The 72,089-nt window shown below is 39.6% G+C and overlaps 1 protein-coding gene across 1 annotated transcript; it reads right to left on the bottom strand.

Annotated features, from left to right (window-relative positions):
- Positions 1 to 43,125: 43,125 nt before the first annotated feature.
- Positions 43,126 to 71,363, bottom strand: IL20RA (interleukin 20 receptor subunit alpha). Its single transcript, XM_060753439.2, has 7 exons — positions 71,109 to 71,363; positions 57,974 to 58,088; positions 57,632 to 57,804; positions 54,073 to 54,242; positions 51,868 to 52,039; positions 46,850 to 46,962; positions 43,126 to 45,912 (listed from the first exon to the last, which is right to left on the bottom strand). Exons 1-7 carry the CDS (start codon positions 71,182 to 71,184, stop codon positions 45,454 to 45,456), a joined length of 1,278 nt encoding a protein of 425 aa, XP_060609422.2. The 5' UTR covers positions 71,185 to 71,363; the 3' UTR covers positions 43,126 to 45,453.
- Positions 71,364 to 72,089: the final 726 nt, after the last annotated feature.

The following is a 72,089-nucleotide window of genomic DNA, read 5'->3' as shown; positions in this document are numbered from 1 at the left end:
TATCATTCTCCTATCCAAACATCTTATCAAGTCAGTGGATGCACACCTGTTTCATTTATTTTTGCCATGTTTGGAAATGCTATTACTTTATTGCAAATTATGCTATTACTTTATTGCAAATTATGCTATTACTTTATTGCAAAACTTGGGGAGGCTTTTGATCTCTAGCATTACTTAGAGTTCAGTTCCCATCATCCATATTAGACCTCTCTGGGACTGATCAGTGTGGACGTACTTGAATCAGGTCATTGGTCCAGTTAATGAAGCTTTGACTCATTATGCTCAAGCATCTTATTGATCACTCTAAATGTGGTTGCTTTTTTGTCTAAATATGTGGCGGAAATTTGGATAGTGTTTGTTGAGTGCATGCCTCCACCCCACATGACCTAGTATCTTATCTCAAGAAAGGGAATGCCATGTCTGCTTCATCATCAGAGAATATTTTCCGTTAAGAATTATAAACTTGGAAGGGGCCCTATGAAGCATCAAGTCCAAAGCCCTGATTAATACTGGATAACGAGATAAAGCTTTCCCTGCCAGGAGCTGTCCAACCTGCATTTGAAGACATCTAGAGAAGGACACCCACTACCTCCCTAGGAAATTGGTTCATTTGCCAAATTGCTCTTATTCTTATGTCTCAGAAATTCTATACATAACATCAGTTTGCCATTGGGGATTCTGGATAGGTAGGATTAGTTCCAAACTGGACAGGAAAACATGGCCCAAGAGAACCTGGGCAGTACCTTCTGCCAACTTCTTCATCTCTTCTTCCTAGGTAAGTCAATGGGCCATTGGAGAGGCTGAGGATTTATCAATAAAATGTTTTGTTTCACTTTTGTCTTCTTTAATTAGCTGCTGAATCTCTACAGTACGGGTGCATGTGGACAGCTGGGTGCATGTGGACAGCTATGGTACTCTAGATGTTTTTCGGATTGCAGTCCTCATAATTACAATGGGATACTGGCCACATGTCCTTAGTTACCTTAGTTGCACTCTACGTCAGGCTACCTTTGAAGACGGCCCGGAAACTTCTCTTGGTCCAACGTTCGGCAGTCAGACTGCTAACTGGAGCAAATTACCCTCCTGTTTAAGGAGCTCCATTGATTGCCATTAATCTTCTGGCCCCAATTCAAAGTGCAGGTTATCACCTATAAAGCCCTGAATGATTCGGGACCTGCTTACCTTTGTGACCACATCTCCCCCATAAACCTGCATGAGCTCTTTGATCCTCTGGGGAGGCCCTCCACTTTCATCACAAGTACAACAAGTATGAGGGAGAGGGCCTTCTCTGCTCTGATCCATCAGCTCTGGAACTCATTGCCTGGTGAGATTAGGCAAGCCCCTACCCTGGCAGATGTTAAGAAAGACCTAAAAACCTGACTCTTCCGATGTGCCTTTAGTGAGTGAATATATATTCCATTTTTAGTCTGTCCCACTACAGCTCCATCCTCATGATGCACTCCCCCCCGCCGCCCTTAATGGAGGTCTAACCCCACTGTTTGGCCCTTTTGACCCCCCCCCCCCCTTAGAAACCTATTCTCCCTCAGAAACATATTCTACTTATCTCATCCAGGGTTTTATCAATTTTATTCATTTTATTTCTAGTACATTTGGCCCACCCACTGTGTTCCATTTCTCTATCATGTCATTTTGAAACTGTTTATTTTATTTTGTTATTTTATGTATTTATTTTGATGGTATTATTGCTTCTTTGTATTTTATCGTGTTGTACTTGTATTTTATTTTGCTGTAATTTTGGGCTTGGCCTCATGTTAGCCACCCCGAGTTCCCTTTGGGGAGATGGTGGTGAGGTATAAATAAAGTATATTATTATTATTATTATTATTATTATTATTATTATTATTATTATCGGAGGCGTCTATGGACAACACCGGGTCTTTGGCTTAGAAATGGAGATGAGCACCATCCCGCAGAGTTGGATACAACTAGATTTAATGTCGAGGGGAAACCTTTATTTTAACTGTAGACCAAAAATGTGCAGAGGCTTAATTGCTTATTGTTGCTCTAGAAATTCAAACAGAGGCCTTTTTTAGTTCTATTATCCAAGATTCTTGAGACTTTGATGGGTAAAGTATGTGCTCTCGTACTGAGCTTCTACCTTCCCTCCTCTAATTTATTTTGCAATGAAACCAATTGGGCTTTTAAGTGTTAGTACTAGTAGTCATCATATTATGTGCTAGGATTTTTGTTGGGAAACCCATTTGAAAGAAAACGAATGAAAGGAGAACCATTATAAAGCAGCATGCCAATTATGTGACTTGTGAATCAAGGGGCGTGTTAAGAAAGCTCACATTTCTTGCCAGGTGCTGTTGGACTGATGAAATATTGGCTGGCATCCTGTACTGCTGTTATGGATTCATAATACAGAGTTACATACCCGTAACTGCTATGTATTCAATTATACTGTGTATTCATGATGGTAACATTCTTGCCTTCTAAATCTTACCTTAAATCCCAGGGAGCCTTTCCAAGAGTCCTGTTGGTGATTGCATGGTAGAACGATGGTATTTTGTTTCAGTCTCCCCACTAGTGAGTGAGGCTAAATAATTAGAAACCACTGCACTTCCTCATTCCACTGCAGACCCCTATATTCTGTGTTCCCTGCTGCCAGTAGGAGATACCTCCATCATTCAGTGTAGCTGCTGACTCTTAAGACAGGGCTGAGGTGGGAGGGAGGGTCAGAACAAGAAATAATACTTAGTAATGCATTTGTAACTAAGTCAGTCATGCAGGCTGTTAATCAGTCCTCCCACTCTTCCAAATTGAAGCAACACAAATTCTTGCCTTATTTCTACTGTATTTTTTAAGTGATTGACATTCTATTATTACATTATGATGATATAGGTCTGATTCACACTATTGTAATTCAGGAAGTCCTTGCAGATGATTGTCACAATGTATTCTGTTGCTGGAAGAGATCTGGATGTCTGTTTGCTCATTCACATCACCACATAAATGGCTGTGTTGGGGCAAAGCTGCACTGTTTAAAACAGTAGGTTTGAGTGGTAGTATTGAGAGATATAGTTATGGTGACATAGCTATATCTCTATAGGCATCTCTCCTGATGCTGCATCTCATCTGATAAATATAATATAATGCTAATCAGAAACTAATTATACAACATGACTAGGAAGGAGTGGGGGAATCAGCCCTGTTCTTCATCCTGGTCATGTGGGTGCCAAAATGGGGCACCCGCGACAGCTGGGGGCTTGTGTGGAAGGTGAGGTGACAGTCCATGGTCCCCCAGTATGATTTCTGCCTTGTTGGTAATATGGATAGCCACACAGGTATAATTCCTTCGACTCTTGCATAGAGCCTATTTAGAAGTAAATCTGGTCCATGAGGTCACGAAGAGTTGGAGACGACTGAACGAATGAACAACAACAACAACTCACCAAACTATATTTTAAAAGGTGAATGTGCTCCAAACACATCTAATGAGATAGTCCATAACAACTTATAATGTTCCGACAAAGGGATACTGAATAAGTGTATAGACTGTTAGTAGCAGTTATAAAGAAAGGAATTTAGAGGGACAAACATAGTAATCCCGGAACTGTATTTTAATCATGAGTCTGTATCTAACCGCAGCTTTGGTATGAGTCAAATGAAATATTTACATGCAGATCCCAAACAAACAGCTTTCATGTAGGTAGGGATTCTTCATAAGATCACAACACAAGACATAAAACACGACAAGGTCTCCCGAGTTGTTCCACCTGAAGAAGATTGCTTAAATCTTCTTCAGGTATTTTGCTTTTCTTTGCATTGCTGTTACTTCGGTGTTGTATGGAGTAGAGAAACTTCCCAAACACTAGATAGAGGAATGAAACAACATACATACAATAGATATACAAAAGTACCCTGAATTAACAAATGCTTAGTGAAACGTCAGATAACAAACACTAACCAACTTACATTTGGTAACACTGGCTCTGTTTTTGTGGTATTCTATTGTGAGCAGACGCCAACGTACCCTGATACCACTTAAGTAAAGTATACACATTACAGGAAGCAGGTGTAGTCTATTTTGTCGTTAAGCCCTTGGGGGAATCCCATTGGCCATCAATGTGGATGGCAACCCACCGCTGCTGCAGCCTTAGCAGAGTGTGAGTGGCTGTGTTCGGGGCCAACTTGGAACATTTCTGCTCTGGACTAGATGTCAATTTACTTGTTGAGAATTTTTGCATCATCACAAACAATACTTTTTCACATTGTTAATAGACTACATTTTTGAAAGGTGCATAAAAGTTTTTTGAGTGCCTCAGAATATTTCAAAGCAGCTTTGCCAGACCATATCTCAATCTTAGACATGCACAATTGTTCATAAAAGACTGTTCTTTGCCTGGGCACTGTCTATCTACATTTTAAAAAAGAGTTAGAAAAGGTAAAGCTAAAGCCCTAAACCTAAGAACTCATTTGCAAATCCCCACAATATAATTTCAAAGCCAGCAGCATATATAGAATGCATTCATTTTCCTAGATATGTGACCTTGCATTTGAGTGCATTAAAAGCCAATTACATGTAATTTTGTAACATTTGATAATCAAAGTCTCAGGCTTCAACTAGTGGATTCTTCTATTACTTTGAATTGTCCATGTAATTGATTATTCAAAATTGTTCAAAGCACCGGATGCAACTATGTGTTCCTATGGAGAGACTCTCTCTGCTATCAATTCCTCAGGTTGGGTGAAAGTGCCAGGACTAATTAATATAAGGCCATGAGAATGCATTCGGCTAATAGAGGTGACTTCCTTCAGGATGTTAGATGTGTCAACATTGATTTACTCATCCTGCATTGATTGGAAAAGGGAATTTATTTCATCTTTTTAACTTGCTCTAAAACTACAGGATATGCAAAAGGCAATTGGCAAGCAAGATGAAATATCAATCCCACTATACACAGCAAGCTCCATAAAGTCCTGATGGACTTCACTTTGCAAAAACTGCATCTATTTTTATGGGCCTGAAACACACCCAAGATCGTCCTTTTCTATTTATTACCTATATACACTCATTGCTTTGACAAGTTTCTTATTTGCATTATAATTCCCAAATCTTATAGGTGATGGATGATGTGTGTGCTCGCATGCAAGTCTTCAAGCCACTAGTTGGCTTATGATTCCCCCCTCCCAATTTCTTAGGTAAGAAATAATCATAAGTGGTTTTGCCAGTTCCCTCCTCTGAAATATAGCTTACAGTACCTGGTATTCACACAATTACTAACCAGGGATAACCTGAAATGTTTGTGTTTTTAGGTTGTATATATAATAAAGTCATTCCTCAAAGGAAGAGGAAATCCAATGGCTGTAGAAAGCCCAACTGGACAACTGCTTCCAGGTTCCAGGCTATGGGTGCAATGGTGCAGAGCCATAGTAGTTAAAATATATCAAACTGCATTAATTCTGCAGTGTGCAATTACAGTGCACCCTTAGTCTGATGGAGAAACAAAGAATCCTATGGCACCTTACAGAGTAATAACATTTGATTTGGCGTAAGGTTTTGTTGACTACAATCTACGTCATCATATACATTGAGTGTAGCCTCAACTGGTAGATACTTGGTATGCTCTATTTATTTATTTACAGTATTTATATTCCACCCTTCTCACCCCAAAGGGGACTCAGGGGGGATCACAGAACACATATACAAAGAGCATTCAACACCGATTATACAATGACAGGACAGACAGAAGCATATAGGCTTTCCCAACTTTGGCTTCTTGGAGGCTATGCTTGGTTCCGGCCATGGTGGGTGGTACTGTCGCTCCATCTTTCCTGTCGAAGAGCTTGTAAACTTCCTCCTTTTTATCGCTGGCATTTCCTAGGTGCCTTAATACCACACTGCTTTAACGCGGTACCTATTTATTTACTCACATCACTGTTTTTGATCTACTAGGTAGGCAATGAGTTGGTCTGAATGGTCAGGCATTTACCATGACCTGGGCTTTGAACTGTCAATGCTTTGGTTGCCAAGATTTTCTGCAGTTTGGGGGTTAACCTGCTGTGCTAAAGCCCAACTCTAGAGAGGACTATAGAAATCTGCACACATAATGTGTATATAATTCAAGATAGTGCGAACATTATAGTTGAAAATACCCTTCAGTTCTTTCTCTCAGTGAATTAGGAATATATAGGCCAAGTGGCTGTGTCTGCAAGCTCTCAAATGATCTTAGATATGCTTTGCTTTCAAAACAGAATTCATCCATCCATATTTTCTAGGATAACCCAACACGTAATCTTTCCTCATCACAGGAACTGAATTACCATAAACCATGGCATCTATTTTATGATCATTCTTCTCTTACCATCTATTCCCCTCGGTTCACATAGAACATCTTTACTTGTACGTAAGCTTTCTCTGCTGGGGTAATTATTTCATTTAAGCCTCCATCTCCCCCTTTCCTAGTTCTTACACTTCAGACGCTTTTCTTAGCATTCTTTCTTCTAACCTTAAGTTCTTAGATCTTATTATATATTTTCTTTGGTGTTAGCATATCTGTGTCATTCAGCCATTGTTAGATATATCAAAGACTCCAATATGGAAAGGTTAATAGGAAAACTATTCTCTTGGCTCAACACTTACCTTTTTGAGGGTCACATATAAGGGAATGAGAATTCAATAAGATACTTTAAAACAAGTTTATCTGTAGGTTGTCTAGTATAAAAGGCTGGTCTATATATTTAGCTTCCAAGAGGATAAAATACATAAGTGTATGTCTAAAAAAATTCAAAGCTAACTAACCTCCTTGACAAATAAGGATTTAGATATCTGGGAATAATCTAGATCCAGCTTAGACAAAAGCCTTTGCATTTCTTAATTATCTCCTCTGCTTAATGATTAATTCAAGCATTACTAATTTGTGGCTATTGATGACATCTTTTTTATTTTCATGAATCTATGTGTAAATATAGCTTTGCTGTTGGCTTCTTGCAGCTTTTTGCCCAAGAATGCTTTAGTCCTTGCTTATGGCAAAGACCCTTCACAAGATTTTTCATTTGAATGTTCATTACCTCTGAGGGAGGACTGATGAACAACAGCCTACTAAGTGACATAAGAAAACTCAGCACATTATATGGGATACAGAATTCATTAAAAGAGCTTCTGTTTTTTGACTGCGTTATGTTTCAGTTCTAACTTGTCACGGATAACAAAGCAGAGAAAACCTTGCATATAAGACCTTGAAGGGGCACAATCAATTTAGGTTGTGGAGCCCTTCCCTTGTTCTATGTTGTTTAGAAAATGATCTGCAACTGAGGGCCCTTCTAGACATGCAATAAAACCCGAGAGGAAGTGGGTTAAAAGTGGGGGTGGTTAAATGACATTTAGCCAAAGTGCGGCAGAAATTAGGAGGAATTGAGTTAAGGGCTGGAAAACACGTGTTTAAAAGGTGCCCTTTAAACCCAACTATTCCTGAGAAACACACCTTTCTATGCCTGTGTAGCCCAGCAGTCATGGAAGACATATGCTTTCCTTCCTTCCCCCCTCTGTGGACTCCTCCTAGAGCACATTTATTTCTGAAAAGCCTGAAACAGCTGATCAGCTGTCAGACAGAGACACAAGTGGCTCAGGATAGCACAAGTGGAAAGCCAATACAACTCTCTCAAATTCTGTCTTTTATATTTTGGAATGTTAAACAGAGCTTGAATTAACAATTGGGGGAAGACACAGATCCAACTGGAGTGTTTTTTTTAAAAAAATGCTCTGTTATGCGCTGGTCCTCATATGTGCATCTCTGGAGTGAAAACAATTTCCACCTGATGTTCCTGTCCACCCTTCATCTTAATCTGCTTCAAAAAACAGCTGTGAGAATGGTGGGCGAGTATGCAGTGGGACTGACAGGTCTGTGTTTGAACTCCCTTTGAGATCCTGAATTTTAAAAACCCACTTCTTTGTCCCGCATTTCGGCGCTGTCTGAAAGTGTCCTGAGTCAACATATTTAAATCAGAATTGGCATGGGAAGGTCACATTTGGTGCTCTGGACATCTTTTCTTTTGAAAAAAGAGATACAGATTCTCAATATGGCTCATTTTTCTCTGCTGCAGGAGAGAGATGGTCTAACCAGAGATGGGAATCATAAGGTGTGAACTGCAGTTCCAGTCAACCCTGCCTGGCAAAACCAATGGTAAGAAATGCTGGGAGGTGTAGTCCAAGAGCATTTGGAGGCCTACATGATTTCCACTCCTGGTCTAGACTTGATCTTACAGCCAAGGTTCCAAGACACAAGAACCACTTAGTTCTCAATGAAAGCTTCAATTAGTCATGTTTAGACTTTAAAATCTTAGGTCAAAATCCCAACTAAGACCTATTGATGAGTGCTGAGTTATCAAGTTACCAATCTCCCCGTTCAGAAAGAGTTTGTGTGAGAAATTGCAGCAGTAGGGCCGCCTGGAAATGGGTATATGCATTATTTCTGTACCAACAGCTCTTCCCTTCTCAATGACAGAGTTTCATATGCGGAAAGTTTAGAAGTATAAACTGACATTGACCATATGATGTATTATAAGCTACAAAACTGTAATATTAAGGGATACTGAAGAATCCTTAGCAAGTTCTTAGGTTTTCTTTTGTGCTATGAATATAGCCAAATATCCGACAGCTGGATACCAAAAAAATAAGGGCTACTAAAAGGACAAGCAAAATATATTCAAATATAATTGCTTCAGTCTGCATGAAGGCTGGGTTCATTGAAGAAACTTACATTTCATTATATTATTATTTTTCTAAATACGTAGCCTTTCTAAGCATTTATGGTAGTAGTGTATGGGCTTCTAAATAGTCTTGATTTACAAGAAGAAAAGAAGAAAAAGTACTGATTATTAATACGAAGCTTTAACATCCCCTATCAATATATTTATATTGAGCTCAGCTTCCAACAAATTTTGTAGTCTTTCTGATTTATAGCATGAAATGCCTGAAAACCAGCCGAAATCAAAGGGATTTTTTTTTGCTTCAATGCCATTTTGATACCATCTTTCTCCCAGCATTTATCCACAGAAAACACAGTATTTTGGGAAATATTATTACTTTAATATATGTAGGCATGCAGTAAAAGCAATTACCCTTTGTAAATTCTTACTTTCACAACAGCTGTGCTAGATTTTAAAAAATGCTATATTTAGGCTCTTCTTCCCCAGCAAGTTATTGAGGCCCCTGCCAGCAGCTTCTTTCTTTGCCCAAATCACACCATTTATTAGGGATACATAGACTCCCAATATGAAACTAAAAAAAGGCTGACTTGCTTGCTTCTAATAAAAGATCCCAAATTATGCACTTCAGAATCAAATGAAACCAAAAAGCAGCCACTTAGTATGGCAAAGCTGACAGACAAGTGGTGAAAGCAGGCCTATTTCTGTAGTTCTGTTGGAGCAGAGAAACATTTTATCATTATCATTTGTATTTTCCTTCTCTGAAAAGTGGGACATCCAAGTGATAGAGTCAGAGTTGGAAGAGATCTCAAGGGCCATTCAGTCCAAACCCTTACCATTCAGGAACACACAGACAAAGCATTCTGCACAGATGGCCATCCAGCCTCTGTTTAAATCACAGAGGAGACTCCACCACACTCTAAGGTCCCTTCCACACAGAATATCAAGGCAGAAAATCCCACAATATCTGCTTTGAACTGGTTTATCTGAGTCCACACTGCAATTTATTTCCAGTACAAAGCAGAACATGTGGGATTTTATTCTGCTGTGTGGAAGGGGCCTCAGATGTCATCTCTGAACCTTCTCTTCTCCAGGTTGAACATACCCAGCTCCTAAAGTGGACTTGCCTTCCAAAGCTTTGATCATTTTGGTCTCCCATCTCTGGAGATGTTCCATCTTGTCAATATCCTTGAATTGTGGTGCCCAGTATTCCAGGTGAGGTCTGACCAAAGCAGAATAGAGTGACACTATTACATCTCTTGATCTTGATACTGTACTCCTATTGATGCAAAAAAATCAACCTTTTTGGCTCAGAAGAATTGGTTGGATGGTGTAAGCAGATCCGTGGCATTTCTTTTAAACAGTCCCATCACCAGAATTGTTTTGGCAACAATTGAAAGACCCTAAGCCAATGTGACAAAACAAACCCCAGAGAATTTTTATTTATTTATTTAAAACATTTATATTCCACCCTTGACACCCCACAAGGGACTCAGGGTGGAGCACATGTATATGGCAAACTTTCAGTGCTGGGATATAAAACCATAAATATACACAAACATTAAAATGGACAGATAAGCCTCATGCTACGAAATGCATGATGTCATTCTTTATCTTTTTCACCTTCTTGCAATCATTAGATACAACAGTCTTTTCCTATCTGATGACTTCCATGCATGAGGGACTCTAACTCCCATAATTTCTGGGCACATTACTGAAGAGGTATGGATGTTGTAGTCCAACACATCTGTAGAGCATGAGGTTTGGGAAAGGTAAATTAGAACACTGAAATATCCATGTACATGAGCAATCTTTCCTCACCAAGCTAGGGCCACCAGTGTAGTTCATGAAACCAACATGTTTAAGATATTCCCAAAATATCTGGCAATATGCAAAAATTAAAATTTTATTTTTAAGAAAGAGTATTATAAATTGTGAGCATATGTGAACCATCTTTTATCAAATCATCACTTCTCAAAAATATTGTTGTAAAAATATTGTTTTTACAATTGGGACTGAACTTGAGAATGTTTCAATGCAAACTTATGACTAGGTTTACACCAGCACTGCCAAAAGTTGGTTTTCCTTTAACAATATGGCATCACTGTATGCAGTTTGGCACCTACACAGATTGGGAAGTTCCCTTTACCACATTAAAGTGCAACATCTAAGGCTGTGGTTTTGATTGATACTCCATAGCTACTTTGATGAATATAGACTATATAATGAATGGCTACCACTCTAAGGGGAAGACTACAGCTCCCATGGTACATTTGGCCTGACTCATTAGGCAATTGACTGATTAGGCAATTGAGGCCCCTTCCACACAGCTGTATAAAATCCCACATTAACTGCTTTGAACTGGGTTATATAGCAGTGTGGATGCAGATAACCCAGTTCAAAACAGATATTGTAGATTATCTGCCTTGATATTCCGGGTTATATGGCTGTATGGAAAGGCCCTGAGACTGCATGGACATATAATACAGATGGTGGGAAAAGATGGCACCCAAATATCTTGAATAAGATTGAAAGTTTGCAGATAGAGATTGACAATCTAACCAGATCACCCCAATTTTACTATCCTGGTGACCTGAATTCCTAAGGTCGCAAACAATGGCCATATTCCATAGCCAGCTCTAACATCAGTTATCCCCAACAGGATAGCTTAAGCTTTGGACAATGAGAAAATCTAATGCTGGAAATGCATTAACAGTTTCATGAGTAATATTTATATTTATTTAACCCTAAAGAGTGCTCACCAGTGCTTCCTCTTCATCCTGGAAATAAGTGACCAGTGGAGTGCCATAGCCTAGGATTCTATTCTAGGCCCAGAATTGTTCAACAGTGGAACTCTCTGCCCTGGAGTGTGGTGGGGGCTTCTTCTTTGGAGACTTTTAAGCAGAGGCTGGATGACCATTTGTCGGGGGTGCTTTGAATGCAATTTTCCTGCTTCTTGGAAAGGAGTTGGACTGGATGGACAACGAGGTCTCTTCCAACTCTATGATTCTATGATTTCTCTCAATTAACAGCTTTAAATATTCATTCCTTAGCAGTACAACATAACTTGCATAATCTCGATACATCTCTCACAGATGTTTCAACACATTATAATACAGAAGAGGAATTCTGCTTCTTTCCCTGATATTTCAGATATATTTCTAGTATAGTACACTCTAAGGACACACTCCCTTAATTCAATATAGCTGTAACCTTGTCCCAGATATTATTTTTACTTTAGTTGTACACACCATTTATCAGCATATCTGTGAATGAAAGTATCAAGAAATGAATATTACTGACTATATGTTCAAGGGTTTTCATCAACTCCCATGTTCAGTATCAAGGATGTTGAACACAACTTATATTGTTTCTAATTTTAAATAAGCATGAAAGAACACAGTTACAGCTTTTGACAAGCTCCCCCCCCCCCCCCCCCCAATATTCTTGCAGTCAAGTTTGCAAAACATGGGCTAAACAATGCTATTGTCTGGTGTAGATGTAACTACTTGATGGATTGAACCCAAGGAATACTCAGCAATGCTTTCTCTTTATCGTGGAAAGTGGGATGTCACAGAATTCTGTGAGGACCACCAAGATGGTCAAAGGTCTGGAAACCAAGCCTTCTGAGAAATGGTGTAGAGAGCTTAGAGCAAAACAGATGGGATAACCATTTTTAAAAAACTGAAAGGATATCATACAGAAGATGTGGTAAGCTTGTTTCCCTGCTGTCCTAGATACCAGAGCATGAATTAGTAGGTTCAAATTCAGGAAAAGAGATTCCATCTAAACATTCGGAAGAACTACATGACTAGAAGAGCTGTTTGGCAGTGAATAGACTGCCTTAGCGGACTGCTCTTCTTTGCAGAGGTTTAAAAAGAAGTTGGAGCTGCAGCAAAGCAACTGCCTTTTGGAAAATGATCCACAAAGAATGCAAAAAAAATCTTTAAAATAAAACTATTAATGAAACCAGAATATTATCTGTTAGGAATGTATGAAAAAGAGCAAATCCTAGATGCCCACAAGGAAAAACTGATTACCTTTTTTGTTACTGTGGCTAGAATAATATTTGCAAAATACTGGAAAGCAGAAGTTATCCCGACTAAAGATGAGTGGCTCTATAAGATACTTGAGATAAAAGATATGGATAAACTAACATTTTTGATTAAAAAAAACACCGGCAAAGCAATGTTACCAACAGATTGGTCCAGTTTTGAAGAGTACTTAAAGGAAGGGAATCACCTCAACTAGTCTTTATTTAAATGGACTTGGTTTTATAGAGGAAAAGACTAAACTTTAAGACCTTCGTAATTGTCTGCTTGGACATAGTGAAGAAAGCTAAATGAAAGGAAGAAGATTGGAAGTCAACAGTTATCTTACCCCCCCCCCTTTTTTTTCCCCTTTTCCACCCCATTTCTTTTCTTTTCTTTTCCATTCCATTACCTCCCCTTCTAACCCACATGGTTGCCCTTACTATTTGTTGTTATTTGTTGCTTTATATTTTTGTTTATGTATGTTGTAACTGTATAATAAAAATTATTCAAAAAAAGTTGGATTACTGTCTTTTTTTGAGTTCAATAGACCTTGCAGTCTTTTCTAGCTCTATGATTCTATGGTAAGGTTTAACCTGGTATTTCCTTATATGGGAAACTCTTTACTCTTTACTGGTTGTATTTTTTCAGTTGTGCAGAGTTTGCCTAAGTGACCTTCTCGTCCTCGTCCTCCTCCTCCTGGTTTATTTTTAGTCCATTGGTTAAATGTTTTTATATTTCTAAAGTAACAAACTGACTTTCCACTTGCAAAGGGTGTTGGTACTACTTACCCCCAAAGTTCTGAAAACTCTCAGAGGGAAAAGAAGTACAGGAAAAGCATCCCCTTCACACATGCATTGGTTTTTAAAATTCTGGTAATTTTCATCTGTAAACAGGAAAAGAAATCTTCAAAACAAAACTGGAACTATCTTCACGCTGGTGCTCTCCAGCCAGTCAGTTTTTCTGGGGATCATGGGGATTGTAGTCCAATCCATCTGAAAAAGTGCCAGGCTGTGAAAGGCTCTCTGATGAAGCCATACCTTAGAAAAGCAGGCAGAACAACTACAAACCACATTAATTGTGGCTTTCTGTTTTAAATGATAATTGCTTTAACACTGGGGAAATTGCTCTGAATTTTGTACTTCTTTAGTTGAAGACACACAATGGGCCCACAAAAGAAGACGGCAGTCGCATATACAGTACTGTGCTACTGAGATAAAAATAAGCAGACAGCCTACACTTAATTCAGTGCTACCCCTTAGAAACAAATATAATTAAAGCGACAAAATCCTCTAGAGATGAGCTTCTTGGGGAATTAAAAATAGCAAAACCATTATTCTTCTGTTAGGATGTTAAAAAGAAAAGGAAACTGAATACCAGCATATTGACATTTGTGGTCCGAACCCGCTGTTGGGCTTCGTTCCAAATCCCAAGCTGCAGCAGGGTGTTCAGTTCTTTGTGCAATTAATTACTCAGCCTCACAATATTACTTTTAATTCAGTAGGCATGGCATAATTGGCTCTTCTTTCCGTTTTTGAAATCAAATAACACCACTTAGTGTAAAAGCATGAATTGCATGACAAGGTCTCCCTAAAGATATTCAAACTGATACATCACAAGATAATAAATGCCAATTTAAATGTAGACTTGTAATTCTGGAAGGAAGAAGATTGCACACTGAAGAATCACAAATACCAATCTTCTTCTTTGAAGAAATTTATGAAAATACAACCATGTCAGAGTACAGCCGGCCCTTGATATTTGTTGACGTTTGGTTCCAGAACCCCCTGTGAATACCCAGATACAATTATATAGCAAAATGGCAACAATTATATAAAACAGCAAAATCATGGTTTGCTTTTTAAAAATATTTCAAGCTGGGGATAATTAAATTCGTGGATGTAGACTCCATGGATATGAAGGGCCAATTATATTCTAATTTGTACACATTTCTGTTATATATCTGAAGAAGTTCACACTTATGTCAAAGGAGGAGATACAGTGGCCCTTGATCTCGGCTGGGGTTTTGATCTAGGACATTCCATGGATATAAAAATCTGTGGTTGCCCAAGCTCCATTATATACAGCAGTGGCTTTTTTAAAAGGATATTTTCAATCTGTAAATAAATCTGAATCCGTAGATGCAGAATCTTTAAACACAGAAGGCTGAATGTACTACATACGACCCTCACCCCCAGTGTTTTCCCCGTACTCCATTTTTAAATTAACCTTGTGTTGTTTTAGTTCAGGCCTCCACATCTTGGGTGATTTTTGAATATTTTAAGGGTGGGAAGCCATCCTGTAGACTAGCACTGATGTCCTGTCATTATCAGAAGCTGCTGCATTTCCCACCCTTGGCTGATACTCGAGTCAATAAGTTTTCCCAGTATTTAGTGGTAAAATTAGGTGCCTCAGCTTATATTTGGGTTTGCTTATACTCGAGTATACACAGTAGGTACTGCCTTGGCAGGAAAAAAAAGGGCGCCCCATGTTTGCCTTATATCTGTATACTGTAATCTGCTCTGAGTCCCATCGGGGAGATAAAGCTGAATATAAATGAAGTGTATTATTATTATTATTATTATTAGTAGTAGTAGTAGTAGTAGTATTACTGTGATGTGTGATGAATCCTCAAAGTTTTTAAAATAGAGATATTTGAGAAAGTGATGTCTTCATGAGAGTCAGTATGGTGTCTTGGTTTGAGGGAGATCAGGACTGAGATTCCCATTCAGCCATGGAAATTCACTGGGAGTTCTTGGGAAATTCACTCTGTCTCAGCCTCAGAGGATAGGAGTGGCAAGTCTTCTCTGAAAAATTCTTACCAAGAAGACCCTATAATATTATTTTAGAGACTTTTTAAAAGTTTGAAATGACTCAGACACACATAGGATATGAGCTAGGGAAAATACATATTTTATTACAATATACATAATACCTGTTGTATTATGTATTGTAGCTAACAGCAATGTACAATAGATGTTTTGTTTATCTAATATTTATATAAATATAATCAGTCAGCCAACTGGTAAAGTGTGATAAAAATTTCTTTTATTATTCTAATGGAAAGACCCTAAGGATTTGTAATCCATTTAAAACAATTATCTTCTTCCTTATCCACTAGCTATTGATTTGTAACACTTTTCTCTCCACTCCAGTCCACCCTGCTTAGAATACATTAACAAGACAGATGCATTTAGAAAATGAAACCGGCTGGACTCTTGAAATTAGATATGTAAATCAAATTTTCAGATGAAGTCCAAGTAGACTGCCAGATGGACTAAATAGAAACTATGCAAGAGTTTGGAAGAAAATTGCACCAAGAGACTTTGTTTTTAAAATCCTAGTCAAATATGCAAAGCATTGAAAAAAAGAGAGAATGAAACTAAATTTGGAGGGGAGTGGGTCTGGTGGGTACACATTTAAATTTGTACACAACAATATTTTAATATCTAGGAAGAGTGGGGGGGGGAAGCATTTCTATTATTGACAAGAAACATTGTCTGAAAGGATTCACACAATGTTTCATTCCACTCTTATGTGTGCAAATGCATTTTGATGCTTATGGAACTAAACATTAGGAAGAGCCTCCTGGTTGCAGCAACTGCTCAACAGTGGAACACTCTGCCTTGGGGCGTGGTGGAGTCTTCTTCTCTGGAAGTTTTAAAGAAGTGGTTGGATGGTCATCTGTTGGGAGTGCTTTGATTGGTGTGGATTGGATGGCCCTTGTAGACTTTTCCAATGTTATGATTTTATGATAGGCAGCTTTATGAGTCCATCTGTTTTGATAACTCCCCCAGCCTTGACAGCTATAACTTTTAAAAATGTCTCACAGTGTTCTGGAGCATTCAACATCATATTCAACCAGAAGATTATGGGATATTTTGTAAGGTGATTTACCAACTGACCACCAATGTGAGTGGGTAATATAGTAGCAGAGAAGGTTTTTGACACAGCTAGAGCACAATCCCAGTTTTGGGTGATTGCCTCCACCCAATTCTGCCATATAGGACATGGCCTCCATTACTAATGAGAGATCACAACCTTCTACAAAAACTATGTGAGGGCCAGGGGCTAATTTTGCTCTGAATCCTGATCCAAGGTGTGTGCACACATTGGAGCAAACCCAAATACCTCAATTTCTTCTGTAGCTCTTCTCAAAATGGTGACAGCACTATAACAATATTTTAAACTTTTCAATTTGACATATTTTAGTTGTGTTTCTTTTAACTGTTGTGGGCCATTTTGAGTCCTAGACTGGGAAAAAGCAATGTATAAATTGTTGTTCTATCCCCTGCTGTTGTTGACAAGGACTACAGAAGGAAATAGAAGTTCTTGGGGATACTATGGGGTTCTGGGGCTCTTACATGACACAGTATTGTGTGTGTGTTTGTGTGTGTGTGTGTGTACAAACACACTCTCTCTATTGCTAGAGCAGGAGTGGATATGAATTCCTTATGGCCTCTTAAGTCCCCAACTAATAACTCTAACTAATAATATGGTTTTTCCATGTGACTGGGGAGAAAAATTGAGTTTGGGGCCTTTTGGAATTATTAGTGGGGGACTTAAGAGGACATAAGGGATTTATATCCACTCCTGCTCTAGGAAGGGTGTCTTGGGTAATTGAGAGAGTTGTAGCAGGGAACAGTAGAAGAAAACTACTGATTGTGTGCAGGGCGGTCTATAGACATTGTTTTGCAAAAGGTGCCCCTAACTAACCCACGTCAAGATGCATAGTCCTCAAACACAACCAAGTTATTTTGGTACATGAGATACAATATCTCAGAAGCATCCATCCCCATTCCCTGGAGTAAGAATAAATAAATAATAAATAAATAAATAAAGATCTGTTAGCCAATCATAACAGCAGTTTTTGCTGTGTATGGCAGAATCCTCACCCTGCCAAAAAGTAGGGCCAGTTCTGATTTTGTAAGCTTCCTTCCACAAACTAGTAAACTAGAAAGATAGCAAGGACTGTGGATATGTTTGGGATCATCTCAGGCTGTTCCTGTCCTTTTCCTTTGCCAAATGCCGTGTTAATCAAGGTCTTGCATCTGCTGAGGTTGTGAAGCTCCAAGACAGAGTATTCCAAGTTCTTACCATCAGAAAATTCTTCCTAATGTTTAGAGAAGGCAATGATGCTGGGGAAAATGGAAGGAAAGGGGAAGAGGGGCTGACCAAGGGCAAAATGGATGGATAGTATCCTTGAAGTGACTGGCTTGACTCTGAAGGAACTAGGGGTGGTGACAGCTGACAGGGAACTCTGGTGTGGGCTGGTCCATGAGGTCACGAACAGTTGGAAGCAACTGAACGAATAAACAACAACAACAAATGTTTAGGTGGAATATCTTTTTCTGTGGTTTGAATCCACTGCTCCAAGTACGAGTTCTGTTCCTCTGAGGGACTTCTTCTGTTTTAGCATATCAGTTCACAAATTCTTGTGGTTACAACAGTGTATTTTCAGCCAAAAGTGGAATGCAACAATGAGCAATAAGTTTGGAAGATATTGTACTACGGAGAACTTGATGAGCATTGTCAGCAAGTCATTTGCCCCCACATGCTGACAATACAGAAAATTATGGCTCCTTCATAAAAACTATGCCAAGAGATTTCTGTGGGAGGAAGATGTGCAACTACCAGCAACATTCTGAAACGTCTATCGATGGTCAGATGTTGCTCTTTTGTTTTTATTGCTTTTATTTTTGTTGTGTTCAATTGCTTTGTTTTGTTTTGCTTACTGGATTCAGTTGTTGTTAGTGTCTTCCTTCAAGTTGTTGCTGAGTGGAGGGCCAAAGTTTGCCCATGCCTTTTTTACACTTACACTATAATGCACTTTGGAGGTGGATTAAAATGAACCAGTTTTCCTGTGCAATGCCTATACCAACTCCCCAGGCCACAGTAGCCACTGATTGTGGATCTGAACAGAACCAAGGAATGTTTTTCTTCTAGCTAAGATGTGCTGATGTGCATATCCCTGTCCATTTGGGATCAGTGCTGGACCAAGGTAGGGCACAGGAAATGAGAACAAGGGAGCGGGAAATGAGAACCCCTATGGGAATTATATAGTTTCCCTCCCAAAGGAGTCATTATTTACCTTCTAGCCAGGTTCAATTTTGAAGCTGATTTGGGATTTCCAAATTACTTTGCTAGTATAGATGTACTGTCAATGGTAGGACTTGAAAGGGAGCATGTGAGAAGTGAGTTGTAGAAAACATTTGAACCAAAACATGATTTTAAAAAAATCTAATCTATATTATTTTTTAAAAATATAATGTGACCCTTTTGCAATGCAGTCACCACAGGTAGATTTTAATATATTTATTTCAGGAGCATATTTCATAGGATATTATATGGGGCTTGGGCATCTCCCTCCCAAAAGACAACATGACAAAAGAACAATGGCTATAAATAAATAAATCTGAAAAGAAGGCTGTGTCTAGTAAGTCCAGTGGTACAATTGAACTACTCTGGTTCTGGTTATTTTGATGAACACAACTTTGCAGTGTGGGGTCATAATATGGTCCATCTCCATAACAATTAAAACTTTAGCATAAATTCATATCTCAACAACATGCTTTCCTGGTGATTATAATTCTTAGTGCATTGCCTTACCATCTGCTTATCTACAGAAAGTGCAGTCTCATTGAACTTGATTGTCAGAACCACAAAATATACAAGAAATATGAGAATACCTGCAATCTTTTCTGCTTGGTTGGTGACAGGAATCCATTTATAAGAGGCTACTGAAACACTATATCAGTCTGAAATGACTTATTTGTGGCTCCCTTGTTTTATCTTTTATTTATTTTGCATACCACCAAAGAATACCAATGATAGAAAGCATGACAACTATAAGTACTGTGGAACAGAAGGTCACTGAACTAGGTAATAACAGGATCATAAACGATCTCTCTAGCAAACTGTATAGGGATACATCAATACTGACACTATAATGTAGCTTGAAAACAGGTTGGGAGGAATAGGTTTTAATGCATGGGTAATTAGATTGCTATGCCTGGAACTGGCTTGAGGTCAGGAAGATGGTTACATTGAACATGGAATGTGGACTCAAATCACTGTGCATGTTTTCTCGCAGAGATGTGCATCAGTGCACTGGAGGCATACAGGATTAAGAAAATGGAAAAGTGACAGCTAATCGTGGAGGCAATAATTACCCCTCCGAGGGGGTAAGTTACCACCCTGCTGCAGAGCCATGTCCTTGGGCATTTCCCAGCAGAGATGAGTATCTACAACACACACTGCATTTTGTGGAGCTGATTGCACCCTGGATCAGATACTGGGATCTGCTGCAGCACATTTTATGGCTAGACGTGGACTGTCCTAGTAAGTTGCCAGAACCAGTGATTATGCGACTGTCACAGGAAGGTGGATTAATGTAATAAGTCCTTTCCCTTGTCAAACTTTCCTGGTCAAACTTTCCTTGTAACTCTTTGAAGATTTTTTGGTTTCTTGGGATTGAAACATAATTTCCAATTTTTCATTTTGCAGGAACTTGGGGGTGTATCTTTGGAGTTTCCAGCAGCTGCTAAAAAGTCTTAGAAGGATATGCTGCAGCACATTTTATGGCTAGACATGGATTTTCTTGCAAAAAATTAAATGTGTTGTATTTTCTTTAGTGCGAGCTGCAGTGCACATTGGTGCCATGTGTTTTGTGGCTGCCACGGTTTCAAGTCTTTTAACCCAGCATTATAGTGTTAGTGTAGATGGAGCCTAAAACACAGATTATATTAGATGGATATCTGACTACAAGTGATAGTCAGTCATCTTCCCGTCAGTATATTAGGAGCATATCAAGGAAGATACACTGGCAGGCTTATGGCTCAGTAACACCCCTATGGAGAACCTCTTTCTGTGAACTATCATCTCTTCATGGAGAAAGATGGGATATAAATTAGTTAAATAAAAATAAAAATAAAGTATTGGAATGTTATTGGGATATTGATGTACCGATCTGGCAAACTACCATAAAAGCAGGACTGTCACATTTAGTGATAGTCTCTATCACACAACATCATGTTCTACCAGTTGCAGATCCACCACCACCCCACAATAGAGGTGTTTCCTGCTACTGACAGGCAAAATCCGTCAATAGCCCCTGATTGCTCCACAGTCCTAGTACTTACCCGTTTAATGGTTGGTGTAGAAGTGGCACTGGAGGTGGGAGTGGGCATTCTCTGTGTCTCCTCCTCTCCCAGTAAAAAAAGACAAAATATTTTTAAAATAAATTAAACTTCAAAGAAATAGCAAAGTTCATGAATAATAATAATAATAATAATAATAATGCAACTATGGAATTGTGCAAATTTCCTCCCAACAGGAAATCCAAATGAGAGCTCATGGAGTGGCGGAGCATTATAGTTGCAGATGTACTGAAGTCCAATAAGAAGGTTGACTGTCCTAGTAAGTTGCCAGAACCAGTGATTATGCGACTGTCACAGGAAGGTGGATTAATGTAATAAGTCCTTTCCCTTGTCAAACTTTCCTGGTCAAACTTTCCTTGTAACTCTTTGAACATTTTCTGGTTTCTTGGGATTGAAACATAATTTCCAATTTTTCATTTTGCAGGAACTTGGGGGTGTATCTTTGGAGTTTCCAGCAGCTGCTAAAAAGTCTTAGAAGGACTGCATGGACTGTACTTTTTCCTCCTCTGCTGTTGAGAGCTGAACTGGTTCCAACGGTTCTTTGTAATGATGATGGCTTGCAAGCCTCAAGGAAAAAAAAACTGGACAGTGAATGTGAACATATCACTAGCTTTTGGGTATAAACCATGAACAATAACTGTTGCTGAAAAAAATTATAAGGAATGGGAGCTTTGCAAGCAAATGATAAATGTATGACTTCATCTGCAATGCACAGCATCATCACTTTACATAAGAAGAAAGACAATGAATTCTGATGGCTAGCCTGAGACAGCTTGCTCCAGGGAAAAGTATTTTGATGAAACATTTCATTTATTTGCTTTAAAGCTAATCCCAAATTGTCAGATTGATGGAACTCAGATTTGTAAAGCAGTGAATCTTCTCACGAAACTATCCAATATGAGAGACTCTATCTCCATATGAATTCAGCACCATAAACAGATATTTTAAACTTTAAGATGCAGCTAAAAGGGTGCATCGCTATAGAATGAATGCAGTGATATGACGTTTACTAGTATGTCTCAATGCTACAGAATTCTGGGAGCTGTAGTTTTCCAGATCCCAGAATTTCATGGCATTGAGCCATGGCAGCTAAGTATTGGCAAACTGTATTAATTCTATAGTGTAGATGCACCCTAAGTTAAATCACTGGTCTGCTGATCCACCATTCACCTACTGCTCTCAATGGAAGTATTCTTAATTATTTTCAAGTGTTATTATCAGCCAAAAATAGCTTGTATAGTTAATGGGTGATGATTTATTAATGTAAATTAAAGAAATTCTTAATTATAATTGGAAAGAAATAATTCAATAACCTTAGTTTATCATAGGAAAATTGTCACTAAAATGCATATTTACAGACTGAATGCTCTTTTTTTGCTTTCTGTGATAAGAACATAAGAGGAAGCCTGCTGAATTAGATGAAAGACCTATCTAATCCAGCTTTCAATTCCCATAGATGCCTATGGGAAACTCACATTAGTACCTTCCCACGCACCCTGTGCTGTTATTCCTTTGATACAACTTACTAGAATTATGACTAATAGCCATCGGTAGTTCTGTGCATCATGAATTGATTAATTTCCTTTCAAAGCCATCCAAGTTGGCAGGCTAATTGTACATCTAATTGTAGTAAAATCCTCAATTTAATTTACTAGAATATGAAAGCATATATTCTATTCCAACCCAGATCTTCCATCATTCAACCTCATTGGATGACCTTGAGTTCTACCAACATGAGAAAAGGAAGAAGAACTTCTTCCACCATTTCCAGTATGTGCATAATATTGCATCTCTTATCATCTCATTTCCATTGAACTACCTATCACAATCCCAAGATTTTTATTCTGGTTAGTCACCACCAGTTCATATCTGATCCACATGAGTGTGAAATTATAAAAGCGTCTGTCATTTTTATTATTTCTAGACTACAGTTTTCAGAAATTCCCCAGACATCATGGCCATTAGCTACATGGGGGATTCTGAGAATAGTGTTGAAAAGTAAAATCAATTTCTCCCAAGATCTGAAAATTAGGACATTTTTGCCCCTAGGTGTATTACTTGTTTACACTGAATCATATTTGCCAGATTAATGCCCATCTCCATCCCCCAGATTCTTGGACAGTCTTCCTTGGAATACCAAAAAAGAAAAGGAGAAAGCTGCCAGTTTAAAAAATGTTGATATTTTTCAAGAGTCTTCTTTCAAGCAAAACCACTCTGGGCTACCAATCAGTCACTCAGGAGTGTTAGCATTTGTCCCAATTAAGTAGGCCAATTGAAATCAGTGAGGCAAGATAAACAATACATCACTTTGAGATAGTTTGGGCAGTCAGCACTGATGCTTACATTTCTGGTTGTAAATCAGTTTATTACACAACTCTGCTGTGATAGAAAAGCTATCTGAAGGTAATCTTCCAGATAAACCTGGGAATGAAATTTATGGTGCTGTGACAGTTTTCTTATTTAACCGGGATTAGCCATTGACATACTGTTGTGTGGTGCACACTGTAAGAAAGCATGTTCTTTGGATCTTTGGAGGTCTTGGAAATATAGGCAGTCCCTGAGTTACAAACATCCAAATTAAAAACAACTCATAGTTAAGAATGGAAGTGAGACAACAAGAAGTGAGAGGAAATCTTCTCCTTGGAAGGGCAATTCACTCCTGGAAGACTTATCTTAGGGAAAAAGTGAAGCTTTATTAGCAATCCTTGTTTCCACAACAAGCCAACATTTTCAAAACCCAATCATCACAGGAACAGAAAGTGCAGTGAAATCTTCTGAACAGGGCCTCAGACAGCAAAAGAAACACCACAGGGGTGTCAACCCTTCCCTATGCTATTCAAAGTATGTATGTATGTGTATGTGTGTACACACACACACACATACACACAGAATTGGAGTTACACAACAAATTCAACTTAAGAACAAACCTACAGAACATACTGTATTTGCTTGAGTCAAATGCACCATCGTATCTAACATTTTCAAAACCCTGAAACTTAAAAAAGGCATTTGCTAGCTAATGTAATGCGCAGCAGCAAAAGTTGCACTGTAATATGGCCATTACAGCTGCTGCCTGCTTCGAATTACTTCTTTAAAAACAAAAGTGTTTGAGTACCAAGGTTTCCAGCAATGTAAAAGACAACTTTGGGGTGCATCCATGCTTTGTAATGAATCCATAGTCTTTGTTCAATGCTATGGAGTCATGGGGGTTATGGTTTTGCAAGGTCTTGAGCTTCCTCTGCCAAAAAGTGCTGATACCTTATAACACTACAAATCTCAGGATTGCATAGCATTGAGCTATGATAATTAAATTACAGATGATATCCCTCAAATAGGAGCTCTAGGTGCTCCTGAAGCTGCTTCTCCTATTGCTTTGCTTTAGAACTAAGTTTACCATATTATGCTAATTTAATGTGCACCCCAATTTTGGCAAGCTGATTTAGCCAAAAACGGTGAGTGTCAGATTCAAGTAAATGCAGTATCTTGTTTGTACCTTGGGGACTGCCTGTAATTATCTCTTAAAGTAGATTTGTAGTACTGGGCTTGCAACAAAGTTGTTGCAGATTGATAGAAACACATGGATTCAGATTCTGAGCAATGATAAAGAAGTGCACTATTTTAAGTGGACTTACTCATCTACTTCCAAGCTAAGTGAGTCTTGGATTGTGCTACAGAGGACAAACATATTTGTGTCAAGGAATTACAATCCATTGATTAGTCTTTCGATCCTCTGTCTTTTCATAGTATTGGAAAAGACTTCGGGGCTTCTTTATGGACATCAGTAGGAGATTATTTAGATTTCTGCAGAACCCAATGCACAGAAAGATTGTGTGCGGATTTTGACCAAGTCTTAAATCCTATCCTCTTTTGGGGTCTAGCTCCACCTGCTTCATCTCCTTTTCTGCCTCATTTGGTTTTGGTGCCAGCTACTGTTGGCTCTGTGTTTGAGTCAGTTAGGTTCTGACCAGTTAGCCTTGAGGAAATGTGGGCAGTAATAAGAAGAAAATGTTCCTAAATCCCGCCAAAAGCACGCTAAAACTAACTTTTAAAAGGACACTGTATGGCCATTGCCAAGGAAGTTATGTGCAAGTGTCATCTGACTATCACACAAATCAAGATGTGAGGTAATCATAGTAAAGCTTGTCACTTTGGTACCATGACACAGAGCATAGCACAACTACCTTTCCATTGTAAGCAGTAAATATACAACAGCGACAAATTACACCATTTCCTTCCCTTTTACAACACTGAAATCTGCTGACGGAGGTGGCCACTTCCCTTTGTCTAATGTAGAGTTGGCCTTGCTTCTTTCCCACCTGATCAAAGAAAATTAAATTGTCACCCTGCCATTCTTGAGTCTGAAAACTAGTAGCATCAGAGCAGAACAACATGGACAAATTCCTCAGTGTAGATGTTCAACCTGCACAGCAAACGTTTCACTTTGTATTTATTTGTGCCACCTTACCTAGACTAGGGCACATGTTACTTCTCTTTCCATCCTTTCCTCCAGTGAATCAATCTATCTCTTTTTACATTTCTCCAGATAAATGAATATAATGGGAAATGAGGAGAAAAGGAGAAAGAGAAAGACTTGGTGCAAACCTTCCCAGACTCTTCCTCAATATCAAAGTTTTAAAAAGTTATTTTTTAGTGTCAGAACTCCCAGAATTTGTTCTGTAGCCATGCTAACTAGGTAACTGCGAAAGCTATAATCTAAAAAGTACCTTTTCCTAAGCACTAGTCAAAGTGCCTTTGCGTGAGTCTGTCACTCAAGGCACCCATCCGCTTACCTGTCAGAAGCATGTAGGAAAAGCAAATTTGTAGTTGGGTTAGTGGTCTTAGAGCTTCTGCTTTAATTTCTCATTATATCCCAGGCATGCCAAAACTTGTGCAGCATAGAGATGCTACATCACAACACCCTGCCCTTGCTGCAGTGAGTCCAATTGCTTGTATGTGCTGTCTCCCTCCTCTTACCTGTTCTTTCAGTCCTGGATTCTGGGTTCATCCATATGCGCACATTCACAACCCATATGCAAACATTCATGTTGCTGAGACAGAGAGCTCTGGTGCCATCTGGAAATGGGTGATGTCCAGATTTTAATACAGGGGAGGAAATTGTGTGGCCTGCCAGATACTCTTGGCACATAAAGTCCCAGTAGCCCTTGGCAAGAGAGGTAATGGCAGGGAAGGCTGAGAGTTGCCTGCCAGTTGTCCAAAAGCTTTTCCAAAGCTGCAGAATTCTTGTCCCTGGTTTATAGCCACATTAAAAAATAAAATAAAATAAATCTTCTTCCTCCAATTCCACCTGCCCTAAAATTGGCCTCTATCTCAAAAAGCATGCCCATACTTGAAGACTTGGCAAGCTGGAATATGATAAGATGGAATATGATAATATGAGTTTTAAAGGCCATTTTAGTGTATTTACTGTATTTTAATTCTGGTTTTTCCACACTGTTATTTATTTGTTTTTTAACTTTTGTATTGCACCTTTTAAACATAATAATAATAATAATAATAATAATAATAATAATAATAATAACCATCTTCCAGCTGCAAAAGGCCAGTGTCTGACGTGTGATCCAGTACAACAGCCAGCAGAGTGTCTGCTGTGGACACATCTTGTTGTGTTTCAAATAATAATAATAACAAGAATGACAGATTTCAACTTGCCCAGTTTAGCTTTCAGGTAAAATGGGTAAGATTTAACTGTTCTTGCAGCTTATTTGCTACCCATCCCTGAAAGACCAATTCGAAGAAAAATATTCTATTGGCACCAGCAACTTTGGGCAGGACAGTCCCTGGACTAACTCAGAGGAAACTCCCTGTGTTGGAACAGAATGCTATATAGTTCTTCAAACTTTGTATGGTTTTGGTTTTGCTTTAACTAGAAGCACTTCAGATTTCAAGCTGAAATCCTTGACCTACTTTCCTAGGAGTAAGTCCCACTGAACACATCAGCACTTACCTCTGAGTTGACGCACATCTTTGTGCAAGTACCACACTGGCTCATTAATCATGCTGGCTTAGTCCCTGGCTCTGTGACAAGTTTCGTGTTCACAAGCAAAATTACTCACTCTAACTGCTTTGCCATTAGTACACGCATACATTGATTCTTTCATGCACTATGCAGCTATTTAAAGTTGATAAATAGAACCACGCATTTGTATTTGGTGAGAAAGAACTTGTTCTCTTTCATCTTCCACGTGAACCAAATTTGAAATGGTTGGACTGACTGTCCTTTCTTGGTTGCTTGCAATGATCTATCTGTATCCATAGCTGTGTTGGTGTATAATAAATACATTTGTTTATTGTGGGTGAGGAATGCCTGACCTGGGGGTTTCATGGAATAGGGCTGCATCAACATTGTAGAATTAATGCAGTTTAAGAAAGCGCCAGCATTCTTTGGTAGAGAAGGCTACCACTCCCATGGTTCCATAGAATTGAGCCATGCCAGTTAAAGTGGGGCTGTTGCACTATATATATTTGCAAAACTCCCTAACTGGGCTTTGTGCTTGTATGGTTCTTCTAATCCAGTGGTTCTCAACTTGTGGCTCCCCAGATGTTTTGGCCTTCAACTCCCAGAAAGATTAACAGTTGGTAAACTGGCTGGGATTTCTGAGAGTTGTAGGCCAAAGCACCTGGGGACCCACAGGGTGAGAACTACTGTACCTAACCCAAGGTTGTCAATTCTGATGAATAGTAATGACTTTACATAATTACAAGAAGCTTTCCTAGCCGGTCTGTGGATGGGACCTATGGCATTCTGTATATAAAGCAAGTACTTTAACACTGAGCTACAGACTCTTTTCTCATTATTCCAGTAAAGATTAGCACCGAAGTCAGAATATCATTTGCTTCCTTATCCAGTGCTGTACCTCATGGTGAAGATATTTTACAGCCTTGATGCACTGAGATCAAAAGAAACAAACAAATATTTACAATAGAAATTGCTTCTTTGAAGTGGCCACAAAATTCATTGAAACACCATCAATATATTGAAGGCCTGGAATGTTTTAGATAGCAATAATAATTTTCTGGCACTTCTTTTTTTTCTAATATGTTTATAGAAATTTTGCATATATAGATTTTTTAAAAAAATGTGAAGTGAAAATAGGAAAATGAAAAGGGAAGAGGAAAGGGGAAGAGAGAGAGAGAGAGAGAGAGAGAGAGAGAGAGAGAGAGAAGGGGGGGGGGGTGCTTCCAGTCTTCTCCATTGTGGTTTTTTTCTTCCTTTTCCATCCAATCTTTGGTTTTCATGTGTTAATGTGGGTTGTTGTAGGTTTTTCGGGACCACCAAACACGAATCAAGGAACATGAAAGGCACTGCACACTACTTCAACTAGAGAAGTCAGCACCTGATGAACCAACCTGGACATAGCATATTATTTGAGAACACATAATTGCTGGACCACTCTAGCAACTAACATGAGAAGCCATTGAAATCCACAAGCATTTGGACAATTTCAACAGAAAGGAAGAAAACATGAAAATGAACAAAATCTGTCTACAGTCAATAAAGAACAACATTCAAACACAGGGGAACTTCAGACAAGAAACAATCAGAGATAGCTAATCACTTCTCAACAAAAGATTCCCCCATGCAGTAACAAACCACACCTAAAAGCTGTCAGGCCATCAAATGTTAATTTAGGTAGCCAATTGCAATATTCCCACCTAGCTCCAACAGACAAGAGTTCTTTCTCCCAACCTGGACTTTCCACGGATTTTCCTAGTTTCCAACAGACCTCACAATGGATGTCTGCCATAGATGCAGGCAAAACGTCAGGAGAGAATGCTTCTAGAACATGGCCATACAGTCCGAAAAACCTACAACAACCCAGTGATTCCAGCCATGAAAGCCTTGGACAATACATTGTTAATGTGGGCTTCACCTTCTCGTTTCTTTCCCTCTTTGAGCAGTATTTCTTCCATTCTATTTATCTAGATCATTCTTCTTCTTCTTCTTCTTCTTCTTCTTCTTCTTCTTCTTCTTCTTCTTCCTTGTAGTAAATATTCCCTCACTGGGCTCCAATCTGTTTCTTTTTTCCATGTTCCTTGGTGTTTTGTCAATAACTGTGTTAATTTGTCCATGTTCATTATTTCTAGGACTTTTCCGATCCATTGTTGTGTAAATGGTATTTCTTTTATTCTCAAATTCATTGCATAAACTATTCTCACTGTTATTGTTCAAGAGTCTTTATTTTTGTCTAATTTTCTGTCTGTTATTCGTAATAGATAAATTTCTGGTTTCATTTGTATTTTTTATATTCAGTATTTTTTGAGATATTTTGTGAATTTCTTTCCAATATTTTTTTGCTTTGTTGCACCGCCACTTCATGTGGTAGAATCGTTTTCTGATACTTCTTGACCAGCTGTAACTAATCCTCCTTTCTCTGGTACATATTGGTTTTATAAAAATTGCTGTTTGGGGGATCTAATATTACCAACAGCCTTGAGGGCAGGGTTGAAAATTATCTTAATAGATTGAAGAGCTGAAGAAGAAGAATCATAGAATCATAGAATCAAAGAGTTGGAAGAGACCTCATGGGCCATCCAGTCCAACCCCCTGCCAAGAAGCAGGAATATTGCATTCAAATCACCCCTGACAAATGGCCATCCAGCCTCTGCTTAAAAGCTTCCAAAGAAGGAGCCTCCACCACACTCCGGGGCAGAGAGTTCCACTGCTGAACGGCTCTCACAGTCAGGAAGTTCTTCCTAATGTTCAGATGGAATCTCCTCTCTTGTAGTTTGAAGCCATTGTTCCGCGTCCTAGTCTCCAAGGAAGCAGAGAACAAGCTTGCTCCCTCCTCCCTGTGGCTTCCTCTCACATATTTATACATGGCTATCATATCTCCTCTCAGCCTTCTCTTCTTCAGGCTAAACATGCCCAGTTCCCTAAGCCGCTCCTCATAGGGCTTGTTCTCCAGACCCTTGATCATTTTAGTCGCCCTCCTCTGGACACATTCCAGCTTGTCAATATCTCTCTTGAATTGTGGTGCCCAGAATTGGACACAATATTCCAGATGTGGTCTAACCAAAGCAGAATAGAGGGGTAGCATTACTTCCTTAGATCTAGACACTATACTCCTATTGATGCAGGCCAAAATCCCATTGGCTTTTTTTGCTGCCACATCACATTGTTGGCTCATGTTTAACTTGTTGTCCACGAGGACTCCAAGATCTTTTTCACACGTACTGCTCTCGAGCCAGGCGTCCCCCATTCTGTATCTTTGCATTTCATTTTTTCTGCCAAAGTGGAGTATCTTGCATTTGTCACTGTTGAACTTCATTTTGTTAGTTTTGGCCCATCTCTCTAATCTGTCAAGATCGTTTTGAATTCTGCTCCTGTCCTCTGGACTATTGGCTATCCCTCCCAATTTGGTGTCGTCTGCAAACTTGATGATCATGCCTTCTAGCCCTTCATCTAAGTCGTTAATAAAGATGTTGAACAGGACCGGGCCCAGGACGGAACCCTGCGGCACTCCGCTCGTCACTTCTTTCCAAGATGAAGAGGAAGCATTAGTGAGCACTCTCTGTGTTCGTCCACTTAACCAATTACAGATCCACCTCACCGTAGTTTTGCCTAGCCCACATTGGACTAGTTTCCTTGCCAGAAGGTCATGGGGGACCTTGTCGAAGGCCTTACTGAAATCCAGGTACGCTACATCCACGGCATTCCCCCGCATCTACCCAGCTTGTAGCTCTATCGAAGAAAGAGATCAGATTAGTCTGGCATGACTTGTTTTTGATAAATCCATGTTGACTATTAGCGATGACTGCATTTGTTTCTAAGTGTTTGCAGACCGCTTCCTTAACAATCTTTTCCAGAATCTTGCCCGGTATCGACGTGAGGCTGACCGGACGGTAGTTGTTTGGGTCGTCCTTTTTTCCCTTCTTGAAGATTGGGACCACATTGGCCCTCCTCCAATCTGCTGGAACTTCTCCCGTTCTCCAAGAACTCTCAAAGATGGTTGCCAATGGTTCCGAAATGACTTCCGCTAGTTCCTTCAGTACTCTTGGGTGTAGTTGATCTGGCCCTGGGGACTTGAACTCATTAAGAGCGGCCAGGTATTCCTGGACGACTTCTTTCCCAATTTGGGGTTGGATGTCCTCCAATCCCTCATCCACTCCATCTTGCTGAGGTTGAAGACTCTCTTTTTGTGAGAAGACCGAGGCAAAGAAGGCATTAAGTAGTTCTGCCTTTTCCCTGTCCCCTGTCAGCATTGCGCCATCTTCTCCTCGAAGAGGTCCTATCGCCTCCTTGTTTTTCCTTTTTCTACTGACATAAGAATAGAAGCCCTTTTTATTGTTTTTAATGTCCCTGGCAAGTCTGAGCTGGTTTTTTGCTTTAGCTTTGTGGACCTTTTCCCTACAGGTGTTGGCTATTTGTTTGAATTCTTCTTTGGTGATTTCTCCCTTTTTCCACTTCTTGTGCATGTCTCTTTTGTGTCTTAGCACAGTTAGAAGTTCTTTGGACATCCATTCTGGCTTCTTTGCACTTGTCCTATTTTTTCTCTTTGTTGGCACGGTTTGCAATTGCGCCTTGAGTATTTCACTCTTGAGAAATTCCCATCCATCCGTAGCTCCCTTGTCTTTTAGTATCTGTGTCCACGGAATGCTGCTCAGCGTTTCCTTCATTTTTTGGAAGTCAGCTCTCCTAAAGTCCAAAATGCGGGTTTGACTTGTCTTAGTTTCGGCCTTCCTTTGTACCTCAAATTGCAGGAGCACATGGTCACTTGCCCCTAAGGATCCTACCACTTCGACCGCATCGATCAGGTCCTCCGCATTTGTTAGGATGAGATCAAGAGTAGCCAATCCCCTTGTTGCCTCTTCTACCTTTTGGACCATGAAATTGTCTGCAAGGCAAGCAAGGAATTTGTTGGACCTTGTACTCTTGGCCGAGTTTGTTTTCCAGCAAATATCGGGATAGTTGAAATCGCCCATGACTACTACATCTCTTTTCTGTGCCTGTTTGGTCAATTGTTGGCAGAAGACTTCATCAAGATCTTCCTCCTGGCTTGGGGGTCTGTAGTAGACGCCTACAACGACATCGTTTTGAGTCCCAGTTCCCTTGATTCTTATCCAGATGATTTCAAGCTGGTTTCCCAGATTGCTGTCTTGAATTTCTTCTGCAGCATAAGAGTTTTTGACATATAAGGCTACTCCACCTCCTCTCCCCTTTGTTCGGTTTCTGTGAAAAGAAGAAGAAGAAGAAGAAGAAGAAGAAGAAGAAGAAGATGTTTGAGTACAAGATATGTGAAAAAAAATTCCATAGCATTGAACCATGAGAGTTAAAGTGGATGCACCCTTAATGCTATGCAATTTTAACAGAGGACTTTGGAGACCCCATCAAGCAACTGCTACACTGCTCCTGCACTTGGGGAAAGGGAGGAGGAGTTGGGGAATGAGGGAGACACTTGCAATGGTGTCACTGCCATCCTTAAAGACACTTGCCTATTTGAACAGAAAGATTATGAAATCACCAAGCACAGCTGCAAGCAGATCTTGGACTATATAGCACGAGTCCCATTTAACCATTGTACAGTATTTCATTATGCAGGAACTCTGATTAGCACACACAAAAAAATCCAATAGAGTGTGTATTCCATTCATTTTGGGAAGGTTGAAGAGGTGAAAACTACTGGTCAAAAACGTGTTTCTGAAGTAGAATAAAACTCCATCTGTTTCCACCAAAGTCAGATAATTTTTGACACAGGTACATCTGCAAAGGAAAGGAAACAAATCTTGACATTTCCACAGCACCAAGGAAAGGCATCTTGACATTTTCAAGAGAAAATAAAAAGAAGCCATATTGGATCAGACCAAAGATCTATCTAATCCAGCATTCTGTGGCCAAGCAGATGCCTATGGGAGGCACGGAAGGCGGATATGAATACAATAGCAATTTTCTCACTTTTGTTGACCTGAAACTCGATCTAGAGGCATTCTGCCTTTGATATTTAAGGTAATACTGAACTATCATTGCTAGTAATCCCTGATAGCTGCAATCTTTATGCATTTTCCATTCTCCTTTAAAAGCTACCCAAGTTTATAGCCATCTCTACATTGTGAGATAGCAAATTCTACAGTTTAACTATGTGTTGTGTGGAGAAATGGTATGTTATTGTATTATTCTAGTATCACCCAGCAATCAAATTCAGTGGATAGTGGATGACCCCATTTTCAGGTATTATGAGAGAAGAACAAAACTGACACTTCAGTCTCACTTGAAAATATCTTACTTACTTTATCTAAACCAATGGTTCTCAACCTATGGGTCCCCAGATGTTTTTGCCTTCAACTCCCAGAAATCCTAACAGATGGTAAACTGGCTGGGATTTCTGGGAGTTGTAGGCCAAAACATCTGGGACCCACAGGTTGAGTACCACTGATCTAAACAGAGTTGAACACAAATGATATATGTATCTGTATAAACTATTTTTGGTAACTGGTGAGCATAAAATGATGTATGAGAAGTGTGAGTTTTATCCCGTTATTTCCTCAGGCACACTGCTTCCAAGATCTACTGCCTAGCGTTACTTAAATGAATTTCTTCTAACTTGTGGATCATCTTGTGACCTTTTACATATGTTATAATAAACTTTTTTAAGCTGAACATTTTCTCCTTAATTGCTTATCAGAATTACCCTCAAGTCTTTATTCCTCATATGACAAAATGTCATGTCAAAGTACTGAAATCATCAAGGAGATGAAAATTTATCCTGGTAATTTCCTACTGATCTCCTTCTATGTTATGATCTTGTTATTAATACCACATCTTAATTTTGCTGACATTTGCTGTTCTTCAACTGACATTTCACGGTTTACCTTCAGAACCAAATGTATGGTTCTTTATTTTCAGTCAGTGGAGAGAATCCAGGACTCAGTTTATGGGAGGCACATGGGAATAATTTCAGATTATGAAGTGAAATAGTTTGGTCATAAAAATATAATGTCCCTTTTTTATTTTATCTAACAAATATATTGAATCCAAATGGATGGAAATTAGATACTTCTCTAGCACATGGGTTTGCATGTGTGTGCATGTGGGGAGGCTTTTTGCACTCCCTTGGCACCCATGGGGCACACTGGCATGACATGACTCTGAAGGCCCCTCTACAGCAATGATTCCCAACCTTTGGACCTCCAGGTGTTTGGACATCAGCTCCCACAATTCCTAATAGCTGGTAAGATGGCTAGGCTTTCTGGGAATTGAAGTTTAAAATAACTGGAATACCAAAGGTTGGGAATCACTACTCTACAGGGAGGCTAGGTTGGTTAGTTTGTGGCTAGGAAACTCATATTTACAGGGTTTTTTTTGGTCATGATTTCGACACAATTGCCAGTATTGTTATTCACCCTGCAGCCGAATTTACCAATTATCAGCTATGTGGGAAGTGACAGAGCCATTCATTTATGATTGGAGCATGATTCAGTGCTGTTTCTGTCAGGCTGTGGAGGGTCGGGCTAGAAGAAAGGGTTTTAGATAAGTACATTGAGCCCTTGATATCTGCTGGGGTTTGGTTCCAGGACCCCAGTGGCTAATGAAATCCACAGATGCTGAAGTGGTGTGCAATGGCATAGTGAAAAGGTGTCCCTTATATACAAAATCAAAGTTTGCTTTTTGGATATTTATACAGTATTTTCAAGACACAGATGGTGGAATCTGTGAATAAACTGATACGCGATTCCAGCCATTTTTTTTTAAAAAAAGGTTATAGCTTGTTAAATTGTTTAAACCACTTTTATACTTCTGCTTTTATTAATAGCTTTGTATTGTTTTTTCTGCATTTAAAAAAATCTGTAATCATTAGCACTGAGTTTTGTTATTGATAGAAAGATGGGATATAAATGAATAAAATGAATGAATTGCAATACCACAATGGAAATGCCCTCATGGTCCACTTCATATTATAACATTACAGTGATATGATTCCACCTGAACAGCTAGGATTGCATCTTATGTAGTTCTGATGTTTGGAGTTTGGTGAAATGCGAAGCCTTTCTGGCTGAGAACTCTAAATCCCAAGATTCTATATGATGCAGCCATGGAATTTGAAGGGACGCCATAATGCTATAATTATGAAGGGTTAAAGGATGACTTATAATTGTTATTTCAGCTACAAAACAGTTTGGGGGGGGGGGTAGGGGATGGAAAACCACTATGTTTTTTGCATGGTTTCAGTGTGTTTTAGGCAGTTGTCATGTGGAAAATCACTTGCCCCCAAATTTTAATAAATGGGTTTGAGAAACATTTGAAATATTGTCAGCCCTCCACATTTGCTGGAGTTAAAGCACAGGATCACTGGGAAAGTTAAAAACTGAAATAACAAATGCATTTTTGAACCTGAGAGAAATTTCCTGTATGGATTTTTTGGTCCTTCAGCATAACTCTGTGCTGAACTTCTACTAGAAAGGTGTTTTTTCTAAGAATCTCTATATTCCCCAGGATGATTCAATGGTCAACCTCTAAAGCAGTGGTTCTCAACCTGTGGGTCCCCAGGTGTTTTGGCCTACAACTCCCAGAAATCCCAGCCAGTTTACCAGCTGTTAGGTTTTCTGGGAGTTGAAGGCCAAAACATCTGGGGACCCACAGGTTGAGAACCACTGCTCTAAAGATTCCTAAAGAGAAATTTTTAATCAAATCTATGAATAATCAAATCTACAAAAGTCAAACCCACAAATGTGGAGGGCCACTTGTATTACCAAAGATATCCAAAAGTCACAAGGTGAGGCTTGAAAGGCCCTTTTATAGTTTATGGAACTAACACCTTTGTACCAAGTTTCGAAACTCCCAACTAATTCAAAATTGGTTTAGGAGTGAGCATATTGCACCTATTTTAAAGCATCCAGAAGCGACTCTCAGTTTCTCAAGTTGCTCCTGACACACACTCACAAAATCCCATTTAAAGTCTATTCTGTGGTTGCCAATTAGTACAAAATGTTGTTTTTGACCTTTAAAGCCATACATGTTTTGTGTCCAGGTTATGTACAGGATCACTTTCTCCCGTACAATCCGCCTCACACACTGAGGTCCTCTGCAAGTGTTTATTCCAGCCTATCAGAACCCAACCGATGACCATTACCCAGAGGACCTTTTCATCAGCCACCCCAAGACTGTGGAGTGACCTGCTGGAAGAGATCTGACAACTAAACAGTGTTGGAATTCAAGCCTCAAATGAAAACCTATCTCATCCGGAAGGCCTAACCAGCCAACTTTTACCCATGATTTTTGAATCTGCAATCTATTGCCCTTATATGTTGATCTTCGTACCCTGTGTTTGGAATATGTTTTTTTTTTAAATAATGTGTGCTTTGATATACGTATTTTATTGTATGTATTTTATGTTCATATGTTTTGATTTTGTTGTACTCCACCTTGAGCCATTAGGCGAAGCAGGTAATTTGTTGTTGTTGTTGTTGTTGTTGTTGTTGTAGTAGTAGTAGTAGTATTTGAAACACAATAAGAGGAGTCCACAGCAAACAAGATCACTCTGCTGGCTGTTGTATTGGATCACATGTCGGACACTTCCCAAGTATTTAGGACTGTGTGATGTATCGGCAAATAATGTGTGCAGATCCCAGTAAGGTTGTCTTTTGCAGCTGACAGATGGTAATTTTGTTTAAGTGCAGGCCAAGGTCTTTAGGCACTGCACCCAGTGTGCTGATTGTGAAGATCCCTTACCTTGCCAGCCAGGGGTGGCAGGGCCTAGGAAGAGACAGGCTAGGTAGTTTCAGCTTAGTAGGCCTGGCAGAGAGCTGCAGGAGCCATCTTAGTTTAGGGAAGACTCCAGTTCAGAGAGGGGGAGTGGCCTAGGCCTGAGCCAGCCCAGTAACAGCCAGGATTGGTTGGTAAAAGGGGGGCGGAGTTAGCCAGTTGGAGGGAAAGAGAGCAGCTTATTTTGTCAGTTCAGTTCTGTTCTGGGTGATGTTAGAGTAGGATTAGAGTTTTAGGAGTCTCTGTTAGGAATAGGCAGCTTGCCTGTAGTTTGCACAGCAAAGTAGGCTGTGGCAGACTGGTTACAGCTATTTTAGAAGAGAAATAGCTGGGTTTTGTTTAGGAATTGTAACAAAGAATAGAACCATTCTCTCAAGCAACCGTTACGCTTCTAAGAACCAAGAACACTTTAATTTGTAACAGCCAAGCCTCTACAACTGCATTCGCTTTATTCTGTAACCTTTCTATTCAATAAACTTTCATTGTTATATTTTTAAAATTTAAGCCTGAGTCAAGTGCCTTTGTGGAATTAGTTCCTTTTCATTTCTGAATCAACCTCTCCTGTTTCCCCTCAAAGAAGCCCTAGTTAATACACAGTGTTTGGTGGTCCTAGAAAAGCCTTTTTAACATTCTAAATAGCTAGAGGGTTCCTGATTCTTCAGTTTATGGTGGCAGCGAAGGTTTTAACAAAGAGACATCCCCTCAAACGCTATAAGTGCCAAAGTGGTGTGAATTCCTTATTGAAGGAGGGACAGTGTTGGGATGTTTGCCCCCTGTCCAGTCATATTGTTTAGCCATAAAGACTGCCTTTATAATTGGTGTGGCAGAGGTGGGTTTGCTTGACCCCCTGCCACCAAATAGCATAAAGGAGCCTTTATACTGATCACCACTGGGACCACCTTTGCTGGCTTGTGCCAGAATCTTTGCAGTTTGATCTTTAAATCTTCATATTGTGTCAGCTTTTCCAGTTGTTTCTCTTCAATCCTGCTATCGCCTGGGATTGCAACATCGATGATCCATACAGATAGTAATTTTGTCAGCACTGATATTATTATATTGGATGTCTGACTTGTTTGGAGATAGTTATTTCCCTGTCCAAGAAACATGTGTAACTTCATAATGCTGTGAAAGATTTGCAACGATTTGCTCTCCTTCCTAATTAGAACTTTCAATCGTGAGATACTTTCTCGCCCTTATAAAAGTATTCATAATTTTTTGCCAACTTGTAAAGCTTCCACTTACGACATTTTCATTGTTGCTCTGTATAATGAGGCAAACATGCAGTTGTGGTTGAAATCTTTCCCGCTCCTGCAAAGGCCTTCAATTGTTTTAGGTGCCCTTCATGTTTGTTTGATTTATTTTTTCCAGAACATTTAAGTTTTGGCAGCTACTTTTGTCGGATTTCCTCCTCCAGCCATAGACTACATTGATTTCCCATTAAAGTTAATGGGGGGAAAAACCTCAGGTTGGCTTCATAAGTAACAGATGGAGGTGTAGACAGGGAGAGGCAATCAAGACATGGTGAAATCTATTAAAGTGTACAACCACATCCCCCAAAGCATCTCTGAAAAGAAGATTTAGGCAGCAGTCTGGAAAACAACTACCTGCACTAAGTCAATGCGAATTACATTGGAAAAGGCTATATATTAGTGGAAGGAACTGGCTAACTACCTCTGAGTTTTCCTTGCTTAAGAAACTCTATGAAATTCACAAGATTGCCATAAATTGCCAAGTGACTTCATGGAGCACACAATACACACATATATAGAGCTTTTCCCTGCAAGCCGGTAACTCTTGTTTGATTCTGAGTGTTGATGTCCAAAAAGCTAATATTTCCAAGCGCTGTCAAAAAGTAAGTACAGTCATGTTCCTCATTCATTGATTTAATCATATATAGCTTGAAAATAAGACAAACACCCCACAAATATCAAAAAAGCAAACCTTGATTTTACCCTTTTATATAAGGGACATCATTTTATTCTGGAATTGCATAACCATATAATGGAACTTGAACATCCATAGATTTGGTATCTATGGTAGATACCAAGGGCTGCATAGCTATTTACATGGAAGGCCTAGGTGGCTATTAACTCTGAGCATCTATTAGGGGTCTTGCAACCAGTATGTGATGGGAAAATGAAATAATTGTCCTTTCAAATGAGAATTCTTCTTTTTGAACAAAATTTTATTTCACTGAGTCCCCAGATTTTTAGTACTGCATAGTGAGATACTGAGAATCATTCACACTTTGAACTTCCATGTTTTCTGTGCTCTTATTCCCATCATAACTTTGCATGTCCTTTTCCTTCAGGTATCTAAACTCTATTTATACATGCTAAGCTGAAGTTTTTAAAGTTACTGCAATGATAGAAATTTGAAGAGCGAAAGAAAATTTCATTTGGGGAATTATGGCCTGACTGTTACACAGTCACTGCATTCCTGGTGGCTTGCTATAAGATTGTGCTGCATATGAAGCAACCATGGGCCAGTATTTACCTAAAAGTAATCAAATAAATGTTTTGTAACATTACTAGAATGGGAAGTATCATCTCCACAATGGTATATTTGGTATATATAAAGGATAAGGAATGTGTCTCCCTCCATAGCCTTTCTAGACTGCAATTTTCATCATTTTCATCCAGTATAGTCAATGGTGGGACGTGTAAAACTTGCAGTCTCACAGCAGCTGGAATGCATCCTATTATACACATGTATATACAGAAGCGACTAACATTGAAAGCCAACCAAACTGTATAGGATCACAGCTTTATTCTGGATCAGGTAAAATGGGATACCAATTGGTGGGTCCTCCCAATGTTGCTGAGTGGACATTCCCAGCAGCCCTTACTATTGGGGTGGCTTTAGCACAGCAGGTTAATCAACAGCTGCAGTAAATCTTGCCAAAGTTGACAGTTTGAACCCGGGTCAGGGTGAGCTCCTGAACTTCAGTCCAGCTCCCCGCCCACCTAGTGGGTCAAAAACAGCAATGTGTGTAGGTAAATAGGATCCAGATTAAAAGCGGGGAAGTATTTTGGGCACAGTGTTTCAGAAAAGGAGAAAAGTTTATGAACAAAGTAAGCTCTTCGGCAAGGAGATGGAGCAACAAGGATGCTGAAAGATGAGAAAACCTATATATATACCTTTATCTGTTGTTTGTCTTCATATTCGATAATCAGCATTGAATGTTTGCCGTATATGTCTTCTGTGATCTGCCCTGAGTCTCTTTCAGGGTGAAATATAAAAACTATAAATAAATAAAATAAAATAAATTGGCTATGCTTGCTTTGTACGCTAGGAGAGTATTTAAGAATATTCCCAACCCAATGTAGACAGTTTTGGATCCATGTTCAGAACCCTAGTCTCAGCATATTTTTGCTATGTGTTTCTTGCCACTTTAGTTTGGTGAATATGGATAATCTGCAATTATTATGGTAATACACTAAAATTATTCGACAGATTCTGATTCTGCACATTTACCATAATATATACATAAGTTTCTCTTGAGCAATGGCAGAGGAATAATTTATCCTGCATATTAAAGAACAGCTGAAATTGGAATCAGGAAGCAGAATCCAAATAGTTTGAAAATTCATTTTAAAAGTAAACCCCAATTTACAGTATACAAATATGCAGATACACTGAAATGCAGGAACACACTTTCCATCTAAGCACATCTCTGGGAAGTTTAAACCTCCTATTTCTGTGTGTTGAGACCAGGAGCCTGGGATACTTTTGCAAACAGGTGCCAGTTGTTTTTTGTTTACTTAAATTTTGTGCCTCAATAAATATGTTTTGCACCTTCACAGTGTTGTGCATCTTATGTTGCATGATAATAATGTCAATTGAACCCTTTTCAGTTCCATTCAATTGTAGTCAGGCAATCTTTCTTTCCAGGAGGTTGCATTTACCCCCTGCCCCTCCTTTTACAGGTTCTGCGGCCATACAATAATTAATCCTTAAATGCACTGTTATCTTCATGAAGATAAAATATACTTTTTTTCATGTCAGGAGCAACTTGAGGAACTGCAAGTTGCTTCAGGTGTGAGAAAATTGGCCGTCTGCAAGGATGTTGCCCAGGAGATGCCTGGATGTTTTACCATCCTGTGGGAGGCTTCTCTCATGCCCCCCCCCCCAGAAGCTGAGAGATGGGATCCCAACCTTTCGGCCAGTTTAACCCATTGTACCACTGGGGGCTCCATAAAATATACTGAATGAATTGATTGAGGTAGATGCTCCTCAATTTTTCATTTGGGGCATTTTTGTATTAAGATGTAGGAATTCAAAACTAACATGCTACTAATGTGTTTCTCTTTAAGTAGTATGTATGCTATATAAAATAAATTATAAGTAAAATCAAGTTGCTTGGAAAATATAATAGTTAGCAAGAAATGGAGGACTTTAAAAATAAAAGAAGAAAATGTACAATGTCTGCATCTGATAGCACATACCTTTCAATTCTTTGGTTTGGCAGAGACAAGCTTGACTAATCCTATTTCATTCCATTTTTTTGTTGTTTTTAAATTTTCTTATTTTTTTTCTTTCCACCTCCCATTCCCTTCCCCTTTGTCTTCATTTTACCTCAATTGATGCAAACTGAGCTCAAAGTGTAAAATGATTTTGTATTCAGTTAACGTGGAGAGGGAAGAGGGACAAATCTTACCTTTTCCAGGAGCCTCAGGCAAAAGCAAACTGTTGCAACCACTCCTAGTCCATCTGTTTTTCTTCATTAATAGCTTGTCTCGTCTTCGACCTCATTGGGTATTGTTATGCCAAGAAGGCCAGATTATATACTAGTGGAGACCAACATAATCCAATTCAAAGAAGATAATCTGGGATAGGGTATAGGGCAGTGAAGAACCAGCCAAAGTCTTCTATAGCTGGATGCTGTGCTCATCAGTGAAAATATTAGCAAGTCAAACTCTTGATTGGTGAGGTAGTACATTTCATGAAGGCTCCAATTGATAGTAGTTCCCTTTTCTTGGGAGAATGAGGAAATCTCCTTCTTAAAAACTGGTAAGGGAGAGTAAACCATGTTCCCACTGCCTATGCCTTATGCAACTCTTTGTCCCTCTAAACTTGTTTTGAAGGTCTATGGTGTCAACCACAATCTAAGGGGACACAATAGCCAACACATAACAGGATAGTTTTACAAATCAAATCTTGAAGAGTCCCTGACAGTTGTGAGCAGTATATTGTTGGTGTTCATTCAATTTAAGAACAGTGGTGAAACCATTTCCTCTTAAGTGGCTCCTGATTTTAACTCTAACATCTATTGCTTTAGCCCTACTTGGAAAAGAGGTGGCATCACTATTTGCCTCCACATGTTTAATTTATATTACAGTCAGTCCTTCACATTTACTTTTGATTAATATGGTCTCTCTAGAAATCTCTAGATCTTCCAATGTGACACTATAGTCAGCTTCTACCAAAAGTTGATCAGTTGTGGTGGAAGACCTAGGCAAATGGAATTTTTAAATTAGTTTTCCCTCTTTTGAGAGGTCTTGTACTCTTAAACCACAGCCAAAGTGAAAGGCAACCAACACTGCTGACTTCCAAGTCTCCATGCCCCCTATGTTTGTAGGGTTTGTCCCTTAAACATACGAGGCATGGAATCTTGATGACAAAAATAAGTGGGAGAGGTAATGAATACATCTGCAAAATCTGATTTCAAGTATGGAAGAATTTAGCCATTACAACTAAGTGCCTGACACTGTTTCAACAGCCTACAATGACTATTAGAATAGTTGTATGTCCCAGGTTTGACACTGTGCTGCAGCAATCCTATCACTATGAGTAGTGGCTTAAGGAGCTGGGCATGTTTAGCCTGAAGAAGAGAAGGCTGAGAGGAGATATGATAGCCATGTATAAATATGTGAGAGGAAGCCACAGGAAGGAGGGAGCAAGCTTGTTTTCTGCTTCCTTGGAGACTAGGACGTGGAACAATGGCTTCAAACTACAAGAGAGGAGATTCCATCTGAACATGAGGAAGAACTTCCTGACTGTGAGAGCCATTCAGCAGTGGAACTCTCTGCCCCGGAGTGTGATGGAGGCTCCTTCTTTGGAAGCTTTTAAGCAGAGGCTGGATGGCCATCTGTCAGGGGTGATTTGAATGCAACATTCCTGCTTCTTGGCAGGGGGTTGGACTGGATGGCCCATGAGGTCTCTTCCAACTCTTTGATTCTATGATTCTAGGACTAGTTTATTTCCAGAAAAGATTTGCCTTCCTCTGAGGTTGACCAAGTATATTTGTTAAGGTCTTCCAGTGTGCTTCCATGACTAAGTGGAATGTGAACCCTGGTCTCCCAAAGTCATAGCTACTACACCACACTATCCCAAACCATTAAAATAGTTGCCTTTAAAATAAGTACACCCTCAAGATTCTGCATAACCAGATGCTTCTTATCTCTTCTTGTGTTTGAAAGGCATGCATTTTTTGTACAAGTGCTTTGAGAGAAGGAGAGGAAAGTGGTTTCCCATCACCAATTTCATTTCGGTGACAGCTCATAAGGGCATATGTGGAAAATAAATTGACAAAAGAACACAGACAAAACACAGAGTGCTTCCTTTATTTTCCAAATACAATTTCAAAAGCAAAATAAACCTCTCTGTTCCATGATTTACTGGAAACAAAATTTATAGTATGCATGTTATTAGATAAATAATTCCATATTTTTATGTAGTCAGCTTCCCAGCGTAGTCAGCTTCCCAGCATTAGCTGGAATCCACTGCCATTTTATGGAAGGACTTGAAGTGCTATTTGAACCACGGAGTAAGAGTGCCACCTACTGGCAATATTTTGTTCTGAGTACAGTTGAACTACATAAAAATTATTTCAATGCTTAGTGAACATTATCACTATTTGGCACTTGGGGTTATTATATTTGATAATGTGAATACAAAGACATTCAAACACCACTTTACCAGTGTCTGATGTGGCATTGTCATAGCATTAAAGACAAATGGAGACTATGAAATACATGTTATACACTGCATGTTTTTTCAGTGAGCGCACATCAAAGGAGGAAAAGATGTATGGCTTACACTCCTGAAGTGCCATACCACTGATAGGATGAATGCACACTTCACTCTTGTTTTGTAAATTGTTACAAAAACTAAAAATGATGATGAAGGGACACAGGATGGCTTCCAGAGCAATAGACAAACATTCAGTGCTACATACTTAATCATAAAAGATAGTTGGGTTTCCTGGTGTAGTTGGCAAACTGAAAAAAAAGATTTCTACTGTTCAAGGTTTAATTATTTGCAAGATAGTTGAAGATACAGAAAAGCAAGGTACATCTCCATCCCAAGAGACGCATGCGCTTTGACACAGGGCACTGGGTTGAAATGGGAGAATGAACATCACTACTGTCATTGTCCATACACTCCTTTTCTCTTATTTGGCATCAAGTTACATTTCCCTTTTGGTATTTTTGTCTGCATTTGTTAGCTGAGCTTTTTCCCCAATGATCCTTAACAGGACACATTGTGCTCTTTATAGCAGGAATGAACAACCAATTTGGAAAGAAACTAAACACAAACAAGCAACAATGACACATGCCTGATTAGAGCAGATATATAGGAGGAGGGCAGAGCTGACCAGATGTTAGACCATATGATAAGTACCAAAAGTCATGGAGCAGTATTACAAATGGGAATTTATATGGTACAGCTGGCTATGCATAATTTCTTAATTTATGAGTCTAATGCATCTGCTGTTTTGCTGTCACTCTATCAGATTCCACTGTCTTTCCCCCTACAACTCTGCATGCATGTTGTATCTTTTGAGCACCACGTTTTAAATAGCTTTCCTTCCAGTGAGTGAAATAGTCTTGCAATTTGCTAGAAGTCTTATTGCTAACGCATTTTCATAATGTCTTCAGTTGTGCACACAATAATCTAAGAATAAATAAGGCCTTGTGGGATTTCCTTCTTGATTTCCACATTCCTTTTCGTGTTACAGATGACTGTTTACCCAAAGGCTAGAGCTTAAAATCTCTGCTGGTTGTCTCTAGTGTAGTGCTCAGCCATGGCTCAAAGCAAGTTTTAGCATTTTACTCTCTCGCTAAGAAAAAAGAACACAAGCAACTAGAAGTGAATAAAATATGCTCTTTACATATTAGGTTTCTATACAGGAATGTGGATGGAAAAGATACCCAATAATGAAACATTACATGACTGAATGAAGTTAAGCTCAATGAGAGACAACTGAAGGAGCAGTGTATGTTTACCCTAGAGAAGAAATGACAGTCAAGTGATAGGACTGTTAATTTCAAATACATGAAGGATTGTCACAGGGAACAAGCTGCTGAATAAACATTAGGAAAAACCTCTTGACATGAAAATGGGTCAGACACTGGAATGGGCTGGGCCCAAAGAGTAACAGATTCTCCATTTAAAAAGAAGTTGGATGGCCACCTCTCAGGGCTGAGGCTTTCCAGTACTAGCTGCTCAGTGGACTTTTGCTCAGAAGTCTTTCCAAGTCTATATCCTGTGGTTCTGTGGGGGTACTGAGTGATGACTGGGTACGGAGTGCTATTGTTTGAAAGGCTATTGTCATGTCTGCTACATGTCCCAACCTTTTCACGTCACAGGAAGAGAGTCTCTTATCTCCTGAAGCCAAACTCAGGGGATGAGAAAGGGGATATATATAGTAACAAAGACGGACTTGAGAAGGATTCAGTACAGCAGCCTTAACTTGAGAATGTAAAATATAGAGACAGCATGTCCAACCAAGTGTTACTTCTTTTTCATCCACAAGGACTTCAGGACTGCAAACATTTGCAGGACATTGCCCTGAATGGTTATATAAGTGCTTATGGTTATCAGTACTGTTTTCTTAGAAGAGGAGCATCTTCTATTGGCCTCAGGCACCCTATGTAACCATCGAGTTTCCTTCAGAGACTGAGTCATCCCAATGGGGCTTGTCATACCCGGATATATTTCTGCAGCGATCAGGTGGCAGCACATCTTTTTTGGGAAGATCTGCATATGGATCAGTGTTTTCCATTTCTTCTTGGCCACTGATAGATTTAAAATAATTTTCACTATCTTCAGGATTTTTCTCTCTTTCAGAAATCTCCACAATCACACCTTCCTGGATACATGTCCCTTCTGTTTTACTTAAAGCGCTTTCGGAGTCATAAGGATCCACCTCTTTGCCAGAGGTACTGAGATCAGTGGCCTTAATCTCTGCTACAGCATCCCCTTGTTCCAGGGATTTTTCATTTTCATTCGTAAGCAACACTTCATTAGACAATGATGAAATTAAGGAGAAATTTTTGGGTTCCTCATTTGTGTCCAAAATGTTGCCTTTATTCTTTACCACAGCAACCTTAAAATACAAAAAGAATAATCAGTACATTATCTCTCTCTCTCAAAAAAAAAACCCAAACAACTGTCAATCAGATTAAAACAGAGAGTCAGTAGTACACCAATCTAGGGATTGTCCCATTTCCTCCTTGATATCATCACTCCTAGATTTTGAAAACATTACATCCCAAATCATCCAATTTTTCTTCCTGCAAAGGAAAAGCAGCAATTCCAAGAATACAAAGAGGTAATTTTATTAAAGCAGTTCCAATTATCTGTGGAATTGGGAAGAGGGTGGTTCTTCATTAATTGAATCTCTCATAAGGATGTAAATCTTCATTTATTTCATTCTTGTAAGCAAGAATGAATAATTTGGACAATTTTCTTCCCACTTTTAATTCTTCAAAACATGCTACCTATAACTCGTGGCAGGCACTGCTTTGTGGGAAAAATAAATGGTGACAGCCACCTAATTTAACTATGTGAGACCAATGCTCCTGTCAGCATCACTGCTAGCTTATACCCCCCATCCCACTGGTGATCTGGCCCAAGAGGAAACGCAATAGCAAAGGTGAAGGGACTGTTTTTGGGATACTAAAATCGTGTCCATGCCAGGAATACAGTGGCTCTTGGCACTAGAGTAAATCCAAATGAAGGAGTGTAAGTTCACTCCTGGTCTTGAATCACAAAATCCTTGAGTTGGAAGAGACCTTGTGGGCCATCCAGTCCAACCACCAGAGTTGTTTGAGGAGTAGTTTTCTCTGCTTACCCAGAGAAAACTATTCCTCTGGGTAAGCAGAGAAAACTACTCTTACCCAGTGAATTTTCTTGAAACCTATATGCTGCTTTGAGAGCCTCATGGTTTAGAAAATATGCTGTCAATATTATACAATAAATAATATTTGTTATCAAGACTTGAAGAAGAATGAAATATTCTTAGATTCCTAGAAAAGACTTACAAGAGGTCTGGGAAGTTTAATGTTTTTCTTATGCATCCATCTGAAGATTATTACAAGAACAGCCACCAAAAGAAGCAATAACACAACCCCAATGATTAAGGTCAATCTTGAACCTATAAAACATTAAAAAAGAGAGACATGTTGATACATTAAGATTTCATATCCCTACTACTATTTCGTTTGTAGTTTGTTACACATTTCAAAGCAGCAAGATTATTTGCAAGCAAGTCAAAGGGCTCTTTGGCAGTGCCCAACTGGTTTGAACAGCCTTCTGGAAATGAGTCTGGATCCAAGGATGTTATGTCTGCACTCTAGGAAAGCATGACAAAGCGACTTTTAAAATCAATGCCACTTATGAAGCATTTCTGTCTGTTAAAAGTGTGAAATGGACAAGAATTCACTGGGTGACACTGAGGAAATTCATCACGAGCAACAGCTTTATGCCGTTCACATCATTTCTCTCCTGCCAATGAGAAACCAGGAAGATGCATTGTGAGAAGGGACTTACTGAATATCTGGATCACAGGCAGCTGCACAACAAGTTGCTATATTTATGAAGTCATAGCTGTATGTAACAGGAAAGAGTAAAATGTTTGCTTCTGGCACCTAAAAACCCGGTCAACAGACACACAGAATAACTAAATTAGGATTCAAAATGGTTCTGTTAAAAGTTTGTATAGGATGTCATAACTAAAGCAACAGCTATAGGGCTAAGCCAGAATGAAGCACTGGTTAACTGCCTGCAAGTGTTCATTCCCAGGAGGTGCAGAGGATGAGTCTACTAAGTCCATCTCCTGATCTCAGTGAACATTCACTAGAGGATTAATAAACTACATTAATCAGAAAATCGCATAGGCAATCTCAGCCTCAACCTCAATGCCTGTCTAGAACCAAATAGGCTACTTCAACTGCAACTACAGAGTTGTTTCCATGAGGTCTAAGGCTGTGCCAAATGGTGGTAGTATTGCAGGCTGCTGCCTCTAGATTGTAATAGCAGGTATATGTGTTTTTTCTTGGAAGTAAGCAATACTAAATATTGCTCACTTCCACTGCACAATTCTGGAAAGTTACAATTCTTCCTGCTGCTGTCATTCAGCCCAACCACTATTTAATTTCTGTCATGATGCTATGACCTATCAGCTGAGAGTAACTGGTCTAAAAATATGACACCTTGCCACTCCAGATTTCAATTCCAAGTCTGATGGGCTCATTCAACAAGCAGTCATATAAGGCTGTTTTATTTACAACTGATCCTATAAACTAAATGCATGTGACCCCAAAGCAGTTACAATCTGAGAATCCTTATTTGAAATGCTTGGAACCTGAAATGTTTGATTTCAGATTTTTTGGGGGGCGGGGGGATTGCATATACCATACATACATACATACATACATACATACATACATACATAATGAGATATCTTGGAGGTGGGATCCAAGTCTGAACACAACATTCATTTATGTGTTCAGACATACACATAACCTGCAAGTAATTTTATATACAATATTTGCAGTATTTTTGCACACAAAAGAAGATTTGTGTACACTGAAACATCACAATGCAAAGGGTTCACTATTTCAGCCATACATGTGAGCATTTTGGAATTCCAGATCTGGGACTCCCAACCTATGTCATCAAAATTGAACAAAGAACACAATGATGCATAATAATACAAGTGTCTGCCCATAAGCCTGGAAGATTTGTAATTGAACCAGGTATAAACTGAGAAAAGCAACTGCTAGAAGGACAAGGACCAAAAAAGCCTCAGTAGTAAAAAAAAGCATAACAAAAACCCACACAGAAGTAATGTCATCGCAGAAATGTTAAGTAATAAGCAGGTCTGATGCCTTCAGCTACAATCTCATGTTAATTCCTTCTTTTCAAAATATGTGTAATTTGTAGAAAGGCAATATTTAAAACATTTAAAAATATCTTTTCTAAGGTATCAATTCAAGGTGCAGGTGCTTACCTACAAAGCCCTAAACGGTTTGGGACCAGCCTACCTGCATGACCGCATCTCCGTTTATGAACCCACGCGTTCTCTTTGCTCATCCAGAGAGACCCTGCTCGCAATTCCACCTGCGTCGTAGGCGCATTTGGTGGGGACGCGGGACAGGGCCTTTTCTGTGGTAGCCCTCCGACTTTGGAACACCCTCCCCAAAGACATCAGACAAGCCCCTACGTTGGCAGTCTTTAGGAAGAGCTTGAAGACCTGGCTGTTCCGGTGTGCCTTTCCAGAATAGGAAAACTCCAGCAATACGTCCCAGAAGCACTTTATCAGAGTTTTAAGATTACCTGCACACTGCACTTACCCTAAATTCCGACATACCACCTGTCACACCCAGCACTTTTTAACACGTACCCATCACATTTGGCCCAGCCCTAGTTTTTATTGTGTTATGGTGTATTGTTTTTTGTTGTTTTGTTATTGCTTTAATGTTTTGATTTGCTTTAAGTTGTGTATTTGTTATGCTGTTGTTTTATTGAGGCCTTCGCCTTTGTAAGCCGCATTGAGTCCTTCGGGAGATGCTAGCGGGGTACAAATAAAGATAATAATAATAATAATAATAATAATAATAATAATAAATAACATAAAAATATCTTAGAAAAGAAATGACAAACTCGAAAAATTAGGGATCCAGTAAATAATAAATATCCATACTATAATAGCCTGTTCTCTATATTCTTAATCTTCTTAACAGATTCTAAATTGTTCACAGGAATTTGCTTTTATTTAATAATGGTAGTGCAACATCATAAATAATGGCAGAATCAGCAATATTTCAGCAAAAGCTCCTCCCTCCTTTTTGTGACTGCTGATAAATTCTTACTGTTCCACTGAGAATTTCAATAAATGCTTTTTTAACACCAAAATACATTGCAAATTTAAACTCAGTAAGACACCACTGCCAGAAAACTGGTTCCTAATGAACTTTATAGCAACATTAATCACAACCAACCAGATGTGAAGTGCAGTCCCACTATGCAATGACATTATTGATTGGGTTGCTGTGAGTTTTCCAGGCTGTATGGCCATGTTCCAGAAGCACTCTCTCCTGAGCCTGGAAAACTCACAGCAACCCAGTGATTCTGGCCATGAAAGCCTTTGACAATGATATTATTGATTATCACTTGAGTGTGTGTCGGGGGGAGGGAGCGTGCCAAAGAGATTTCTTAGGAGTTTATCACATGGGGCAAGAAAATCGCAATTACGCTTGGATAACAGCATCTTTAGCTCAGATGTCTCAAATTACTTTGCTCCACCACTACCACTCTCTTGCTGGGACATAGCCTGGAAAGCACTTATTTCACAAACAATTCATTATTGACCTCCTTCTGTCAAAGAAATACTTTTCAAGGGTCTTCCATAGAGACAGTGGCAGGAAAGGATTGACAGCATCCAAGGCAAAGATGCTATTGCAATTTGCTTGCCTTCTGCAATTAACTTCCTTGTTTGTTAAGTAATCCACTTTTACATGGTTTTTGTTCTTCTTCTATCCATGCTTCTATTAATACAGAGCTTCTGACAATATTTTAAGCCCTTCTTGCCACCCAGCATATACATAATTACATAAAACATTGTTGCTTTCTGGTACAATCCTCCAGTTGTAGAAATGCTGGCTAAGGTCCCATTCAACACTGATGGAATAACTCCTGTGTAGAGATGCTTCCTTGTGTGAATAGTTGGAGTAGCATGAATTGTGTAACCATGAAATCCTGGGTCCATATTGATTTTGGTTAGTAATTTCTCCAATAAATGTTAATATTAAAATGAAGGAAGAATGACTAGTTTTAAAATAATATGTACTCCTGTAGTCTCAACAATGCCTTTGTGGTAACACAAAGACCTGAGGCTAGTCAAGGGTTTACTTCTCAGATTCCATTTTATTCCACTGAAACTATATCAACAACATTTGGAAATGCTGCGGTTTGTTTATTTTAAATCAAAGTTCTGGAAAAAAAGACCCAGATTTTTGAATGTAAGGGCCATCAGAAGAGGAGCCACCAATCTTTTGCAGTGGTGGCTGACAAGATTATAATCTATAGATTAAAATGACTGTATCATGAGAAGACACCTATGACTGGTAAGGCTGAATACTTATTTATAGTAGCTGCTTCCCTAGAGACTGAAATGGAGACACGGTTCAGGTCCAGCCTATTTACGCGACCCATCTCCCCCTTTGAACCAGTTTGGGCCCTAAGATCTGTTGGGGAGGCCCTCCGCACAGCCCCACCTCGGTCACAAGTGCGGTTGGAGGGGAGGAGGGAGAGGGCCTTCTCACTAGTGGTCCCCCAACTCTGGAATGCCCTCCCCAGGCAGATTAGACAGCCCCCATGCTATCTGTTTTTTTGGAAGCAACTTTTTTTCTGTGTCAGGAGCAACTTGCGAAAGTGCAAGTCACTTCTGGTGTGAGAGAATTGGCTGTCTGCAAAGACATTGACCAGGGGATGTTTTACCATGCTGTGGGAGGCTTCCCTCATGTCCATGAGATGTTGGAGCTGACAGACGGGAGTTCCCCAAACCATCAACCTTTTGATCAGCAGTCCTGCCAGCACAAGGGTTTAACCCATTGCACCACCGGGAGAACTGAAAACCTGGCTATTCAAATGAGTGTATGAAAATGAGCAAACTTAATGCCATCCAACAGTTGGAAATATGAGAAAATCTAAAACTGGACCTTACTGTTTCTTTTTACTAGAATAGTGGCTGGAATTTTTAATGAATTATGTCTTATGTAATTTTAAAATGCTACTTTGTTTTTCTATTGTTTGCCTAATTATTAACTGTTGATTTAATTTAAATAGATATATTTATGTGTGCTGTTGTCAAGATGATTTGTATAATTATATTGTTGTGACCTGTTCCGAGTCCCCTTGGGGAGATTGAGTGGGATACAAATAAAGATAATGATGATGATGATGATGATAATTATACCCAAAGAAGAAAGTTGGATTTAAAAACGGAGGTGTAAATGAATAACATTACTATCCTTTAAATCAGATATTAACACTTTACCTGATTCATGTTTAAACGGAACAGTGATACAACTTTCCTTTGATTCTTCTTTTTCCATATAATAGATTTCTGAAGTGCCTTGAGCTGAAACACAATATAAAGTATTCTCTGAAGGAACTGGAATATATATGGTGCAGTTTTTGCGTGTGCAATCTTCTGGTTCTGGTTCATACTACAAAAAAGCAAAGTTTGATAATTAGAACTTAAAAATAAACAAATGCATTTACATCAGCAAAATGGATAGAATAGAGAAGGTTTTTAGCTGATTTAAATCTCTTAAGAACAGTTTGTTTTTTCTGATTTATCAGCTAAAAAAGAAATCCTGGTTTTTTCTATGCATTTTATTTTTACTTAGCTATTTAGTTCTCTCTGCTTATCACAGTTTTGTTTACAGTGATGCTCTCTTCCTATAAGTGACCTGTCATTTGGAATGAAGACTGAATATTCCTTATCTGGAAATCCAAAATGCTCTAAAATGTATTTATTTATTTATCTTACAGTATTTATATTCTGCCCTTCTCACCCCGCAGGGGACTCGGGGAGGATTACAATGTACACATATATGGCAAACATTCAATGCCAAAGACACACAACAGATATAGAAGACAGTCAGAGGCTATTTAACTTTCTGGCTGCCAGGGGAGCTGTCACTTTCATCGTCCTTCTGCAACACTGATGAAGTACTTCCGCATTCCCCGCATGCTTTTGCTGGAGTTCTTTGCTGAAGACTTTTTTATGGCCTCATAAATTAGTTAAATTAGCCTTCCCACACATAGGTGGTACCTAATTTTCCTACTTGACAGATGCAACTGTCTTTTGGGTTGCAAAGGTTGACAACAAGTTACACAATTGGTCGGAAGCTCACTCCGACCCGGGCTGGCTTCAAACTCATGACCTTTTGGTCAGAAGTGATCTTAATGCAGCTGGCTCAGACAGCTGCGCCACAGTCCAAAATAGTGACTGAGGGAGCGACTTTGTTTTATGCACAAAACTATAAAATATATTGTGTATAAAATGATCTTCAGACTATGTGAATAAGATATATATGAAACAAATACATTTTGTGTTGAGACTTGGGTCCCATCTCCAAGGTAGCTCACTATGAATATGCAAATACTCAAAAAATTTAAAAAGTCAAAAATGTTCTGGTCCCAAATATTTTGGGTAAGGGATACTCAACTTGTACTAAAATCCATTCACTGTTTAGAATATCTACAATCTCAAGAGTAAAGAACAATGTGAAACGTTTTATAACAGTCTTAAGGCATAGAAAACAACAAAACGTTTCAAATCATATACAGATTTGAGCCAAGATCCTTAGATCACAGAGTTTTTTGTGAAGAGCCACAACTGAGCATTGCACTGGAAATGAACTTAATGTTAGTGCCAATTGGATCTCTAAAGGGCAGGTCACAGCAATGCAGTGCATTGTTCCCACTGGTAGGAAACAAAAAAGGGGACCTCCAGTAGATGCTAGTGCATGATCAAGAACATATAGCCGGAGGCTTGCCTTCAAGTATCAAGGTCTCAGGGGATTAGGGACTTTAAATGGTGCCAGTAACATAATATATTCAGACAAGAACCATACTAGCAGCCACTGCAATACCTTTAAATTTGATATCACAGAGTTTTGTTAAGATGTTCCTGTCAGCTAGGTAATGCTGTATAATGCAGTAGCTACAGCCTCAATTTTATCTTTCTAGTGCAGTTCTCCCCCTTGCTGATCCACAAAAAATGTGTAATAATCTAGCTGAAAAGTTACTCTCAACTGTCTTTCCATCAGCACATTCACTTTAAACCTCTGCTCCTTCAAGTGATACATATGGCTGCCCTTCATTGTTTTTCTTGTAATTTCCATACAAATGCTGCTTGTGTCTCTGAGGATCCCATACACAAGGTTTAATTTCATCCACAGTTTCACTTCATCATTTTGGGCCTTCTGTACAAGCTACTATCTCTTCTCAGTGCCCTCTTTGTTTACCCCATTGAAAAAGAGCAAACTATAATGTGTGGTTTTATGTTTCCACGCATATTTTGGGGATATATGGGGGTGCATTGTACTCATTATTCTTTATCTATGAAAACTGCATCCTTCTGACTCACAGAGCCCTCATGTTTAAATCACAAATAGATGAACACCTTTTCTCAGGCTCTTCCTGGCATTGTGTTAAGCTGATAGAAATGATGGCCTTAAATTAAACATACCACTTCTCGACTTCCATTTCTCCAAAGAGACACTCTGTAGCTGAAGTCCTCAAGTTTTGCTCGTACACTAAGTGGACCCTTCTTGTAATATGGAGTGAGAGGGTGTATCAGAACAACTTCGATTCCATGATCCACAACGTGGAGTTTGATCTCCGGCGGTCCTATTCGACCTGAAACAGTTGAATGCTTATTAATATTGAATGTTCACAGTGTAATACCGAAGTAGCATGATACAGTGATTTTAGTGTTGGACTAGAGCCCCCTGGTGGTGCAGCGGGTTAAACCAATGAGCTGCTGACCGAAAGGTTGGAGGTTCGAATCCGGGAAGCGGGGTGAGTTCCTGCTGTTGGGCCCAGCTTCTGCCAACCTAGCAGTTTGAAAACATGCAAATGTGAGTAGATCAAAAGGTACCGCTTCTGCAGGAAAGTAATGGTGGTCCATGCAGTCATGCCGGCCACATGATCTAGGAGGCATCAATAGACAACGCCGGCTCTTTGGCTTAGAAATGGAGATGAGCTCCACCCCCCAGAGTTGGAAATGACTAGACTTCATGTCAACCTTTACTAGGCCTGGGTAACAACGCAAAAATTTGTTTCTAAAATCGATTTGTAATTGGGGTGTTTTTTTGTTTCGATATTTAAAATAATTACAAAATTTTCCAAAAAAAAAGTTCGGTATTTACGAAATTTCGTAAATATTTACAAAACATTTTGTAAAGATGGCGCCCTTTTTTTCAATATTTTTTAAATATTTTTTAAATTTAATTATTAATTTAGTAGAATAGGGAGGAGAAATTATTATTGAGGGAAGGCAGGCACTCACTCTGGCGGGCCCTCTCGCTCGCCGCTCGCCCTCTCGCTCGCCCTCTTGCTCGCCGCTCGCCCTCTCGCTCGCCCTCTCGCTCGCTTGCTCAGCCGGCGCCGAGAGAGGAGAGCTCCCAGCAAGCCAGGCGGCCATCTTACGTATTTCCGAAATGGACGGAAATACAAAAATTTTTGGCGCCTGCCGTTTCGATATTTAAAAACACTTCCAGGTTTAAAAATAAGTTTTGTAATCGTTTTGTAATTCAAAAATTAACGAATTTTTTAACGAATTACGAATTAACGAAACGAATTGCCCAGCCCTAACCTTTACCTTTACTTTGGGCTCTGAAAGACCAAGGTTCAAATCCTCAGCTCCAATATGGGCACATCACACTTTCTCAATCTCAGGAGGACACATGGCCTGGTCTCTTAGATTATTGGAAGAGGCCCTTATTTCAGGTCCAATGACATAACAAGAGCAATTGGTGGGGATGTGAGAGAAGGCCTTTTTGTGGTTCTCTCATCCTAGGAAGGCCAGAATGGCTCCCTCGCTGCTGCTCTCTTAGTGTCAGGATGCAACATTTTGATTGTGATTTTCCTGCTTCTTGGCAGGGGGTTGGAATTGGATGGCCCATGAGGTCTCTTCCAACTTTATGATTGTGTGATTCAAGTAGACTTTTAAAACAAGAAATTTTGAAAATGAGTGTCACACATTGGTTCAGTAAATTGTTTCAGAAGGCTTTTTATATATTTAAATTATTTTAAATTAATTTGCTTTAATACATGTATAAGTTTTAATAGATGTTGATATTTATCTCTTTCAAGTTTCTAATTGAATTGCTGTTTAAGGGTGAGCTGCTTTGGGTCTCAATACAGAGGGGGGAAAGCATGGTATAAATAAATAAAGAATTGTAATATGAATAAATCTGTCTTCTACAGAACCAGTTCTGTGAGAAATGTAGCCAAGACACCACTTTTCTGGTTTAACCCTTCAAGAACCAAAGAGTACAGCTTTAGAAAAAGAAACCTCTGAAACACGAAACCTATTTTTAAAAGAGCAGAAAGTCCCATGTCAGGCTGCCAAAGGATCTTAAGGAGACACCAAAGTTTGTCCCCATTTGACTTGGTGGACTTGTGTAGCTAAGCAGCAGAAGGAGTTGGAAGAATTATGTACTGGAGGCTTTCTAATGCAGACTACTTTATTTCTCTCAAAAATGCTAGTGGATGGTGTTGTTTTCTCTCATTTCCGTAGAGAGATATTTTTACGGAAGGGAAAATTCAAAAGTGTTCACTTAAATTTTGTTTAAGTGTATTTCCTGTTTCAATACAGACTTGATCCATGATGGAACCAGCAAATAAATGAAGCAGTGGAATCTTACTTACTTACTTTTTACTGGGGTTGAAGTCAATGATTGCACTTCATATTTTAAGTCACTGGTTCTCAACCTGTGGGTCCCCAGATGTTTTGGCCTTCAACTCCCAGAAATCCTAACAGCTGGTAAACTGGCTGTGATTTCTGGGAGTTGTAGGCCAAAACACCTGAGGACCCATAGGTTGAAAATCACTGCCTTAAGATATGAAGTGCAATAGGTTGTTGTAGGTTTTTTGGGCTATATGGCCATGTTCTAGAAGCATTCACTCCTGACATTTCACCTGCATCTATGGCAGCCATCCTCAGAGATTGTGAGGTCTGTTGAAACTAGGAAATTTGGGTTTATACATCTGTGGAATGTCCCAATTAAACCCAAATTTCCTAGTTCCAAGAGACCTCACAATCTCTGAGGATAACTGCCACAGATGCAGGTGAAATGTCAGGAGAGAATGCTTCTAGAACATGGCCATATAGCCCGAAAAACCTACAACCACCCAGTGATTCCAGCCATGGAAGTCTTCGACAATACAATGAAGTGCAATCATTGACTTGAACCCCTCAAGATTCCACTGCTTCATTCATTTGTCTGTTGCATTCTGGATTAAGTCATGCTGAAACAGGAAACATACTGAGCTTGATATGAAAAATCCCAAACTGAAAACACTTCCATTTCCAATGGAGTGTTCCTCATTATGAGAAACTGTAAGAAAACCAGAAATATTTCATAGGACTGTTGTGCTGCAAAGATGCAAGGTGTTTTTGAAAACATTGAAATAATTATAAATTCAGATAGCTTATAAAAACGTTAGCCATGTAAGCTTTAAAGTAATCTTCACAAAGTAGAATAGGAATACAAACAAGATAGGCTCTGTAAGTTTGCTCTTCAGTTAAATTTGTATGCAAGTCAGAACAGGTACATTTTTAAGAGTAACTCTAGTTATGTATATGTGTATATGTGTGTGTACGCACACACGCGTGCACACACACACACACACATCTTGCTTTGCTATCTGTATCCCTGTTCAGAAGATTTCACCTCACTTTCTATCCATGTGGTAATTGGATTTTGAAAAAGAAGGAATGGTGATAAAGGTTCAGTGGAGACACCTTTTCCCCATGACAACTCTTTGAGGAGTGAATTTCTCTTCCTAGGGGTGGACTTCTCTCACTTCCGGTTGTCTCATCCCTGTTCTTAACTATGAGTCAGATTTTGTAACTTGGGGACTGCCTGTATTAAGGTAATGTTTCAAGATAATTTTAATCTCTAAGCAATAATTGCCACATATAGTACAAGTTACAAACACTATACAGACAAAATATATAATACTTTGTGACTACAAGGTGCACACAATCAAGATCGAAAGGCATACTAGTGGCAACTTACCATGGCTGTTTACATAAAATACTTCAGTCTCTTCATATTTAGATTCCTGCAGTCCATTAACAGCTTTAACTCTAACCCAGAAATCATGACACTTTTCAGCTTCGTGGATGAGATCACAATAGTGTTGTGATATATTCACACAACCACTGACTTCCCTAAAACCAGTATTTGAACTGTAAAAAAAAATTCCAAAATTTAGATTCTGAATAGCAAATATTACCAAACTGTAGCAGATGTCTGCATTTGTCACATCTTTCAGTATAAAGTAAAATTCGAAACTTAAACACCAGACTTTTAGGAAAAGGTCTACATAACATTATAGTTCAAATTCAAGATACTTACTTGTAGCATTGGAGCTCCACAATAAAAAGAGGTGCTGGTGTTATGCTTTTGTAATCCCAATGTACAGAGGTATTGAAATTATATGATTCTACAATAACATTCGTTGGTTTGGGCACTAAAAAAAGACAAATGATTAATAATTATTAATGCCTTGATGCAAGAGTACTAACTCTCATGAATTAAGATATAACATTTTAGTATCTCATAATCATATTTTGCAGCAGAATTCACACAAAATTAGATCTGGATTGCAGACAATCTGTAACATTGTCATTTATGCAACTGTAAACTATCTCCACAAATTTAGCAAACACACGCATGAGTGTGCGCACACACAGAGATCCCAAAAATTATACTCACTACATTTCCAGTATTGCAATGATAACAGAAAAATCCATATTGTTTTTGGATGAACCATTGTGTGCTCGATAAAATAGTGTCTCGATAAAATAGTGAAGAGTAGAGACATCAGACTTGCAACAAAGATCCGCCTAGTCAAGGCCATGGTATTCCCTGTAGTAACCTACGGATGTGAGAGCTGGACCTTAGGGAAGGCTGAGCGAAGGAAGATCGATGCTTTTGAGCTGTGGTGTTGGAGGAAAGTGCTGAGAGTGCCTTGGACTGCGAGAAGACCCAACCAGTCCATCCTCCAGGAAATAAAGCCCGACTGCTCACTGGAGGGAAAGATACTAGAGACAAAGTTGAAGTACTTTGGCCACATCATGAGGAGACAGGAAAGCCTAGAGAAGACAATTATGCTGGGGAAAGTGGAAGGCAAAAGGAAGAGGGGCCGACCAAGGGCAAGATGGATGGATGGCATCCTTGAAGTGACTGGACTGACCTTGAGGGAGCTGGGGGTGGTAACGGCCGACAGGGAGCTCTGGCGTGGGCTGGTCCATGAGGTCACGAGGAGTCGGAGATGACTGAACGAATGAACAACAATTGTGTGCTCTGGCTCTGAAGAGTTTTGTCCCTCCAGATGAAATTGAATTTTCACTTTGGGATCCTAGAATTCACATCACAGCCAGGACATTGTAGTGATTTGAAAGTTAGATTAGAACTCCAAAAACAAGGGTTCAAATTCCTGTTCAGCCATTGGGTAAACTTGGGAAAGTCTTGCTCTCTTAGGCCCCTTCTACACAGCTGTAGAAAATCCAGATTATCTACTTTGAACTGGATTATATGGCAGTGTAGACTCAGATAATCCAGCTCAAAGCAGATAATCTGGAATAACTGCTTTGATAATTTGGATTATATGGCAGTATAGAAGGGGCCTTAAGAAGATAATCTGAGGTTTGTACAGCTGTGTAGAAGGTGCCAATAGCCCCTTCTACACAGCTGTATAACATTCACATTGAACTGGATTATATGGCAGTGTGGACTCAAATAACCTAGTTCAAAGCAGATATTGTGGATTATCTGCCCTGATATTCTGGGTTAAATGGCTGTGTGGAAGATCCCTTAATTTCTGGGGGAGGCAAAGGCAAACGCCTGTGAAGGAATCTTGCCAAGGAAACCCTGTGATAGGTTCACCTTAGAGTTACAATAAGTCAGTTAAGAGTTGAAGGCACACAACCATCACTACATCACAAATCTTAATCCTAAAGTTGACCTCAACTCTGATTTTCAATGCATTGGAATTCTCATTTGGTATCAGAAAATACCCCAAGGCCAGTCAGCACTGTTCTCACCTTTACTAGTAAATGATTAAACATTTATAAAAAGTTACAACATCACATTACAGCACATTCATATTTATGACACTTTGTTTTTTAAAATAATCTTTGCTCTGGAGTGAGGAGCTATTAACTCATATTCATTCTCAAGTATTATCCACATGACCTTGACAATTAGTTCGTGTCACCAGAACTCATAATGAACTTCCCTTTCATAGTATTGGTATTTTTACATCCTCAAAAATCTTAATTACACAGGAATAAACTCATTTAGTCACCAGTTTGCCCACAGGTGTACTCCATTTTCCTTACTTTCTAACAAGTGATAGTCCTCAAGAAAGACCATATTTGTATAGGATTATACATGAGAACTAGAAGCATCAAAGAGGGCATGGATGCAACATTTGCTTGAGGGAGGTCAAAGATTTTACTGCTTTTTATAAAAGCTGGCAAGGAGAAAGCCTCTATGACTCAGAAAGAAACTTCCTCCTTCCCTGGTTTCTTCAAGTTGTGCTTTGACTCGTATTATGCAATGAAGTTGCGACATCTCTCATTGTTTTGTGTTAGACAAGTACATTTTTATTTATGTATAGAAAACCTTGATTTCAATGTCTGCTTCATTTGCTATGTGTCCCTGTTTGTACAGGACTCCTTATCTTTCACTTATAGTCAGAAGAGGTTCAATGGCTGCACATTATTGGCTGACCTGGATTTTATATCTATTTCTTCCATCAAGAGAAGACTTTAAACTTGAAGTGTACTGTCTAAAGACATTAAATATTGCTGATTTGTTGGTTGATGATTTTTGTTGTGTTGGTTGGTTGAGTATTATTATATATAATATTTTTTTTGTTGTAAGCCACCCGAGTCTTACATCACTATCACCATCAAGGGCTTTTTCTATCCTACACAATTACAGGCAGTCTCCAAGTTACAAACAAGATGGAATCTGTAGGTTTGTTCTTAAGCTGAATTTGTATGTAACTCATAAAAAATACATTTTAAAGTGTAATTCCAACCCTATCTATCAATCTATCAATCTAAATCTAAGCTTTGTCTCACATAGGGAAGGGTTAACACCTCTGTGGTGTTTCTTTTGCTGTCTGTGCCTCTGTTCAGAAGATTTCACTCCATTTTCTGTCTCTTGGGTTTTGAAAAAAATGGCTTGTGGAAACAAGGATTGGTGATAAAGCTTCACTTGAGACACCTTTTCCTCATGATAACTCTTTCAGGAGTGAATTTCCCTTCCAAGGGGTATATTTCTCTCACTTCCTATTGTCTCACCTTCTCCTCCCCATTCTTAACTATGTGTCAGATGAACTGGATTATATGAGTCCACACTGCCATATAATCCAGTTCAATGTGGATTTTATACACCTGTGTGGAAGGGACCTTAGTATCAGCAAGCAAAAGAGGGTGGGAGTGGGGCTTTTCTGTCAGGTGATAAAACAATGCGTTTGCTCTAGAACAGGCATGGGCAAACTTTCTAACTTAGGGGGCCGCATAGTCGGCTCGAGTGGGGTGAATGGGCTGGGAAGGAGGAGGTTCTCCCCAAGTCTCCTCCTTGCCCTTTCCTCCCCTTCCTCTTTTCTTTTGGAGACACAAAGTGAAGAAAAGATGGGAAACATTTAAATCCCAAAAGGGTTAGCCTTCATTAGGATGAGATGGTAGATGGGAGAGAAAAAGTGCATCCATTAGATCCCGTATTGCCTTCTCCTGATATATAATACTAGAATCCTATAGCTGGAAGAGACCCCCAAGGGTCATCCAATCCAACCCCCTGTCATGCAAAGAGGCACAATCAAAGCATTCCTAATAGACAGCCTCTGAGGAAAAGCCTCCAGAGAAGGAGACTACCAAACTCTGAGGCAGCCTAAGCCACTCTCCAACAGCTCTTACTCTCAGGAAGTTCTTCCTAATCTTTTCAGTCAAATCTCTTTCCCTGCCATTTGAACCCATTGCTCCCTTGTGCCCTAGTCTCTAGAGAAGCAGAAAGTCAATTTCCCCTCTCCTTTTCAATGGGACACCCTTTTAAATTTTGAAACATGGTTCTCATGTTCCCTCTTCCTTCAGCTAAACATCCCCCATGAGGAAGGAAAAAGAGAAGGAAGGATGGGTGGAAGAGAATGGAGGGAGAAAAGGGAGGGAGGGAAGTGAGAAAGAAGGAAAGACAAAGCGGAAGGAAGGAAGGCGAAAGGGAGAGATGGAAAGAGGGAGGAAAAGGGGAAGGAAGGAAGGACGAAAGAGTGGAAGGGAAGGAAGGAGGAAGAAAGAGGGAGGTAGGGAAGGAAGGGAGGGAGGTAGGGAAGGAGGAAGGAAAGGGAGAAGGAAGGATATAATGGTGAGAGAGAGAAGGGCCTGAGAAAAGAGCCCAAAGTGTGCAGAAGTAATAGTCTAAAAAGAAAGGGTAGCATTAAAATGAAAGATATCACAAAAGCAGTTGGATAATAAAGCAAAATCTGACTGGGTAATATCAGTATGGGATGTCAGAGAAAACACCACTTTGAGTAAAACTGATCTACACTAATTCTAGTGACAGAAATTCGTCTTCAAATCCTTTTAATACATGGATTTTAAATTTCAAACCTGGTTTAATTAAAAATATGTCTTATGCCTTTAATGAATTCTTTTGTGTGGTTGTTATTTTAAAATCATTTTAACCTTACTTAAAGCAATGTTTCTAAAACTTGGATCCTGCAGATGTTTGTAAACTTCAAGTCCCATAGGTTCAATTTAGCATGGCCAAAGATCAAGAATGCTGATAGTCCCAAACATCTGGAGGATCCAAGAATTGCAAAACATGAATTTAAAGGAGTATCAACAGAAAGGCTTCTGGAACAGTCACAAAAGCTCAATAATAAGCAAAACAGCCCATGTCAGAAGATCCAGAGTGTAAAACTTATGTCATGGAAGGTGACACACTGAAATAAGAAAGCAAACTTAAGCAACAATTCTTAGAATTATTTAGCAATCAACTGAGAAAGATTAAAACTTTAGAGGAGCTGGTCTCTCCGTTCAACAATTTACAATCTTATAGATTTTCACTTTAAAAATAGTAATTATAGAGCATAACTTTTTATATACTGGTCGACATTTTCAGGGATCTAAAACCCAAACAGAAGAGACCAATTCAAGCAGCTTTAGAATAATCTATATAAATAAAAATGTAATGTTCGTTTGTGGGATTAACAAAAACCAATGGATGAATTGCCACCAAATTTGGCCACAAGACACCTACTAACCCAAGGAGTGATCATCACTCAAAAATTTTGATTTTGTCATTAGGGAGTTGTAGTTGCTGGGATTTATAGTTCACCTACAATCAAAGAGCATTCTGAACTCCACCATTTATTTATTTATTTATTTATTTATTTATTTTGGTCGTGTCAGGAGCAACCGCTCCCTTTGTGAGAGAATTGGCCGTCTGCAAGGACGTTGCCCAGGGGACACCTGGATGATTTTTGATGTTTTATCATCCTTGTGGGAGGCTTCTCTCATGTCCCCGCATGAGGAGCTGGAGCTAATAGAGGGAGCTCATCCGCCTCTCCCCGGATTCAAACCTGCGACCTGTCGGTCTTCAGTCCTGCCGGCATAGTGCTTTAACCCACTGTGCCACCAAGGGCTCCTCCACCAATGATGGAATTCAACCAAACGTGGCATACAGGACTCCCATGACCAAAAGAAAACACTAGAAGGGTTTGGTGGCCATTGATCTTGAGTTTTGGAGTTGTAGTTTGCCTACATCCAGAGAGCACTGTGGACTCAAACAATGATGCATCTGGATCAAACTTGGCATGAATATTCCATATGTTCAAATATGAACATAGATGGAGTTTGGGGGAAATAGACCTTGACATTTGGGAGTTGTAGTTACTGGGATTTATAGTTCACCTACAATAAAAGAGCATACTTAGCCCCACAAACAACAGAATTAGGGCAAACTTCCCACATAGAACCTCCATGACCAACAGAAAATACTTAAGGCTATCCAGTCCATCTCCTTTCTCCAGGGCAAGAAAACATAATCAAAGCCCTCCTGACAAAGAACCATCCAGCCACAGATATAGATATGTATGATTCACACACAGATACAGTATCATAGATTTGAAAGGGACCCCTAAAGAAGGACAATGATATGTTGCATGTTCCAGAGCAGGCAAACCAGACAATCTCTACATCAACACTGACAAAGAAACAACAAGAAATACTGTTTACCCACAAGCATAAAGAAATAACATATATTAGAAACCAGCACTTTCTCATGACTTTTTTTTCCAGATCACCAGACTGGACCACAGCAACGTGTGGCAGGGGACTGCTAGTATTATATAATTTTATAACGTTTATATAAAGTTGATTGATTCAGCACAGTAAGATCCAATACTGCTGAGTGGCAATGTGTTGGAACTTAAAGAGTATTAGCCTTTTTGTGGAAAACATGATAGCTGAAACTTTTCGGAATCAGCTTTCTTTTTCACATTTCTTCCCTCAAAATAAACTAGAAAGGGTCATATTACAAATTTAGAAAAAGTTACTAATGTCTTTCACATCTTCATATGTATGGAGAACCCCCATCCTAAGTAGCTAGAGAAAAGATCTCGTAAAAAGGGGGGCTTCATTCTTAATTCCCAATCTTGTTGGTGGAGAAACAACAAGGAGAGGAGAGAAAGAGAAGCAAGAATTGGAAGTGGAAAGGTAGAGGAGGAAGTCTGTATATGACCGATGATCCTAGGGACTTTCCTATGGCACATAGTCTAGTTACTTTGATACATATGCAAAAGGTATTTGTTTTCATGGCAATAGACAGGAATAGCAAATAGGGAGACTTCAGATGAGAAAAACAACAGAAGGCTTTCACAGGCTGGAAATTCTATCCTATCTAAATCCAAATTGCTCTAAAGGCAAGACAGGATGCAGTACTTGGGGTGAGAGGATGGGTGGGTGGAAAACAGGGAACAACAACCCCAGTAATGTTTCCTAAGGAAAGGTAGGTGGAATCCTGAGCAGGAAAAGTCTACAATGCAATTATTTATTGCAAAACCCACACCTCTATATTCTCAAATCAAATAATTTTTGAAAGTTTTTCATAAACAAATATGAGAGGGGGGGGGAGGTGTTGGGCAAGACAGGATGGGAATGGGAAAAACCCACTATAGTAAGATATCATGTGCTGGTAAGTCCCAAACTCAGCTAGGCTTGAAGTAAACAGCTGATCATCAGCCCTAGATAGTACATTTACTGCTCCAACTTCCACTGTGGGATGCCTGTGAGCACCCATCTTTCAGATATTAGGTCAAAATATGTTTATTTGAACAAGCTTTGGAGACATAGGCAATTACAGCAGCTGCTTCTCTTCTACTGCTACCAGTAATTCTTTGTATTGCTTTTATGTTATTTTAGCACAAAAGGGAAATGTATTATTTCAGATACCTGTAATCAGTGATATTAATTATGTTTGCCACACTAAATTCCAGAGAGAAAGAAATGGGATTTAACTTGAATAAATCTAAGAATAATCACAAGAAAAAAATGTTCTTCCCTTTGCAATTGCTGCACCAGTCACTGAAAAACCTGAATACTTGCCCTTGTGCACTGCTTGGCATATATGCACATGCCATGTATGTACTTATGTATAGAAAGACATGTATTAATTTGAAACAATTAAAGACCTATCTCTTCCAGCAGGCTTCTGCAGTCAATTTTAACCTATGAATTTTAAATTTTAATTCTACTAGTATTGTGTTGTAATCTGAATACTATGAATTCTAACCACTGAGCTGCTGAACTTGCTGACTGAAAGGTCTCAGGTTCAAATCCAGGAAGCAGGGTGAGCTCCCACTGTTAACCCCAGCTTCTGCCAACCGAGCAATTCAAAACCATGCAAATGTGAGCAGATCAATAGGTATCGCTTCTGCAGGAAAATAACTGCCCTCCATGTAGTCATGCTAGCCACATGACCTTGGAGATGTCTACGAACAACGCTGGCTCTTCGGCTTAGAAATGGAGATGAGTACCCCCCCCCCCCAAAGTTGGACACAACTGGACTTAATGTCAGGGAAAACGTTTACCTTTATTTTATGGTATTATGTTTTATCTGGCCATTTTAACTATGTTATACTCCACCTTGAGCTGTGAGGAGAGGCGGGAAATAAATATTTATTGTTTTTTAATTTATTATTATCATCATCATCGTTGACTAGAAAGCACAGGTTCAAGTATATGTCCATGTCTCATTTCCAATCACAGTAAACTCTCAGTTAACTAGAACTCAAACTGACAAAAAACGTTTCAAGAAACAATACTTTAAATAAAAATTAAAATACACGTGTATAATATAGTTAAACATATAGTAAAACAAAGTTATATTTATTGTCGAAGGCTTTCATGGCTGGAATCACTCAGTTCTTGTGGGTTTTTTCGGGCTATATGGCCATGTTCTAGAGGCATTTCTCCTGACGTTTCGCCTGCATCTATGGCAAGCATCCTCAGAGGTGAGGTTATATTTGTCTCTATTTGCTTTTAATTACAGCATTTCAATATTAATGTTAATATTAAGTCAATACAGAGCTTATAGTTTGGTGTGATATGGTATAGTATGACATATAGTATTAGTTAAGCCTAAGTTTAAAAGTAATTCTTAAGCAACCAGAGACTATATTTTTCTGGCATCCATGGGTGTCATGTAACTGAGAGTCGACTGTATTACAAATAATTGAATAACTCCCTAGCCACTATAACTGTGGTTCTCAACCTGTGGGTCCCCAGATGTTTAGGCTTTCAACTCCCAGAAATCCTAACAGCTGTTAAACTGGCTGGGATTTCTGGTAGTTGTAGACCAAAACAGGTTGCGAACCACTGCACTATAAGATTTTGGGATTTGGGAGCCTAAGCATGCCTTTGGCGGCATCACTGTCTGAGTGGCAGCCCATGACAGCTTTTTTGCAATAGCAGCAGAAACAGAAATTAGTGTGAGACGGGGAAAAGGAATATTCAGGTTATTCAGAAAGATGTAAAAAGTATTTCTTGCTTCATTATGAAGACAATAGGAAGGAGGTTCATGCCCTCCCTCCCAAAAACTTATTGTTTAATTTTTTATTGATGTGTGCTTGATTCTCCTTTCCATGTGCACTTCTACCAGATTTTCATCTCCAGAATTTTATCCAACGGCCCAACTACATGTTAATAAAAAGAATTGTAAAGGGGGTACAATTTAAGTAAATGAGCTAAGTATATAAGTTATTGTTATGCAAATAATTTCACTGTCTAGGGCCTCTTCCACACAGCGGAATAAAATCCCACATTTTCTGTTTTGAACTGGAATATATGGCAGTGTGGACTCAGGGCCTTTCCACACAGCCCTATATCCCAGAATATCAAGGCAGAAATCCCACATTATCTGAGTGTGGACTTAGATAACCCAGCTCAATGCAGATATTGTGGGATTTTTTGCCTTGATATACTGGCTTATATGGCTGTGTGCAAGGGCCCTAGGTTGTCTGATCTATATATATTTTAAATACTCTATGACAGCATTTCATAGGGACCAAATAAAAGTTGCAAATCATGATCTTCAGATCCTCAGCCTGACAGCCACTAAAACTGAGGGCCCTTCTACACTGCCATATAATCCAGAATATCAAGGCAGATAATCCACATTATTTACTTTGAACTGGATTATCTGAGTCTACATTGCCATATAATCCAATTCAAAGCAGATAAAATGGATTTTATACAGCTGCATAGAAGGGGCCCAAGTTTCTGTTCCACTGATGGAATATTGAAGGTATCCTACCTCAAAAGATGCAGAAGACAGAAAATGGCATCAAAATTTATGCAGCTCCACTAGCCATGCAAATATCTCCATTGCAAACATTTTGGTGATTTCTAGAGTATGAGAAACCCAAAGCCTAGGTCCTTTGACCCACAATATTTTTCTCCAGGAATTGCGAATGATATACAGAACACATCCGAGCTGCTGTGGATTTCTTGCATATCATGCTAATATTCTCATTAAGAAAAATATTTCCCAAATACTGGAAAATTGCACAAACAACAGGAATATTCTGTAGCAATAAAAATCCGAGAAGTGCTGTTGGGCACACAGTTCTGTGTCCTGTAGCATCACATTTTAATGACATAATAAACCACACACACAGCAATCTCTCACAAAGCGAGGGCGGTTTTAACTTATATCTACTTCCTTGTTTGATCAAACACCAACACACTCAACAACAAAAATCCCAGACATTGTTCTACAGTTAATAAATTCCTGCACCAAATAAGGCAGATATTAAAATGACTGAACTAATGACCTGTAGGCACTCTCGTGATCTGGAGCACTCTTTTTTCTGCCAGGCCAGAACTAGCTAGCTCTGGGCACTCAGTAAAGAAGAAAAAAGATCTTAGTTATTTATTGAGAAGAATCTCATTACTTCCGTGAAAAGCTCAGAGTTGAGCCATGATAGCAATGCAAATTAAATTCTGACCCATGTTTATGCCCTTGTATAGGCATGAAGACAAAGGGAGATTTAGAATATACTTATACCAAAGCACCTATTTAGTTTGATGCAATCCATTCCCCAGCCAACAGAGTGGGAACAGACAGACTACAATGGGACAAATGTCAATTGAAGGTTTATGGATTCCAAGAATGTTACCAAAAATGGTTATTTAGTGTTATCTAATGGGAAAATAAGAAGAAGGGATAAAAACCATGGGGTGGTGCGTGGGAGGTTCATAGACTGTCTCCTTGTCTATTTATAGATGTTTGCTAGTGAAGTCCACACATTCTATACAGATGTGTGTTTTGTTTTTGTGTTCTGATGTAGTTTTCTAGTTTGCTGTAATATCTAGGGCAGTGGTTCTGAACCTGGGGTCCCCAGATGTTTTTGGCCTTCAACTCCCAGAAATCCTAACAGCTGCTAAACTGGCTGGGATTTCTGGGAATTGCAGGCCAAAAACATCTGGGGACCCCAGGTTCAGAACCACTGATCTAGGGCATTAGCTACATATTTTACCATTATAATATAATCTTTTAATATTGCTTTATAAACTATGTTTTCTTTCCTTTTCAATAAAAATAAAACTACTAATAAAAACTTCTATAAAATGACTTATCACTTCATAAAAAGGTAAAGGTTTCCCCTGATGTTAAGTCTAGTCGAGTCCAACTGAGGGGTGGTGCTCATCTCCATATCTAAGCCATTGTCTGTTGACACCTCCAAGGTCATGTGGCTGGCATGACTGCATGGAGCGCCATTACCTTCCCACTGAGGCAGTACCTATTGATCTACTCACATTTGCATGTTTTCAAACTTCCAGGTTGTCAGAAGTTGGGGCTAACAACAGGAGCTCACCCCACTCCCTGGATTCGAACACTGATCTTTCAGTCACCAAGTTCAGCAGCTCAGCTGTTTAACCTGATGCACCACTGGGGGCTTCTTTATCACTTCATACATGGAACATATACTGGATGGGAATGGTGACAGGGTATGAATTTTAAACCATAGAATACATGTGCTCATTTGCATACAAAATGCAAAACCATGAAAAGGACAAGAGATAGATGACCTGGACAAGTTGCTCTTTAGACTGAAGGCGTCTTGACATTGTAGGGTGCACCTGCACTGTAGAACTAATACAGTTTTGGCATGGCTTTTACTACCATGACGTAATGCTACAAAATCATGGGAATCGCAAGCGGCTGAGATCCCAGCACTTTTTTTGTCAGAGAAGAACTTGTGAAATTACAACTGCTGTGATTCTATAGCATTGAGCCATAGCCGTCAAAATGTTATCAAACTGCATTAATTCCACAGTGTAGATACACCCAGTAAGTTACTAGATGTAACTGGCAACACTTTAACACTTTAACTCTGCCAAAGAGTGCTGGTGTCACATAAAACCCCAGGATTTGTGGCATATTGAGTGGCATCAAATGACACTAATAATTCTATTAATTACACCAATAAGTCTAATATAATTTGTACACCAATGAGAATCTTTGATGGTTAAACTTGCGAGATGCGGTATGAGGACTGTAGTTCCAGAAGGAGGGATATCAAAATCGTGTGGTTTTAATTTATACTCAACCCACAGAATGATTATTTTAACTGTATCCGTTTTGTACTCCATTTTACATATAGGTATCTTATTAAGCCGTTGCTACAATGTCTCTCTATGTTTTTAATGCATCTTTTGATCCATGCCATCATGGCTTATGTTTTCAAACAGTGTGTGCACAGCTCTGTTTACATGTGTTTAAGGTGTACTGTATAGAACTATCGCATTGCCTTATGGTTTGTTGGCTGGAATAAAGGCATACTGACTAATAATTTTCTTCTTTTTTTCTTTTGACTAATACTCTATACCAGACATGGGCAAACTTCGGCCCTTCGGATATTTTGGACTTCAACTCCCACAATTCCTAACAAACTACTGGCTGTTAGGAATTATGGGAGTTAAAGTCCAAAACATGGAGACCCTGGTGGCGCAGTGGGTTAAACTGCTGAGCTGCTGAACTTGCTGACTGGAAGGTCTCCGGTACAAATCCAGGAAGTGGGGTGAACTCCCACTGTTAGCCCCAGCTTCTGTTAACCTAGCAGTTCGAAAACATGCAAATGTGAGTAGATCAATAAATCTGGCAGATCAATAGATCTGGCAGAAAGGTATCAGGGTTCCATGCAGCCATGACCTTGGAGGTGTCTATGGACAACGCCAACTCTTCAACTTAGAAATGGAGATAAGCACCAACCCCCAAAGTTAGACCCAACTGCATTTAATGCCAAGGGGAAGCCTTAACCTTTAAGTCCAAAACACCTGGTGGGCCGAAATTTGCCCATGCCTGTGATCACATCTAACCTGTAGAACAGGCATGAGCAAACTTTGGCTCTCCGGATGTTTTGGACTTCAACTCCCACAATTCCTAACACCCAGTGGGCCGAAGTTTGCCCATGCCTGCTGTAGCATTCATGCTGCCTGGCATCATTTGAAGTGTCATGACTCCAGGCTGTGGAATCATGGGAGCTGTAGTTTGCTGAGGCCCCAACACTCTTTGACAGAGAGAAGGCTCAAGGCCTTGTAGTACTACAGCCCCGAAGTTTCCCATAGCATTGAGCCATGGCAATTCCGACTGCGTTCATTCTGCAAGACTTAAGGTGAAGGAATAACCTGGGAGGAAGCTGGGCCAATCAGGCCAGGAAAGGCAGTCAGCTCATCAAAGGAGGAAGAAAACGAAGGCAGGAGGGTGGCGTAGGAAGCGAGGGCGCACTGGTTGCCTAGAGCTGAAGGGAAGGGGAAGCGGAGGGAATCACACCCTGGGGAAGGCCAAGCCAGGGATTGCTGGTCAGCCCCTCCGCGGCGCCACTCACCCACCCAGGCTCGGGTCTAGGCTCACGGAGTGGGAAGAGACCCCTTCTGCCAAAGCCCTGCCCTCCCTCCCTCCCTCTCTCCTTCCTTACCTTCAGTGAGCGGCTTCCCGGCCCCGAAGGCCAAGGGCAGGAGGGCCAGGAGGGCCCGGAAGACCCAGGCCTCCATGCCCGGCGCCCAGGCGGAGGAAGAGCCCTTTCCTTCCCAGCCAGAGGGCGGCACAGAGGGGCCCGGGACGAGGAGCGACGCGGCGAGGGAGGGCAAGGCCAGGCGGCTTCCGACGCTTCTCTCCCACACACAGCCCAGCCTGGCGAAGCGGGGGCGTGGACTCTGCGTGGGAGAGTCCCTCTGGCCTGGGGCGGGGCCTGCGGGGTCTGAGATTGACAGCCGGACCAGGCCGCGCGGGGTCGGCTAACCCACGCCCCGCACAGCCATTTCAGAGACCTCAGGAGCTCTCATCCAGGCCAGAGTTTCTCAACTTTCCTTAACACAGTTCCTCATGTTGTGGTGCCCCCCCCCCATCCCCCCAACCATAACATTATTTTCCTTGCTACTTCGTAGCTGTAATTTGGCTACTGTTGTGAATCGTCATGTCAATATCTGAAAGGCAGGATGCATTTTCATTCACTGGGCCAAATTTGGCACCCATACCCGATACGCCCAAATTTGAATACTGGTGGGATTGATTTTGTCATTTGGGAGTTGTAGTTGCTGGGATGTATAGTTCACCTACAATCAAAGAACATTCTGAACCCCACCAACGATGGAATTGAACTAATCTGGGTACGAAGAACTCCCATGACTAACAGAAAACAGAAGGGTTTGGTGGGCATTCACCTTGAGTTTTGGAGTTGTAGTTCACCTACATCCAGAGAGCCCTGTGGACTCAAACAATGATGGATCTGGACCAAACTTGCCACGAATACTCAGTATGCCAAAATGTGAACACTGATAGTGTTTGGGGAAATTAGACCTTGACATTTGGGAGTTGTAGTTCCTGGGATTTATAGTTCACCTACAATCACAGAACATTCTGAACTCTACCAATGATGAAATTGAACCAATCTTGGTAC

Source organism: Anolis sagrei, chromosome 1 (genome assembly GCF_037176765.1).
Source record: "Anolis sagrei isolate rAnoSag1 chromosome 1, rAnoSag1.mat, whole genome shotgun sequence".
NCBI lineage: Eukaryota > Metazoa > Chordata > Lepidosauria > Squamata > Dactyloidae > Anolis > Anolis sagrei.
This window is presented reverse-complemented; position numbering and strand designations above follow the sequence as displayed.

Bases quoted from the DNA above. Each gene is read 5' to 3' on its own strand.
- IL20RA (XM_060753439.2), bottom strand. From the start codon at position 71,184: ATGGAGGCCTGGGTCTTCCGGGCCCTCCTGGCCCTCCTGCCCTTGGCC. The intron at 58,089-71,108 runs GTAAGGAAGGAG...GTCTTTTTTTAG, and splicing joins CGGGAAGCCGCTCACTGAAG to TGCCCAAACCAACGAATGTT. The intron at 54,243-57,631 runs GTAAGTTGCCAC...CAACTGTTTCAG, and splicing joins ATTTTATGTAAACAGCCATG to GTCGAATAGGACCGCCGGAG.